This window comes from Capsicum annuum, chromosome 6 (assembly GCF_002878395.1).
Source record: "Capsicum annuum cultivar UCD-10X-F1 chromosome 6, UCD10Xv1.1, whole genome shotgun sequence".
Taxonomy (NCBI): Eukaryota; Viridiplantae; Streptophyta; class Magnoliopsida; order Solanales; family Solanaceae; genus Capsicum; species Capsicum annuum.
In genome coordinates this window covers 149,137,459-149,209,547 of record NC_061116.1, presented here as the reverse complement: position 1 = coordinate 149,209,547, position 72,089 = coordinate 149,137,459, and the positions used below count along the sequence as shown (strand labels likewise).

The window sequence follows — 72,089 nt, the reverse complement described above, 5'->3', positions numbered from 1 at the left end:
CTTGAATAAAACTGATTAAGCTGAGACACTGATAGACTGAGTTTACACACTAAACATGCATATCTAATGTATGACTACATGACTGAACTGATTCATAAATGCATGACTAAATATGCAACGGTAATGAATAACAAGTTTATAATTATATCTGAATAAGGAACTGAGTAAAGCTAAGGAAAATTGTTAACTTAAGCTGGATCTGAGTTTGCGGAGAAGAGGTGAGGATACTTGGTCTGCTATCTGCTTTTGCTTCCCAAGTAGCTCCCTCAACGGACTGATTCCGCCAAAGAACTTTGAATAAGAGAACTTCTTTGTTCCTCAGTCTGCGAATTTGATGATCGAGGATCTAGACTGGAACCTCTATGAAAGAAAGATCATTCTGAATATTTATATCCTCTAAAAGAAATATGACTGTTGGGTCACTAATCCATTTCCTTAACAAGGAGACATGGAATACTGGATGCATTGAGGCTAGATATGAAGAAAACTCAAGCTCATAAGCTACCTTCCCAAAACGGCTGAGAATTCTATAAGGATCGACATTTTGGGGACTGAGCTTTCTTCATACCAAACCTCTTTACCCCTTCATGGAAGACATTTTCAAGAACACAAAATCACTGATCTCAAACTTGAGATCATTTCTCCTCGTATTTGCATAGGATTTTTGTTGGTTCTAGGTAGCCCTAAGTCTTTCTCTGATTAACTGAACCTTCTCTAAGGGATCGAATACTAGATTAGACCCTACTACTCCGGCCTCACCTACCTCGAACCAACCAATTGGAGATCTGTATCTCCTACCATAGAGAGCCTCAAACGGAGCTATCTAAATACTAGAATGATAGTTGTTATTGTATGCAAATTCGATCAAAGGCAAATGGTCATCCCAACTTTCCTTAAAATCGACAATGTAGGCTCTTAGCATATCTTCTAGAGTCTGAAGGGTCCTTTCTGCTTGACCATCTATCTGAGGGTGGAAGGTTGTACTGATGTGAACTCGGGTACCAAGACCCTTTTGGAATGCTTTCTAGAAATGAGAGGTGAACTAGGTACCTCTATCTGAGATAAAAGATATTGGAACTCCATGTAACTTGACCAACTCTCTGATATAGAGTTTGGCGTATTCCTCGGCTGAATAAAAAGTATGGAATAGTAATAAATGAGCTGATTTGGTCATCCTAGCGATGATAACCCATATAGAATCATGTTGATAATGAGTACGAGGCAAACCTATCACAAAGTCCATGTTTACTTCTTCCCATTTCCACATGGGTATACTGAACTCCTATATGGACCCACTAGGATTCTGGTGCTCAATATTAACTTGCTCACATGTAGAGAACTTAGCTACAAACTCTGCAATATCTCTCTTTATCCCACTCCACTAATAGATCTCCCATAAATTATGGTACATCTTAGTGGCCCCTGGATGAATAGAGTAATGCGCATCATGCACTTCTGCAAGAATTAGTCGTCTTAAGTCGTGTACACCCAGCATACATAGCCGACCCTGGCAATGCAATACATCATCTCTCCCTTGGGAGAAAACCTCTATTTTTTTATCTCTGACTGACCCTTTCAACTTAACAAGGCTGGGATCTCTATCCTGTTTTTCCTTCACCTCAGAAACTAGAGAGAATTTAGAACTGTTATGAACCCACGCATTGCCTTGTGTTGAATTGACTAAGAGAAAATCTAGTCGAGCAAGATGATGAACTTTCTGAGCTAAATTCTTCTTACTGTCCTGCACAAGAGCAACACTACCCATAGACAGTCTATTGAGAGCATCAGCCACTACATTGGCCTTTCTCAGGTGATACAGAACGTTTATTTTATAATCTTTCAATAGTTCTAACCACCTTATTTGATACAAATTTAAATCTTTCTGAGAAAAGACATACTAAAGGCTTTTGTGATCTGTGAACACATCAACATGCACCCCATACAAGTAATGCCTCCAAATTTTTAAGGCAAACACTACAGCTGCTAACTCGAGATCATGGGTCGGGTAATTCTTCTCATGGGGCTTAAGTTGTCTGGAGGCATAGTCTATGACCTTACCTCTCTGTATGAGGACACAACCCAAACCAACTCTAGATGTATCACAATACATAACAAACCTATCTGAACCATTTAGTAGAGTCAAAACTGGGGCTGAGGTGAGTCGAGTCTTCAACTCCTGAAAACTCTTCTTGCAGGAATCTGACCACTAAAATTAGACTTTCTTCAGAGTCAATCTATACATAGAGGATGCAATAGATGAAAACCCTTTAACAAACTTTCTTCAGAGTCAATCTATACATAGAGGATGCAATAGATGAAAACCCTTTAACAAACTTATGGTAATAGCTATCTAAACTCAAGAAACTCCTGATATTTGATGAGAATATGGGTCTAGGCCAGTTTCTCACCACTTCGGTCTTTTGAGGATCAACTCTAATGCCATCACCGAAAATAATATGACAAAGTAATGCTACTTACCTAAGCTAAAATTCCCACTTACTGAATTTGGCGAACAACTGATGAGTTCTGAGAGTCTGAAGTACTATTCTGAGGTAATCTTTGTGACCATTCTCGCTACAGGAATATACAAGTATGTCATCAATAAATACTATAACGAACATGTCCAAGTACTGCTTGAACACTCCATTCATCAAGCCCATAAAGGCTACTAGGAATTGGTAAGACCAAAGGACATAACTAGAAACTCGAAGTAACCATACCGGGTTCTGAAAGCTATTTTTAAAATGTCAAATTCTCTGATCCTGAGCTGATGATGGTCTGATTTGAGGTCTATATTAGAAAATTAACTAGCACCCTGAAGTTGGTCGAACAAGTCATCGATTTTGGGAAGTGGGTACTTATTCTTGACTGTGACTTTGTTCAATTGACGGTAGTCTATACACATTCTGAGAGAACTGTCTTTCTTAAGCATGAATAAGACTGGTGCACCTCAAGGGAAAATGGTAGGTCTGATGAATCCCTTATCTAAGAGATCCTTTAACTGTTTTTTTATCTCTTTGAGTTCTACTGGTGCCATTCTGTATGGCGGAATAGATATAGGCTTAGTATCTGGGAGAAGGTCTATTCTGAAGCCTATTTCCCTAACAAGAGGAATCTAGGAAGATCTTTGGGAAACACATCTGAGAATTCATTTACTACTGGAACTGACTTAAGAGTTGGAGTTTCTAAGTTAGAGTCTTTGACTCACACAAGATGATAGATACTTCCCTTGGATATCATTTTTTCTTGCTCTAAGGTATGAAATCAACTGACCCTTAAACATTGTAGTACTACCCCTCCATTTAAGGATTGTTTCTTTTGGGAACTGAAAATGAAATATTCTATTTCTACAATCAATTAAGGTATAACATAAGTAAAGCCAATCTATGCTTATAATGACATCAAATTCTGCCATCTCTAACTCTACAAGGTCTGCTGAAATAACTTTTTGAGATATCATAACCGGATAGTTCCTGCATACCTGTCGGGCTATGATAGATTTACCTACAGGGATAGAAACTAAGAAGGCTCTGCTAAGATTTCTGGACTAACTCTAAAGTTAATGGCTATATAGGGAGTTATGAAAGATAAAGAAGCTCCTGAATCTAGCAAGACATAAATATGTAAATAGAAGATCTGTAACGTACCAGTGACCATATCAGGAGAATTTTTCTGATCTTGTCTGGACTGAAGTGCATAAAGCTTGTTTGGGTGTTGCCCACCAGTGGCACTGGAAGGATGATTATGCTGATCCTGAGAACCTGACTAACGATAATCTCTAATTCTGTGGCCTGGCTTGCCACACCCGAAACAAACATCACTGCCAGCTCTGCAGACACCCTTGTGGTTCTTGCCACATTGCTGACATAGAGGATTTGTTCAAACATTGGTGATACTACCCTGAGACTTAGAGCCTAGCGCCCTATTGTTATTACCATTTTTGAATTTAGGGACTAGAGCACTGGCTGAGGACGGAGCCCAAATTGAAGACTTCAGGTGAACTGGGAACGGTTACTACCCTCTAATTTAGGCTGATTAAAATTGAAGCTACCTATTCTAGCTCTTTTGTTCAGTCTCTCCCTTTTATCTTAGCCTCTTCTATCTACTAAACATGGACCATGAGTCTGTATATGTCAATCTCTTTAATCAACATTGTTATTCTACACTCCTTAACCGCATTATCTGACACTCCAAATATGAACTTGCTCATTCTGGACCTATTGTCTGATACTACAAGGGGAGTATACCTGGATAACTGAGTAAACTTGAGGGAATACTCGTTCACGCTCATACTGCCTTGACTGAGGTTGACAAACTCTAACACCTCGGCTTCTCTCAGCTCTAAGAGAAAGAATCTCTCTAGGAAAGTAGTAGCAAACTTTTCCCACTCTATGGGCTCTATATCTATGCTCTTGTCTACCTTTCCCTTCTTAATCCATATATGAGCTACATCTTATAGCTAATAGGAAGCTAACTTAGCACTCTCACTAGAAGTCACTCCCATAATGTCTGTAACTTTTTGAACCTGGTTGAGGAACTCCTGTGGATCCTCTTCTGACTTAGATCCTGAGAATAGGGAAGGATTTATTTGGGTGAAGTCCTAAATCCTGGTTACAGCAGTATTGGCTACTGGGTTAGCCTAAACAGCAGTTATCCATTCATTCTATGCTGCGATGGAATTGAATAGAGTAGTGAATACAGCTCTAAATTCTGCATGAGAGACATGCTCGTCCAAGGGATCTATCTGAACGGGCTGAGGTGCTGACTGATTTTCGGTTATCCTTTCATTAGTCTTTTTAGGAGACATGTTCTTTAAATGAAAAGGAGGAAATAAATTAAAATAAGAGTTTAACTTGAGCTCATACTCACTCGCACTACATGAATACTGAAAGAAGGGATACTGTTTCCTAAAACATCTTATAGCCTCTTGTCCATAAGTGTGATATGCTATACACCCATGTATAAGACTCTACTAGATGTGGCTTTCTAACTTCCTAGGACACTGTTGAACCTTAGGCTCTGATACTAAGTTTGTAACGCCCTGAGTCTATACCCCAAACGTTACATGGTGCTTACAACCCCGAAGGATCACAAGATAACCCATGACTAATATCTGTTGTGAGCACTGAATAATATAATGAAATAAATGCAGAATAATAGGCAGAAATGTCATAAGGTTCAAATATCTGAAATACTATTAAAATATCAAACTGTAATAAAAATCTGTAAAATTGAATACTGTCTGAAAACTAGTTTGAAAAGCCTCTAAACTGAACTGTCTGAATATGGAGTTGATGGGTAATCCCCCAACTAACTTCATCTACTGAAATATATAGTCTACTAAAATAATGAAACAAATGACTATTCTTGAATGATGAGGACTCGCTGTTAATCTACTGCTGCTGGCTGAATCTGAATCTATCTAGGTGCAGTCGGGAACCTGAGCGTCCAAACCTATGATATAAGACATCATAGCACAAAGAAAGAGTATGCATCAGTACGTGGAATGTACTAGTATGCTAGATGGGGTAAGGCTGAATGCAATGGTTCATATGCATGAACAATAACTGACTGTATGATATAAAGTAACTAAACATGAGAGTGCATGAATAATTGATACTACTGTAAATACTGAGTGTGGACTAATTTGCATATAAATAAATACTGTGACTAAGCTTGTCTGAAGCTAAGTACTAAATTTTGATACTGAGTAACTGATATCTGAAGTTACTGATAACTGATTTACTGATACTATAACTAACAGTCCTGATTCTGTAAAACTGAATAGAGTTCTATTCTAAAGACTTAAATTGATACTGTGGGAGGTAATCATCTAACCGACATACCCCAAATAAGATAAGATAATTAGTTGGGGTCCAACTGTGACCCCAGTTGAAAGGGTATCAGTACTGTGCCACGGGTAAAGACAAGCTGCAGAGTTACCCTCATCTGGTAGGTACTCTAATGATAATGGTGGAACCCTCATTTGTCAAGTTAAAATACCTAATCAACCCTCGACTGTTAGGTTAGATATCTCAACCTATGCTAGCTACGTAGTTCTGGAATGTAAGGATCGCTTTTAAGGATCACACCCTCTACTGGTAGGTAAGCCCTCATCCTTGGGTTCACTCGGTACTGAATCCTTCTCCCAACTAAAAGACACCAAACTGATTGTACTGAACTGATACTGAATTTACTAAATTTTTCTGAGTTCTGTAATTGACTGGGTTCTACTGAGTTCTGTAACTGACTGAGAGTGTTACTGATCGTGACATGACTGAGGTTCTGTAACTGACACTGGCTCTAGGAACACAGATAAATTATCGGGTATTAAATACCTCCAGGACTCGATAGCATGAAAAATAAAGCATAATATACTCTTGAAAATCGTAATCATTCATAGAGACATTTTCTTAAACACTTGTAGGGCATAAACTTATACATATATTAACATGCCATGATTTCATTAATTCATTCACATGGACATTCTATCAAACACCTAGAGAGTACAACTTAATGCATATAATCATGGTTAACACATAAGCATGGCAATTACAATGCCCTAACTTGTAAATTCATGGATTATGACATGGGAATTTCACAATTCAATGTACATGCTATTCAAACTTCATGGGATCTACAATTAATCATGAATTGGAACTCATTTAATATCAAGAACACTAATACAATCAAATTTCAAGCATGTAAATCATGAATCCTAGGTCTTAAATTTTTAAAAGTAGATTCGTGGACTCTATGGGTGAAAGGGACCCATAGATAAACACCTAACATACCTCAGAATATTTGTTCTTGAAGATTCTTTGAGAAATTCTTCAGATTGATATTGATTTCTTGGAGCTAGGGTTTGTTTTCTTGAGAGAGAATGCTTTTAATTTGGGAGAAAATTGATTAAGAATTACCTTTAAAATATTTTTAGGGATTAAATCCCATAGCTGGTCATGCAAAAATCATTGGAAAAGACCAATTTATCCCTGTACGTCACTTTTAATTTTTGAGAAATTTTTTCGACCCAGACCCCTGGCACAATGCGGCGCTATCGCGCTGTGTCTCTGGAAAACGACAAATTAGAACTGAGAGTTTAGCGCAATACGGTGGGATCGTGGCGCCCCTTTGGTTCTGAAATCTAGACTCATCGCAATGCAGTGAGATCGCATTGATACACTAGAAAGTGACAATCGAGAAAATGAGCCTTGGTGTGATGTGCTAATATTGCGAAGAAACACTGAAAACTGACAATTGTTATTTTGACATACTTCGCGACGCGCTACTGTCCTGAATGACGGTGTTTAATGGCTAAAACTTAAAATAGCCATAACTTCTTACCTGGTTATCGGATCTAGGCAAATTTTATATCGTTGGAAAGATAATTTAATTTCCTACGCAATGGCAGTATCTAAACTGAAAAATAATGAGTATTTTGAAAATTTTATATTATATAACTCATTTACTGAGGTCTAAGTTAAGCTTGAGAAATACGGGGTATTACACTCTTATTTCGAATTAATGATATTCATGTCATTCTAATACAATGATATATAAAGTAATAAAATAACGAGTTTGAGAAAGAGAACTTTTTAAGGCCCCAAATATCAGAATGTATAACCGCGAAAGGCTCGGAACATTTATTCAAACTTGATAAATATGAAACACGGTAATTTTTTCTAATTCACAAATGTCACAATAAAAAATTAATCGATCTAAACCTAAAAATAAATATGATTTGAGTTTCTGAAGATAACCAAATGGATATGTCTGATCCTCCTACATGCCATAACCATATACGGTCTCGTGCCTTCTCAACCCCATGTGTGTGGAATGCATAACTGAATTTCTTCTCTCCATCTTTATTCAATTTTAAAAAGTACAAATTTTCTCACTTAACCAAGAATCTCTCGAGTTAGAATGTCATGAAAGATACAGGTTACGATACAATTAAGAGAGGAGGTAACTTGTCTAACTGATAGAAGATTATGATCAAGAGCAGGTACAACTAAAATGATTTCAAGTTTTAAGGTACATGTTATGACAACTGGTCCTTTTCCTATAATAGGAGAAGTACCTCCATTAGCGGTATAAATAAAGGGTAGAGAATGTGGTTTTAATGATTGTAAATCTTCTCGGTCTTTGGTCATATGATCAGATACTTCACTATCAATAATCTAAGTACTAATTGTAGAAGGTACAATAATATTAATATTAACATTGTTATTACCGGTAATACCTGACTATGTCATATTAACAGTAGGTTCTATTTTACCATCATTATTTGTCTGACTAATTCCTGATGTAGTTGTGGTTGCATCTCTATTCGAAATGACTTTGCATGGTTTCTTTGATAAATCCCACCAATTCAAATAGCCAATTATAACGCCCCAATTCTGGTACCCGAAATGCTACACGATGTTCATGACCTCGAAGGACCATAAGCTAACCCATGACTAATATCTGTAACTGAGCACTGAATAGTACATTATAAATATACGGAATATAAGTTTTAAGGCCATAAGGTTCAAAACTAAACTAATATTAAAAATAATACAATGTCTGTAATAAGGTATAAAAATACCCAAAACTGAAATAAACTATTTAAACACATGTTGTAGTCTAAAAGCCTCTAAATTGTCTGACGAACTATGGAGTTGATAGGACATATCCCCAACTAACTCCGAACTAATAAAATAATCATGTTATCCTTGAAAGATGAGGATTCACTATTAATCTGGCTGCTGAACGTCTGATCTACTAAGGATGCTCGGGAGCTCATGCTTCTAAAACTATGGGATAAAATACCATAGCACAAATACGTCAGTACATTGAATATACTAGTATGCAAGTGAGGTAGGCTAAAATGAAAGGGTTAATATGCATGAACAATAATAACTGACTGTATAACATGAACATGAAAATACATGCATGAATACGTAACTGTAACTAAGATCGTGATAACATTGACTCATGAATTCTGATAACGCAGATTTACTAATATCTGAGTACTAATACAAGGATACTGAATGACTGAGTCTACTAAATACTGAGGAACTAATGTCATATTACTAATAAAGAAATGACTATATCTGACAGTTTTGATTACGAAAAACTGGTTTGATTGACTATATCTGATAGTTTTGAAATTGAATATTGGTAACATAGGTTTTGTATAATTAATATACTATTAACAGAGTTCGTGATAATATGATTAATGAGTCTGAATACTGATAACATGAGTGACTATATCTGACAGTCCTGATACTAATGGAACTAGTTGGGTTCCGCACTATACTGATTTGACTGTATCTAACAGTCCTAGATTTTTGTAGAACTGAACTGAGTTCTATTACTGAAACTGGATCTAAAACTTAGACTGTGGGAGGTAATCATCTAACTGACATGCCCTAAAACTGAACTGGTAGGGTCCAACCTGTAACCCCAGCTGGAAGGGTGTCAGTACTATTCCACAGGTAAAGACAAGTTGTGAGTATACCCTCTCTGACAAGGAGCTCTTCCGTCAACGCCACCTAGTAGTAAATTTAAATGATATGTATAAATCCCTAACTCGTAGGGGTACATCTCAACCTACGCTGGCTATGTAGTTCTGGAACAGGGATTGCTACTAAGGATCATACCCTCTACTGGCTGACAGTGTGTGTACTCATCCCTAGGTTCACTCGGCGCTGAATCCTACTCCCAACTGAATAGACACTGAATTAATTATACGGAACTGAACTGTTACTGATCATATTGTATAACTGATTTGAACTGAGTTCACTAAGTTTTGTTGATTGATGGAATACTATTGAGATTTGAGGACTGACGAAGAGTACTAAAGTTATAAAGATTTCTGGGAATACTGAGGTTACCGAGATTACTGAGTACTAATGTTACTGAGACCACTGAGGTCATTGAGATTACTGAGTAGGACTAGACTGATAGTGAATTTACTGAGTTTTCCTGAGTCATGAGACTAACTGAATTCTAAGGATCATGGCTTGACTGAGAGTATCGCGAAAACAAGACACTGGCTCTAGGCACACAGCTAAATAGTCGGGTATAAGTACCCCCAGGACTCAATAGCATAAAACTGACAGGACATGACACTTCTTGAACACATGACCAATATCAACAATACATAATACATTAATTTGGTGATTTCTTTATAAAGAACATGGTTATCATAGTCTTGTACATGAATGAAATTGCATATAAACATGTCATACTTTCATCAACCTAATCTCATAGAGATTCCCTCAACCATTCCTAATGCACACAATGTCATGGAAGTCATTCTTAGTCATAGGGTAAAGCATACACTTATCACTTAGGTCACAATTAAGCTATAATGCATAATTTCTATTCTCTTAGGCATTTTATCAAACACCTAGGATGCATGACCTAGGAAATAGGCATGACCATCAAATTAATACAACAAAACTCCATATTTAAACTCAATTTTACATATTTCAGACCACATACTAGCATAGGTTCATGAAAAACACATAAAGATTCCAACTTGGGAATCATACAACCATAATCACATGAACATAATCAACCCACAACAAAATATTCACAATATTAGATTTAAAACTTGATTCTTTGGCTTCATGGATGAAAGGAATCCATGAATGAACATTGTTCATACCTTAGTTCTTGATTCTATGAAGATTGACGGAGAGATTCTTGAATTTGAGTCTTGGATTCAAATCCTCAATTGAAAACCCTACCTTGTTCTTGAGAGAAACAATATATTTTGGGTGAATTATGGATGAATCACGTGTTATTGGGTATATATAGGGGTGAAAAATTAACCTTTTTAACTCTTGGATGCGTATTTTAATTCTGTGAAAATTTCCCGACCTGAACCCCTGGCGCGACGCGGCACTATGGTGCCGTGTCAATGGAATTTGACAACTCTGAATTTGATCCTTGGCACGATGTGCCATTATCATGGAGTCTCACTGAATTTTGATGATTGTCATTTTGGCTGGCTCCGCGACGCGTTGATGGCTCAGGTGGCACACTGTCTTACTAAAATGGCTCTAACTCTTCATCCGGGTGTTGGATTTGAGCAAATTTGGTATCGATGGAAATCTTTTTCAATTTTCCACATGATAAAAAGTTTAAATCTTGAAAATACCACATGTATAAGAGTGGATTCATCTTTGAAATAAGTCTTTAATATTTCTGGAATGATTTTAAGCTAGGTAAAAGTACGGGGTATTACTCCAATGATCTTGTATCATTGTCCACAATATCTACAAGTAAGATTATTAGGCTTACTGGATAGGTAATCAGTTTGATATTTAATAGGACTGATATGATGAACAACCATGGCAGAACTCTCATGAATCAACTGAGCATTTCCCATAGTCCGTCTTTGTTGAGCTTTTCTTCGAACATAAGTATATGTACTTTCAAGATCAATATTTGGGTACTTTCATAAAATCTCACTATGAACTTGATCAAATTTTGCATAAGTGCATTGATAAATGTGTGAACTCGCAATATTTCCATCATAGAGTGTATCTAAAGAATACCCTATATCGATTCATTGCGTATATTTGTTTGGTGATTAATTTTCTAAAAAATTTCAACCAATTCATTATAGTGTATAGACAGGGGCCTTCCATTCTGCATAATGGTGAAGTATTTTTTATTTAGTTCAAACATTCAAGTCATAGCTAAACCATCATAGAATGTTTTGGCAACAACTTCCCAAATTTCCTTAGCCATAGAAAGCCTGATAAATCGATGCATTAGAATAGGACTCATCGAGTCATCAACTATATCTTCACCTTATGATTCTCCGTTATCTATTTTACATAACTTGATTCAGTTTGTTTGAGTTTCTTTGCTTCACCAGTAAGGTAGTCAACCTTGTTTCGAGTGCTGATATGTATCTCCAATAATTAAGACCATAATGAGAAATTTATTTCATCAAGAATAGCTTTTATTGAGAAAGAGGAGTTGTCTTTTTGAACTATAATTGAGGAAGAGTTTTTTATGGTTGAGTACGTAGGGTTTAGAATCTCCCACCATGAAAAAACTAGGCAAAAAATGACAAACTACAAGGCTGGTTCTAATACCATGTAGAATTTTTTATTGTGTAAAGCTATTTTATTCATCTCATAAAATAGTTATATATAGATACACGTAGTACTTTGTCAACAAGTAAATTAGAGGAAAATTAGGACATATACTTGACCCCTACTCCAAGAATTACATATTTACATTGTAGTCTTAATGTCAAGAAGAACGATCAAGACTTATTAGGGAAGCCAAAGTTATAACCCTTGAGAATATAAATTGTAGGACTCTTATTCACATGAATTGGAGAGTATTACTACATTCCATGCAAATATGACAAAAACATTTGCATTTAGTAAATTTATTTTGGAAGAGTTTATGTCAATTAAAGTGTGGATCTATTTTTTCCTTTTAATTTGAATTGGTTGGATCTTTGAAGGCCAAAAGGGGTTGATGATTAAGTGGGCTAATGGGTATTAAATTGGATGATTTTCCATGGTGGATGTTGATGCAGACTGTCCATACGGTTTTTTTTAGCCATGGGATAGTCTAGTGGCATTATGTTAGAGAGGGATATTTGTGAGCCAAAAAATAAATGAAGGAATATTTTTGAGCAAAAAAAAATAAATGAAGGATATTTTTGCTCCATTTTAAATAGTATAGGAATAGTTTTGGCCTTTTTTCATTTAATAAATAGGCAAGTGACTTTAGTTATGTGTGATATATATATTGTATATACTGAGTATCATATAATGACAGGGTATCATAAAGACACACTTATTTCTTAAAAAAATAATTTTTTGTACATCAAGCTTTTAAATATACATAATTTTACAATGACCATTGTTCCAATCAATCATCAATGGTAGTAATCAATTATTCTTTAATACAATCCTCATATATCGTACAACCAATCTCTTCATGTTGAGCGTTTGCCCTTTTTTCCACAAAATTTAAAATTATGAATCTTCTTTTGCAAAATATAAATTTAAAGGTCAAGTTTCATATATATATTTTTTTGAAATTATAACTTGGAATTTGAAATCCTACTTTTGGGAGAATTTGAAGTCATGTTTGAAATTTAAGTTGAAATTTTGTGTTGATTTCATTAATAAAGTTGATTTCAAATCACAACTCCAAATTGGGGTCCCAATTCATATAGATAAAGGCCTACTAAGAGTCTGTTTGAAATTAGGTTGATTTGAAGTTAAAATTTTATTTGGGCATGCAATTTGAATTTCTTAAATTGTATTTATTTTTCATAAATATGAATTATTTGTAAAAACTATCAAACTGGTTTGCATACTTTAGTAAACCTACTGAACCGTGTTAAAAACCTAATTTTCCTTTTTTTTCTTGAATAAGGTCAGTTAAACATTACAAAAGTAGGACATATGACAGTCCTACACAACATAAAACTTAAACTACTACGATGAGAAAAAATTGGATATCGTAGAAAGACAAAGAAGATTTATATGTTGCCTTGTAAAGCCAGCATATGTAGGATCTGAGTAGATCCGGACAAAATCCTGAGGCATAAGCCGATGGTCAGGATGACCATGCTCCTATTGGGCTTCTGCCGACTCCTAATTTTTTGAACATCCAGTCCTTTCTCCTAAAAGATTTAAGGTAACATCATATTAATGAAGATGTGCAACATAAATATGTCCACAAATCAACGAAAATATTACAGGGTGAACCAAAGGTTGTGCAAGAAATAATTAATTAATCAACTATGCTTCAACCCAAATAGTTAATTCTGATTATGTGAATCTCTTCCAATTTTTTTAAATCAAATGACTCAAGTTAAGAGCGACATTAAAGTGCTAGACGGTTAATGTGAGGCTAATTAGATAGTTAACATGACTATGTATAATTAATCATTTCTAATGTTCTATCAACAAAGAAAATCAGTTCTAACGTATGATGTAGATATATTGAGTAAAGTCAAGCTTTGAAACAACTTATTTGAATATTTCATTTTTTCACATGTAATAATCTGATAAATCATGAAAATAACCCTCAATCCTGATCAGTAGCGGATCCAAGATTTTAAAATAATGGGTTCTCACTATATCATAGCACATGGCATACTGTAACATATTGATACCAAGCGGTATCTACAAGAGCACAAAATAGTCCACAATTTCACAAAAATAGTCCACACGTACAAGACATCAAAGAGAACAACAAACACACAAACTTGAAAGATAAGGAGATAGATAACTTAACACAAAGAGAACTTGTAATGTAGCAACTAAAGAGTGTATCAAAATCTAAAACCTCTACAAAACACGTTAACAAGCACCAAGTTCTTACGCAAACACAAAAGGAACTCGGTTCACTCAATCACTCACGTTTCTAGCTGATACATACAACATAAGAAGAAACCATTTCTTGTGATGTCAAAGTGGTGGTCTACTGTCTCTTGAGAGGATGGTGTTTCAATGTTACAATATTGATTTTCAAAATAAGCTAACTAAGCAAATAATACTAAGGGGTTCCTACTTATAGTCTAATACAAAAGAGATGAGAAATGACACATTTACCCTTAATGAAGAAGGTGGGTTTGGAATGTATAAATGGGACTACCTTGTAGTGCTTTTAAGACACTCAAGGTATATCTTCATACTTTAATACATACACTCCCTTGGACGAACTTAAGACATGCTCAAACACATCCATCTTCATGAATGTGCCTTGAAGATGTTGTAGTTCCCGAGCTTGGCTCCTAGGGAATGGTCTTGAGCTCTTGATATCCATTTGCCACTCTTTTGCAAAAGCCTTCATACTCTTCCCTCTTGTTGGATATGGTTCGAGTATGGCTTCTTTTGCTTGTACCCTCTTTTTACTTGTATCACTTGTAATCCTTGTGCTCTTTATACTTGAATCAATGTTGGCTTCACAAGGCAGCAGGTAATGCTCCATTGTCTTTGAAAGATTTCCAATTGCTTTTTCTTAGAAGTTGTTCGTGTATTTTGCTTTGTAAGATTGTCATTTGTCCTACCATTTGAATGAAGTACGCATGTTTGTTCGTCCAAATGTTAACTCTCTCATCTTTTGTGCAGCCATTTTAGTTGCCATTGGAGTAAATACTAGATGTACAACCTAGTAAAGTTTTGTGTATAAGTTATCCGCCCTGTGTCCATGTTGATCAAGGCATGCTACATAATGTTATGATTCTTTTTGGTGAGATTTATAACATAAAAACATTTTATGATAAGGAATTTTTCATTGGTTCTATTTAGAATCGTAGAGAAAGCCCTGTGTGCTAAAGAGAGCTTGCAAGGCAAGTTTTTCAATGATCCAAAACTCACAATTGAATATTCAAACTGTAGTCCTTACGTTGTGCATGCTCCTGACATCCCTACTAGGCCTTTGGGTAGTAATGTTCCTTCAGGTCCTGTCTCAGTCAGTCAAGCAGATGACAGTATTATTTCTGTAGAAGTAAGAATTTCTCCTAGAAGGAAGCACCGTTCTGGCCATGATGAATCGCCAAGGTTAGAACACCCATGTGTATTGCTCGCTGTTATACTATTGGGGAAATTATAGAATCTAGGATGTAACTATAGTTCATGCTTTCTTTGTTGCTTCTTGAAGGAGAAATCAATTTTTTGAATTGCCTCTATGATTTAACAAATTTCTCAACTTGTAGATGTGAGTAGTGGCAGGATTTTATGTTTGTGCCTGTTCATTTCTATAACATAGAATTATTTAAACACTATACTCGCTCAGTTTCATAGTAGTTGATCATCTAACTAATAATATAGATTGCAAATTACTTGTCCACTTACTAAATTAAGTTGAAGTTGATTAAAAAAAATTTCATTTTACCCCTACAATTAATATCCTTTAGAAGTGTAAAAGTAAGTTTATAAAGTTCCATAAAAGTATTTTAAAGGGTAAATAAGTAAACTATCTTTTTATTTATGATTTCTTAAGAATAGTTTAAGACACTGATGAGACAGTGATTCTAGACGATGAAAGCATTAATTCAAATATTACATGTCAAACACATTCTGTCCAGACGAAGGTAAAGAAAGAAAGAAAAAAAGATCTCACGCATGAAATCATTTTGGATCATTTGTTGATGAAGAAGGAAATAAGAAATCAAAGTGTAAGCATTGTGGTCAAGATTATTTTTCTCATTCAAGTAAAAATGGTACGACGGCAATGCTTACTCATTTGCTAACATGTTCAAAGATTCCTCGAAATCAAACTGTTGACAAAAATCAAACCGAACTAGGCTTTCAATCTATTGAAGGGGGTATTGTAGGCGATGTAGTTGTTATTTCGTGGAAATTTAAACAAGAACAATGTAGGAGAGCTTTATGTCGCATGGTGGTTGTGGATGAACTCCCCTTCAGGTTTATTGACAAGGAAGGTTTTAGAAACTTTATGAAAGTAGTGCAACCTCATTTTAAGATTCCTCTCATACCACTGTGACACGTGACTGTTTTAAACTATTTGATGAAGAAAAGTAAAGTTGAAAAGGTCTTTTAGAGAAGCCCAACAAAGATTCTGTCTTACCACTGATACTTAGACCTCCTTGCAGCAAATTAATTATATGTGCATCATTGCACATTGGATCGACAGTAAATCGATTATGCACAAGAGGAAAATTAAATTTTGTCCAATTACTAGCCACAGAGGTGAAGACATGGCTAATGATATTATTAAGTGTTTATGTGATTGGGGCATAGATAAAATTTTTACCATCACAGTCGATAATGCTAGTTCGAACAATGTGACTATGAAAGAGTTAACTAAGACATTCACTAAATGGGAAACCAATTTCATGAACGGAGAACACCTTTATATAAGATGTATGGCTCACATTATTAATCTTATTGTCCAAGATGGTTTAAAAGTGACTAGCGTGTCCATTGAAGGGGTTAGAAAAGTAGTGAAATACATAACCTAGTCCCTGCAAGGTGTAAGAGGTTTCAAGAATGTTGTGAAGATGTTGATATCAATAGTAAAAAATCATTATGTTTGGATGTTTCTACGAGGTGGAACTCTACATACTTGATGTTGAATAGGGCGATTGAGTGTAAAAATGGGCTTTTGAGTTATGTTGATCGTGATATTGGCTTATCACATTACCTTCAGTTTGTTGAGGATGAAAAGGGAACTGTTGCCGGTGTACTTTCGAGTGATGACTGGGACCATGTAAAGAAAATTACCAATTTTCTTTAAATTTTGTATGATCTAACCAAAGAAGTATCTGGATCACTCTATGTCACATCAAATTTACCCTTTCTTAAAATTTATAAGGTTTCTTGTTATTTCAAGCAGTTGATATCGAGTGACGATAATGGTGATGATCTTTTGGGTAAAATTGCATCGAATATGAAAGAAAAGTTTGATAAGTATTGGGGTAATCCAAAGAAAATGAATAAGATGATTTTTATTTCTTGTGTTTTGGACCCTCAGCACAAGTTTGTTTCGGTTTGTTTCGCTCTTTAGATGATTTTTGGGAAAGAAGAAGGACTAATTTTAGAGAGCGGGGTGAAATACTACATGAATTTGATGTAGGGTGAGTATGTAAAGTCTTTTTCAAAAGATAAAGATAGTCAACATTCTTCATTTTCATCTAGCTTTTTATTTAAAAAAGAAAATTCTAGTTCACTGCCTTCGAGTTTAGGTAGTATTGTTCAATCAATAGGGTCTTTAGGGTCATTCATAGATGATCTTATGAAACATAAAGCTGGAAATACAACAACAGTTAAAACAGAATTGCAAAAGTATCTTGATGAAGCAAATGAAGGTAAAACCAAGAACTTAAACGTCTTGTCTTGGTGGAAAATACATTCACCCAGATTTTCTATTCTTGCTGAGATGGCTCAGGATATTTTAGCTATTTACATTTCAAGTGTGGCATCCGAGTGTGCATTTAGTACCGGTGGACGTATCTTAGATTAATTTAGGAGTTCATTAACTCCTAAATTGGTGCAAACTCTAGTGTGCCTTCAAGATTGGATTCAGAGTGTATCACAACCTGTTAGTATTGAGAAAGATATAGATGTCCTCAAAAAGCTTGAACAAGGTAAGAATATTCTAATTTATTAGTTTTGTATTATTATTGTAATAGTCGTTAACAGTTTTGTGACTGATTAATATAAATTCTCTGTAGAATTGGCTAATACTAGCATTCTTGATGATTGACGTGGAATTGAGGTTCTTCTTTTTTGCACTTGAATCTAGGCATCTAGTAAGCCACTTATCCCAGCTATAATTTGTTTTAAGTCATATATTTACTTAAAATTAGTCACTAAATACAGTGAATAGTCTAACAACTATGTAAATTCAATATTGCTTGCTTAAATTTTCTCTAGGTAAGCTAAGTCCTTTCCAATGCAGTCATTATGTTATATGTATCATGCCAAAGGTGGTACTGAATTGTCCAACAAATGTTTAACATGATATTGTCACTCTTTCTTATGTTTTTATACATGTATTTCTAAAGGAAGAATAGGTCTTTGTTTGGCAATCAGGCTGTTCCTAGTTCTATGAACTGGGTCTTCAGATGGAATATGATTCTTGATGTTTAACAAGCTTGTGTATCGAGTTTTTATACAATTTGAATTTTAACTTTCTCGGATACATTTTCTTACCCGTCATTGATGGGCACACTTTCGCTTGGTTTGTATGCTAGACTACATCAGTTACTCTACCGGAATAAGATCTTTACGTAGGGGATGCTCTCTTTTTGTTTTTGTATTCAGGGATTCAGATTATGTCATTGAAAGCACTATCTCACTGTTTGTTCTGGTTTAATAACTATACTTGTCACTAGTGGTCGTTATAGGGATTTCCTGGTTATTTGAATTATTTATTCAGTTCTAAGTTTGACAGAGTATTCAGTGATCTGTTGTTTGATGGAAACTGGAAGATTTTGGTTTAGAAAATCCTTATTTACAAGATTGTGGTAGTGTTTTACTGTTTTCTTTGTTTTTTAATCATTTTAAAAACTTTCTTCTTGGAGAAATTAGCTTGTTGATTGATGTCTATATTGTTTCAAAATATTCTATAGGCATGCTTTTATAATTTATAGTTTTATATCCAATCCTCATCTCAAAGTGTGTTCTTAGGATTCGTGCTTCTTCAACAAGAATATCTCTTTGGACTGATTTGACTATTTCATTCAAACCTGTCTAAACTGCCTACTAATTGATGGTTACCTTAGGATATACTATTGGTTTTCAATTTAACCAGCCCTTGGCCAATAATTCCTGGCTGATTTATAGTACACCAAACCTACACACATGTTTTTTCTCCTAAATCAGTTCCATAATTCTCCTTTTGTTGTCATTTTTCTAGTTTGTAAATATAAAGTGAACCAGTCTAGTGTCTCAATGTATAAATTCTAGTAGGGTCCAATGATCAACATAAATTCTAAGAGTTTTATTATCTTGTGGCTAGTGATGTTAGTTTATTTTTTCATACTGTACGAGTTTATATGCATATATATATTTTGTGTTTGTTGTACTATTGTCGGTCCTAAATTCTAAGCTCCAAGCCACGTTGGCCAAGATATAAGTGTGTAATGATATTAATCTAGCTAAGCACAAGAACTTAACTTTGTTTTCAATCATATACAGCAAGATGTCCTTGTGCAAAAGAACAAGTTTGTTAGCTCTATCATTAAGAAAACTGGTGGGAAGTTGGGATAAGAGTATGTTTATACATTGTATGTTTGCATATGCATACAGTTGTTTGTTATATGTTGTTCACAAATATCAGCTAGCAATAACAGCTTGGTGGGAAGTTGGCCAGCATCGATGAGTTTAATTTACGTTTAGTTTTCTATTGCTTAGCTGATTTGCATACAGTTGCTTGTTGTATGTTGTTCACTAATACCAGCTCGCGATAAGCAGCTTGGTGGGAAGTTGGGAACAAGAGTATGTTTATGTGCCAACACCAATGAGTTCAATTTACGTTTAGATTTCTATCGCTTATATTGATTTATGTATACTTCTTGATTTTCTGTACTTAGGTCTCTTCAATGAATTTTCCTGGTTCGACCCAAGCTTCTTTATTTATTTCCTTGTTCTTTCCAATCTGTAGATTTATGTATTTGCCTCTGCTAGCATCAGCTTCACTTTCATCATCATGTTATGACTGGATTGTAAGGTGTTATATGATATGTTGTAGGTGTCTGAGTTTTGGCAAGATCTGAATATTTTCAAAAGCTTGAAGTGTTTGAAGATTTTTGGCAAGATCAGGATATTTTCAAAAGCTTGACGTGTTTGAAGACTTTTGGAGACTTTTGGCAAGATCTGGATATTTTGAAAATCTTGAAGAACTAGGATTCAGTTTTGTTTTTTCAACTAACATTCAATTCAAGTTTGGAGATTTTTGTAAACTAAAACTTATTATGTAGGATTTGGAGGCAACTAAGATTTTATTTTTTTATGTTGATTGTTACTATTTTTATTTTATAAGTATTTTTCTTATCGGTTAAACCAAAAATTGAACCGTTAAGAATCAAAAATCAGTAAATCGAAGACTGATAAAAAATATCTTATTGGTTGGTTATTGATTTTACAAATTTAAAAACTGAAAATCGATAAACCGAACCAATAACATAGAAAACCGAATTGAACCGACCGATGCACACCCTACATCTGATTCAAATAAAAATCAAACCGTATACCTCCCCTACTTAAGAATCATTAATTCCAGTAGGCCAATCATCGCCCCCATCAAATTTTTGGTTCAGTGGGTGTTGTGGGTTCCATCAAATTTTTGGTTCCGTAAATTGTATGCGAGTCCGCCCTGATTGATGTTAGTTAGATATCATCTTTCAAAAAAAAAATCTAACCTTTACAGACCCAAGGGATGGGGATTGGGTAGGAGATTCTTCACAAAAGTTATTTTGAAACTCATTCCTAAATTCTGTCAAGAAAAGTTGTTAGCACAGACATGCAGGTTTGATCTTTCTTTGGATTGGCTTTCTTCTTAATTACAAGATTTAAGGATTTTGGTTTAACTAGTTTGAAATTAATATACTCCCTCCATCTCAAATTACTCGTTCCAAATTTTCTAATTTAATTTTTCATTTTACTTATATTTTTTCATTAATCAAGAAGAGAAAAAAAAATTCATGTTTATCCTTTACATTAATTGTTTTTTCTTCAAAGTAAAATGTAAACATCATTTAATAGGGGTAATATGGTAAACTAGCCATGTTATTAATTATTTTTCTTGATCAATGTGTCATCTCAATTTGGAACGAGTAATTTGAGATGGAGGGAGTATAAAACTGTTATTATTTTTTTCTTCATTCAGTTGCATGAGCCGTATAACTCTTAGTATGCTTAAATCTGAGAGTCAAATGCTGCCACAGCTATAAATAAACTAGATATTGGAGTCTGGTGGGCTATAGCACATTGATTTTGGGCTTAATATGTTACTTTCGAATATTATATGCTATTTTTATGTCTTAATTTATGTGACACTGATAAAATATTTGAGAAAATCAATCAAATTTATTATATATAGTTTTAGATATTTTAAGTTATTAATTATACTAGTGTACTTATTCGCACTTCGCGTAAAATTTTATATTTTCAAGTAATTGATTACGTTAGTTGACAATTATTTCAATAAGCAATATATAAAAAGAAAAATACAAATTAAGTCACGGTCTTTTAAGTTTTATTGATTATAAATTACTTGATTTTTTTATGTATAAATGACTTAATCCGTAATATAAATAAATAAAAATATATTTAGACACATTAGAGTAAGAAAAATACTTGAATTAAGTTTCTAACTTAGTTATGCATGCAAATTGCAATGCAGAAGTTAGTAAAATCTTCTTCATTTTGTTTGGTTTTCTTTGATGTTGATTTTTCATATTAAGGTTTATCTAATGTGTATTTGCATTGTATACAGTTCATTAATATTAGAGATCTTATAGCTTGATCAACTTCAATTTTATACGATATTTATTGAGAAAGCATCTCGAGAAAAAAAAAATTGTGATAGTGAAAATTATATTTGAGATTATACTTCGCAATAGAATTGAAACCCATAATGCAAAATGAAATGTATATATTTAAAATAAGTCATGATATTATTTACTGACTTGATGTGATACGTATCTACACTATTCTATAGAGATTATTAAAGAGAAACAAAATATTAAATTTTCATGAGTACATAAAGGGTCAAGTTGTAGAAATGGTACCAAGAATTGAATCAATAATTATCCCTAACAGATATAGAGCAGTGAAAGAGTTTAACAACATTAATACGATTATTGTTACAAATTAATTATTATTATAGTCATTACTAAAAATAATATATAATAATAAATCTTTAAAATATAACTCATCCTTTGATAGAAAAATTAAGAGTAAATATTTTTTGCTTTAAATAATCATAAGTAAATTATATATTTATCGCATATACACATTTATTATAGTAGAACTATAACATGACTCTTTCTAATCCTTAATCACATCTCATTTACAATGTAAGCAAGAAAAATAGTTATATATTCGATCATACTACATATATGTTATTAAGAGAATTAAATGAGTAAATTTATTTATTTTTAATAAGAATTAAATGAAGTTAAAGAAATAGTTTATTTTTCTAGTTTTCACATAATGTATTTAATACGATTAACAGAGTTACAGTGAATTTTAAACTTTTCTAACGTGGCACATAAATTATTTTTTTCTTTCAAAGAGAGAATAAGAATAATTGTATTTTTTAAAAAAACAAAGAAAGGTGATGCATCCTTTTTTTTATTCAGATATATGAATATATTTATATAAAATTTTCTTTCTTTGATTTTTTGTATATCGTTTATAGAACCTTTTCATTCTGAAAATTAAATAACCATTAAGAAAAATAAAGGAGATAAATTATCTGAGTAAAACTAAATTTATAAGGAGATAATTAACAGATTATACATGCTTGATAATAAAAATATACCATTGGTAATATATCTTACAATTGTGACAAAACATTAGAAAATTACTATTTGCAAAAAATCGTGTGTTATAACATTAAGATAATTGTAAAAGAATATATATTTAATTAACATAGTTAAATTAATTAGAAACTGACAAAAAGTATACACAAAAACAGAAACATACACTAATAATAAGAAGAAGAAGATCAAAGTTAATTGAGTAAAATTTGCTAATTGAGCTTTCTAATATGTTGGTTAGGAGAGTTTTATAAATTAATATTTGCTAAATAAAACCGAAATATATATGTGATCAAGCATTTTTATTCAAAATGAAGAAATAAAATAAAAAAGAAGAAAATAACATTAATTGAAATCAAAATAATACACTAATAAATCTTCAAAATATTAGAAAATCATTCAAACTTCTACGTTACACCAAACTACTATGACCATTTTCTTAACGAATCTTCCAAGACAATTGAACTTCCTTCTTCATCTTGATGAACTCATACAAAACTATTGTGAACATCTCTTTGATGAACCTTTGAAGAATATTGAAAACATCATCTTTTTTATTTCATCTCTTTGATTATTAACACATGATTGATGAAAAAGATGAAGAAGAAAATCAAGAAAGGAGAAAAATAACTAAATAATCATACAAAAATTCAGATAATGAAAATTTGCATTCAACAACTCCATAGATGATTGTTATTTACAGATTGGATAATCCAAAAGAATTATGTAGAAAGGAGTTGGGGAGACACATTATTTAAGTAGAGAATACAAATGGATGGAGGTTTATTTGTAACTCATTGGATTTAATTAGAATAGTAAATATGATTGATCTTTTATGATTTAATAAACAAATTAATTAATGAAAAGAATGAAGAAAAAAGCCCCCAAGAAAGAGAAAAAAAAAAACTTGGATATGAATATTGAGACTTTTAAAGTGTACAATAAAGAATATGAATAAGTGGAATAGTATATTTTGATACATTTAAGTTTTAACAATAAAGAATGAAAATAAATGAAGTAATAGTTAACATATTTATTTTGATATAATATATATATATATATATATATTGATGATTGATTTTTTATGAAGTAAATAAAAACTTGGATTAGTAAATATTTAAACTTTTAAACTGTACTATAAAGAATATGAATAAATGAAATAGTAATTTTTGATACATTTAAGTTTTAACAACAAAGAATAAAAATAAATGAAGGAGTAATAATTAATATATTTTTTTTGTGATACATACATACATACACACACACACGCGCACACACACACACACACACATATATATATATGTGTGTGTGTGTGTGTATGTATATGTATATGTATATGTATATACATGCATGTATGTATGTATGTATGTATGTATGTATGCATGTATTATTGATTTTTGAACTTTTACAAATAATTTTTAATTTTTTCTTGTATATTTAACATGATTAAGAGAGTTTTAAGGAGTGATTTTAATTTATATATATATATATATATATATATATAACAAATATTTTTTAATTTTTTCTTGCATATTTAACATGATTAAGAGAGTTTTAAGGAGTGATTTTTTTCCCCATAATGAGAAAAGTTTAACAACATTAATGATGAAAGTTATTTAATATGACTCTCTTTAATGTTGCGTATAATGTTAAGGTGAATTTATAATCTTTTAAAATTAAAAAATGGCCAAAAGACCCACAAAAAAAAAAAGATAAATAAAAATTAAGGCTTCTAAGGCATGCCACATTGGACTAAAATCCTCCTTTATATATATATATATATATATATATACTAGTAAATTAATCCGCGGTTCGTGCGATTATAAAAATTAATAATAAATCACAATATGAAATTATGTAGAAATCTTTAAATTTAAAAACAAATAATATGGAAATATATAATATATATTAAATCTACTATATATGTATATATAAAAGTTAGTTCTATAAATTTGATCAAATTTAAAATTTAGTTTTGATAATATCAATAAGTCTAATTTCACTACCTCAAGTACCATAGTCTTCTAAATGAAAAAATCTTATTATGTAAACTTGGTAAGCATCTCTTAATCAATTATTTTATTTTTTAAAAATAAAAATAATTAATTTCTTATCCTTACGAACAATGATGTCTGTAACTATTGCTATATTTAATATATTCTTTTTAAATTATTTTTTGAAAACAATTCGATCTTTTCAAGAAAAGCAAAAAAAAATCACTTTTAAAAAAAAAAAAAACAAAAACAAAGAAGATATGTGAAACAAAAAAAAAAAAAAAAAAAAAAAAAAATCTACACCTTTTGGCCATTCCTATTTTCTTTACCTTTTTTTTAAAAAAAAAATAATTATTTCCGCTCTTTATTAGTAATATTTAGTAGCAGAATGATACTTTTTTTCTCCTTTTCCCTAATTTCTCTAATATTCTGTAGTTTCTTTTTATTATCACTCTTTAACTACATGAAAAATTATTGTAATTTACATATTTTTATTTTGGGAATCAAATCATATCATATAAGTGTAAAATTTATATGAGCAGATGAAACAAAAATAAATAACATAAAATTCGTTGCATCTTATTTTAGGCATTAACATTTCAAAATTATTGATTATTAAAAGTGAATCATTGTTTTATTTAAAAGAACAAAATTTGATAAGGGAGAAAGAATTTTGTCTGCCCATATATGCTATTCATTTCACTTCTCATATTTATTTCTCTACTTTCGCTTTGTGTCAAGTTTGATTTTTTTTTTATTTTTTATTTTATCTTATCCATTCTCCCCCACTTTGTGGGAATACACTGGGTTTGTTGGTGTTGTTATTGTTGTACTATCTTATCCATTTTGTCTTGAGTATATTTTTCTTTAATAATAAAGACGTAACTTCACATAACCTTAATTCTTTATATTTTTATGTAGTTCTCTGAGACCTCCATCACTATATTGCTCTAACTTCATTTCATGTACTTCATCTTATTGAATTTTGTAAAACTTTACAGTATTTTTTACTCCGTCATCAATTTTTTAGAAAAAAATAAGTACAAATCTTAAATTTCTTCTAGTTATGATTTGTTCATTGTTGAAAGATAATATGAAAATTATTATATAATTTAAAAGATCACAAAAGTAAGCTTAATTCCTCCCAAAAATTTAGTGACCGAAAATTCACATAAATGATCATTATAATATAACAAAAATACTACATTCATTATATAATGAATTCTTAAGAAATGGAGACTGTTCGGATGCCCAAAATTACGCACACAATAATAAAGATATAGTTCAACGTTTTATTTTATAAATAGAAAAAAAAAAGAGAATATTTAAATCCATTTTATATAATTTCTAAAGGTATTGTGAATATTTAAATCCATCTTTGCATAAACATATAAATATTTTTTGTTATATTTTTGTTGTTCATCTTCCAACATCAAATCTTTATTTTGAATCTCTCTTTACGCGATATCTTTTTCATTCTTGTAAACACAATTTACTTACATGTAATCCGAATAATATTCTTAAAAATATGTTTATCATTTCAATTAAAATCAGCATAACTTCACTACAAATAAATAAAATACAATAACTAAAAATGATGTATACGAAATAAATACTCAAAAAAAAATACTTAAAATCTCAACTTGAGAAGTTTTGATCACTTGTTACAATATGGAGACTGCAATATGGTTCATTTGACTCTATATAATATATTATCACTAAATGCTTAAAAAAAAATTAGAAATCAAAAATTAAAAACATCCATAAGAAGGGGAAAAACAAAAACATGATATACTCATATATTAACTATCTAATATTAATTTTTTTCACGTAAAATTAAATTAATAGATGAAACTTTTTTTAGTCAAAAAGAAAATAACTTGTAGATTCATACACTATTTTGATCAATTAAACCTTTATGAGAAAAGTAATGACATATATATTTATCATTTTTTCATGATTCCAAGAAATATCAATTAAAGATAACTTAATAATATCTTCATAATTCACATGATGTAACTACGCACATCAATCAATTCAATTAACCCGCAAAAGAAGTACAAAGTTAAAATCAGTGAGACACACAAAAAAAAAAACATAGTTTAATACACTATACATAATTGATATTCTTGTTTCTTACATCTTAAGTCAAAAATAAAAAAGAACTTCAAACACAATTCAATAGCACAATATTTTCAACTACGATCAACAAAATCAAAAGAATAAAAAAATAATAAAATAAATAGTAGAAAAAGCAAAATGATAAGAAAAAATATAAATAAATAATAGCACCTAGTAGAAAGAAAATTAATAAAAATTTAAAATTGGTGGTAGCAAAACGAGTACATGTGCTAGCCATAAAATTGACGACAACAATCTTTAATTAGTAGAGTTTATATATTCATCACATGGAGTGAGAATTAATTATGAAAATTAATTCTATGTTATTTAATTATATATCTTTTTATTGTTAGAAGATAAAAAGACAGATATATTGTGATGGAAAGTTTTAAAAGCGGAGATTAATAGCATTGATGTAAAGGAATTAAATATGACTATTTTTTAATATTTTAAAAAATTTGAAAGTGTATTTTTCATCTTTTAAAGGAGAAAAAAGTCAAAAAAAACACAAAAAAGATAAATAACTTTTCAAGCCTTAGAGAGCGCCACATCACCGATTTTATATTTCTCATTTATTATTATATATTGATTCTGGTTTATGCGTTTTTCTACGTAATTTTTAAATAATAGCCTTTTATTTTAATTAATTAATATGACATCAATAGAAGTTGAAAAGTCAAACATATTTTTTATACATCTTTTAAATATTTAAGATTGATAATTACTACAATTTATATTATTTTTCATAAAAAATTTAAATAATGTATCTGAATTAATGTTGCATTATTGTTATTTATATTACTTTTTACAAAAATTTTACATAATATATCTCAATTTATGTTGTAATAATAAAATTTTGAGTCAACCAAAATTTTTTATGTGTCTCCAAATAATTTAAATAGATAATTATTATAATTTATAATATTTTTTACACAATTTTCAAATATATAACAAGTTAAAACTAAAAATAAAATAATCAAATTAAAATTTAGGCAATCAATTATATTTTCAATATATTTTTAGATTTTTTAAATTGTTAGTTATTATACTTTATAATATTTTTTGAGCATTGTAATTTAATATTTTTAAGCTTTTAGCTATTATAATGTGTAATACTCTACTTGTTCAAACTTTTGTGGCATTGATCAATTATATTTTAAAAATAGTTTAAGTTTTTAATTGTTGTGATTTATATTTTTTTTTCTTCTATTTCAATTTAAATGACAAGGATATAATTTCGAGAGTCAATCAAATATCACTATTGAAGTAGCGAAACATATATGTATTAAATGACTCATAATAACTAATTAGAAGTGATATAGCAAAATTGTTATAAAAATACTTGTAAAAAAATTTAAGAACATGTGAAATTATTAATTATTGTGATGTATAATATTTTTATGTAATTTTGAGGTAATATATGTTACTCTCTTCAACCCAATGTATGTGGAATGAATGAAATTTCGAGAGCTAAATATTTTAAAAGAAAAATAAATATTGAATTGCCATAATTATAAAATTATAGTAAGCATTTTACTATAAATATTATTTACAATATTTTGAAATACGTTTTCACTTTATTCTAAAATACTTATTTGGCTATAAATATTTTAAAATATATTTTCACAATACTGAAATTTTTAAATGACACCTCAAAAGATATTTTCACTACTTTTAAATTTACTTTTACACTTGTTAAATTTATTTTCCTTAGAAAAATCTAAACTAAACACCAAAAAGGAAAAAGCCAGCTGAAATAAATGTGGGATCCACGTGTATATTGAAGCAAATTGGAAGAAGTAAATAGAAAATCACTAATGAAAAGACAATTAAAAAAAAGGGTGGAACCAACCTTATGGAAAAGCTAAAGGGCAGCTTTTTCTGTAATAAGTCAAACATATCCAAGGCTTTATTGTCCAAAAGTGAAAAAACCACATGCATGTAGAATGCAGCTACAACAGCTTTAAGCAACAAAACTAATGAATACCTAAAATATCCTTAAATAAATTGTCAATTTCAAGAAGGGACCATGACATGTGTGCTGACTCACACTTAGTACGAATAAGCTACACTCAAGAGTTGACATCTTTTTTCTGCAGCCTGGCGTAATCAATTGCGCCTACAGAAAGAGATTACACAAGTTAACTGATCATTATCCAGATGCTGCTGTTGGGTTCAACATTTTTTCCTTCTTGCCTGATACTGAAAACGATTATGCCTCATATACGGAGTCTCTGAGGTACCTTAGTTCAAATGATCGTGCTTGGGTTGCAGAATTTACTGAAGGAACCACCTTGCTCTTGGTTCCAACTTCTAACTTCCTTAAGAAGGTTCTGAAAGTTGATGGGCAGACACGTATTTATGGTGTGGTTTTAAAGTATGTGCATCATATACCTCGGTGGCACATACTTGCCACCAGAGTCTAATCAGCCTCAGTACGTCGATGTACCATGATAACATCCTCTCATGCTGCATATGATGCGATCCCATTCGGGGAAAGGAACTGCAGGAGCTTCTGCTGGTATGTCTGTATCGGACGTTGCTGTTGCGCCACAGTCTTAGAGATATGATGATCTGCCGCTTCGGCTTGGAAGACATCAGTATGCTGGGATAGCTCATGGCACAGATATCTTGGGACATTATGGTTCATCTGCTCCGATATATCCTGCAACACTGCCCAGCCAAACTCATGTTTCCCAGTCACAAGTTGGATTAATTTATCATTTTCCCCTTATTTGATGATTGATAGCACCCCCACTCCATTTTCTTTTTCTTGTATTTCTTCTTACACCCCACCCCACCCCAATTTCCTTTCTCCTTTTTCTTACTCTCCATCTCCACTTCTATTATCTTCATTAATTTCTTCAAGAAAGAAAAAAATGTGTGAAAAGTTATGAATTTTAATAGGTTGGAAAATAATTTTGAAAAAGAAAGTCTTTCAGTACATGATTGTTGAACTAAATTACTTATATGATTTTTCAAGAAATTTGTTGTTGGATTTATGAGATTGTCTTTTGTATTCACCATTATTGAACCTTGAAAAAGCTTGAAGACAAAAATAAAAAAAAATGGGTTTATCGAATTCATGGTTGATGTTCAAATTGATTATTAGGGTTTACTGATGATAAGGTGAAGTTGTACTTAAATTTTGAGTTTGATTGGTATGAGTTTTGCTAGTTTAATTAATTTTGTATCCGCCGTTGTTGAAGCTTGAAAAAGCTTGAAGACAAAAAAAAATGAGTTCAGCGAATTCATGATTGATGTCCAAATTGATTATTGGAGTTTTCTGATGATGTTGTAAAGTTGTACCTGAAATTTGAATTTGATTGGTATGAATTTTGCTAGTTTAATTTTGTATCCACCATTATTAAAACTTGGAAAAGCTTGAACACACACAAAAAATGAGTTTGTTGAATTCATGGTTGATGTCCAAATTGATTATTGAAATTTTCTGATGATGTTGTGAAATTGTAGTTGAAATTTGAGTTTGATTGGTATGAATTTAGCTAGTTTATGTTGAAATTTGAGACCCAAAAATAAATGTTCGATCTTTCAATAAGTAGTCAGCTGCGGATGTAGTCAGACTTAACATTGATTGAAGCAGCTGTTGGAGAGTTCATAATTGTATAAAAGGAGTCAAAGTAGTAGCTGCAGTGCGTTGAGGCACGCACGGCCTGCCGGCCCGCTCCGAAGAATTCATGATTTATATATATTTCAGAAATCATATATGGACAATGTTGAAGATGACAGATAAGGGGAAGGGGTTCGGCCGGGGATATGTGTGAAGAAAACATTTTTTAATATATATATATATATATATATATATATATATATGAAATTCTTTAAAAAAAATATTTTTCTTGTGTGCCTCCGATGTGACAGTGATATGACACTGATTTGTCAGCGTTTGTATGCACTCTTTATTGCGAGAGTGATATTCAGTTTTGAGGGATGAAATTAATATACTTTTAAAATGTCAAGAGGATAAATAAATGAAAATTAAGTTTAAATTATAAAGTAAGTTGAGCGAATAAGTTCAGGAAAAACATTTCTTCGCTCTAAAATTTTTTATTATTGATAAGCATTAAGCTTTCAAAACCATTAAAATTGCTTCCAAACTTGACAAGATCATCCACCACTTTATTCCTTTCCCTGCAGATATGCTTCAAACTTGGATTCTTTGTTTCATCAATGATAGGAAGATAAAAATTATTATCTTGCAAACATTGAAATAACTCTCCGCAATCTGTTTCCAATTGAATAGGCAGAATATCGTTTGCTATAATTGCATGCCAGTTGTAATCCTGTTTTTAATGGCAATATTTGTGTATATTGGTTGAGTGCTGAATTCCTTTTATAACTCACCCTGTTCGTTGTTTCTTTGTTAATCTATGCTAAATTACTAGCAGCTAACTGAGCTTTTTGATATCCGCTAATTCTATTTAGCTACGGATTTTGTTATTTAGCTACAAGATTTGTCCCTCTCTAATTCATGTTCTTTTTAGTAGTAGTTGAGAAGATGCAGATCTGGAGGTTCCCATTTGATCCAAGTAATTTCACATTGAAATTGTTTTGAGCTTTTGGTCTATCATGGGTACTTACATTTCAATGCTCTATCATAAATATCTTTAGAGGAATTTTCCTGTTGCTTTCACCAAAAGTTTTTTTTTAAGTTCAACAGGTTCCATTGAGTCGAAGGAAAGAAGAATGTCTAGTTAAGGTTTAGATATAGTAGTTCATAAGCACAACTATTTTCCATTTTGGACCACAAATATATTGAAGTTAGCAACAACATAATAGTGGTTGTCCCTCAATAGATTGATTCAAATCTAATACACTCCATTTCATATTACTTGACATATTTATTAAAAAAATATCTTTTAAAATAGTTGGCATGTTTAAAGAATCAAGAGATAATTAAACACCTTTTTTTCAACTTTATCTTTAGTAATTTAATGAAAAAGTAATTAACTTCAATAGATAATGACAATATTTAATGTGAGTTAAATAGGATCATATTAGTCAATTTACATTCTTTATTAATTTCTCAAGAATTAATGCAAAAGACAAAACTTGTCAAGTAATATGAGATGGAGAGAGCAGTACTTATGAGTACATAATAAGAGTATTTATTCGATTCTTTTTACTGAATGGGTTCAATCGCGGATGTGGGAGAGAGGCAAGAAGCACGTCACATACACAGATATTTATAGCATGTTTGGCCAACTTATAAAATTAGTTAATTTAAAAAGTGTTTTTCTTTAAAATTACTTTAGTGAGAATCAGTTTGTGTTTTGGCCAATAAATTTTAAAAAAGAGCAGCAATTGGTGTTTGATCAAGCTTTTAAAACTGTTTTAAGTATATTTTTTTTCAAAATTACTTTTGTAAAAAGTGCTTTCGGAATAGCTTATGACAAACTGTTTATTTTACTCTCAAGAAGCACATATTTTCTTTCATAAGCTTTGGTCAAGTATCTCAATTTTTTAAAATAGCACTTTGAGAAAAAATAAACATTTTTGGGGAAAAATTAAGCTTGGCCATACTTCCCAGACTGATGACGAAATTTCAATCACCAATGTTCCATTGAATTCCTTTTCTACAAAGATTCCAGCATTTAATGACCCCAAATACAGAAAAGGGTCAAATTATCCCTGTTATATTGAAATAAAATACTGTTAACGTCTTCCATCAAAGTATGAAACAAAAGTTTCATGGCAATGGTGGTGGGATACATTTGAAGATGATTTGTTGGAGTTGACTCTTCTTCCTCTTTTTCTGTCGTCTGATGACTTGTTTTTGATAAAGGTTTGTATAATCATATGTTTTGACTTGTTTATCGGACCAGTTAATGAAAGAAATTTGGAGAGAGAATGATAAGATTTGAGAGGAAATTTCAAAAAAATATTGAAAACCTTTCTTAAGAAAATAGGTCAAATCATCTAATACAGGCTATTTAGCTAGCCTCTCTCCTATACTTGCATAATGGGCGAACTACAAATCAAATGTGAGAGTCTGATAGATATATGACATCCATATTACAGCCCTTCATATCAGAAATTCAAGTTTCAACTTGCAATAAATAGTTATTCAGAATTGATGGCAAACAAACATGACAGCAGGAAAAAAACCGACAACAGGAACGATCTGAGGTCTGAAGTGAACGCGCTGTATTTCATCGGCTCTCCAGGTCTGATGTTACTGTTAAAAGGAGAATCTATCTTCTTCTCTTCCTCCTTGGATCTGGAAATGTAAGTGGAACAGGAAGTGTAGCCAACAGTACATTTTTCTCACGAACAAGCTTGCACCCTAAGTACTCATAGTGAGGCCGCAATGCTACAGCATTCATTCTCAAATCTTTGGCTATATCTGATAAATCAGTACGAAAATCATCAGCAAAGAGAGTAAGCACCAACACATAGTTGATAAGAAGATTTTTTCTCTCTTCCGGAAGCCTTTTTGAATCTGGAATGGCAAACATTGAAGAGAACTTCTGGAACAAGATGCCAGGAATCTTGTGATGCTTTGCCGATGATACACCATCCATAGAATGTTTATCCTTGAACTTAACAAGATGAGTAATGAACGAGAATATGCCTGCCAGCCTTTTCTTCTCATCTTCGTCCTACAAACAAGTAGGTGAGTTTGGCACGCTAAATAAGGAAAATATGAAACTGTTTGATCTTAATATGACTGAAGTGTTCACTGCTAATACAAGGAAAAGATAATAATAATAATCAATCTATGCACATCAAACCCCACTAGTGTAAATAAGACCACGACATTAGAAGTGCTTACTGCTCTTAAGTCAATTTTTAAGGATTAGTGTGGTCGTAGGCCCTAAATTGGTACTAACATTGAATATTAGAAGGTGGGAAAAAAGAAGCATTGGAATAACTATTGTGCAAGAAAGCAAGTGAGGAATCAATGTCGCTCGAGTCTTGATCAATGTGCCTTCAAACCAGTAGAAAATCACTTCATTTGAAAGAAATTGCATACATCACTTAACTCATCAAGAAATTTTAAACATTGAGTACCTGTATATGTTCCAATTTGTAGGATCTGTTGCAAACAAAGCTTGGATAAACACCAGGTGTCATTTCTGCTCCAGCTTTCATGAGTTTAAAAACATCCAAAAGATAATCCCATTCTCCATTGGAAATAATCCTTTCCAGCGGATATGCCAATTGGGGTGTCGTGGCAGCTAGATCATATGGTGGTGTATTCCGAGCATTATCTGTGGTAACGGCAATTTCAAGAGCGTCTTTGTTTATTGCCCCGGCTATATTCCTGTCAAATTCCTCTTGATTTCCAGTATCTTCTTGTCGACGTAAGGAATCAAGCTTCTCAGCCTGGATAGCAAAGACCAAAACTATATAAAGAAGAAAAACTACTACTACGAAAGATTGATGACAAATTTATCTGCAAAGCAATTTATCTTTTCTTTCTTTACATGGCCAGCTCTTCCGAGATTTATATTCTCTTTTTAAGTGGTTTCTCAGCACATGTATGCCGAGTCATATAATATGTACGCGGTTTTGTAAAATAATACCAATATTACTAAAATTAACCTTTTGAGTAAATAATTATACATGAAATAATAAAACATAAGTCTCTGTGAATGATCAATTTGAACATCAATACAAAATTACCCAATCGCTGATATGGTAATTAAACTAATGTTGATTGTTGTAGCAATTGTTTTCTAACGAAGATGATATAAATTTACATTGGATTCAATATTCAATCTGTCAGGAAAAAGAGAATAATTTTCAATCAAGATTACGGCCTAAACAAACATCAAACCATAAAAAAGCGTTCCAAACTGACATCGAGCTCCAACCAAAAGATTAACCTAAGCCAAAAAAATAACTATTGTTATTGTGTTATACATGATGTTGACTAATGAGCCAAGTTTCTTTTGAAGGCAACAATTTTTATTTTTTATTTTTTTGAGGGAAAAGGGCTGAATTGATAAAGTTGTCAAAGATGAGGGAAAAGAACATATATGCCAATCACAACTTTAAAAATAGAAGGAATATTAAGTGATTTCAAAGAACATAAACAGCAATTGAATAAGACAAAGATGCATGGTTACGGAATCATATAACCTTTTAATTTTGGAGTTCACACCTTTATAATAATAAGGAAGGTGCCTTTTCTAAGTTGACCTCATTGATTGACTATAAAATCACAAATTATACAATGCATTCTTTACGATAAACTTTGCTAATCATTTAGTTTGACGATTTACAGTCTTACGGACCAATACACCTTTAGTTTGGCAAAGTATTTGTCTATGGTACAGACTTCAAAAGTTGAACTTGTTTAGAAGTAAATTTCCTGGGTGAATAGGGATATTCAGCAGTAAACACCGTTTAATTGGAACCTGTCTATAGTTGAACTTTTTGCTTTTAGCTCAAGAAGCTCTGATCTTTCTCAACAGAATCAAACTAGTGTTTTGAGAGCACTGTTCTGAAGTGCTTTGCTTTATGGAGAGCCCTAATGTCATTAACAAGGAATGGAGCAACATCATGCTACCCTTTGGATCACCCACAAGATCTGTAGTAATAGAAGTCCAACCAGCACCAGCATCTCAATTGATAGGTTACAGTAACACATTAGAAGTTGACAACAAAATCCAAATACATCTCCTCATATTAAATTTGTTTTTGTTTTATATTAATGAGTCTGCTATAAGTTTTATTAGTACCATTAATTTATTTATCTTTAGGGACAGGGACTACCAGCCTCTCTACTTCTTCGGAGGTAGCGGTATGGACTGCGTACATCTTACGCTCCCCAGACCCCACGCTGTGGGAATACACTGGGTTTGTTGTTGTTGTTGTTGTTGTTGACAGGGACTAACACGATTGATTTAATTGAAGGTTTATATATGGTCAGTTGAATAATATGGGGACCAAAAATAAAAATAACATTAACTCAATGACTAAAATGTTATTTCCCTTTACTTTCTTACTAGTAAAATTTCTTTCATATTTTGGATGGATAGAAAAAAGGATCTTTTGTTTTCTTTTTTTTCTTTTTGATAATCGTGGTGTCCGGGCCAGCTTTCGCGCACCTCGATTAAAATCCACGGGATACCTGTCAATTTCTTATTAGTAAATTTCTTTCATATTTTGGATAGATAGAACAAAGGATCCTTTTCCTGTTACAGTTATTGCAATGAAAACAGTAAAATATAATATACTCTCTGTACCATCAGTTTTAGCCAAAGGTACTTTCTCCTAAGATCCTAATGAAGGAGCCTCCAGGGGTCATACCAACTTAAAGACTCTCTCAGGTCATACATCAGCCAACAATATAAAATACCAGTAGAGATTTCCTATTCCAATTTCTCCTAATGAAATATCTCTATGAAAATGTAGCAGTTGCAACATAAAAATAACATAGAATACTTGTAAGCTCATTGTAGGGGGGTAGATCGGCATATAAAAGCTTTTACAGATGCCTACACAAACTTGCTTCCACTGTGAGACAATATATCTAATCTATCAGACTCACATTCTAGCAATCTCACTCAAGTTGAAGGAGCAGAAGTATCAATGAGTCAACAAATTAACACAAGCAAAGGACTTATACAACTAATACAAACAACAACAACAACAAACCCAGTGTATTCCCACTTAGTGGGGTCTGGGGGGGGGTAAGATGTACGCAGTCCATACCTCTACCTCTGATGAAGTAGAAAGGCTGTTTCCGAAAGACCCCCGGCTCAAGTCACGAGATATCACACACACACATAGTACAGCACAGCAGCAGATGACATAACATAGATACGGCACCCATAGGGAATATAAAACAGAGTAAAGCAGGAATGCAGGAATAATAAAGCAGAGGAAAGCACACAGATTCGTAATAAACATGGAACACGGAACACGAAACACTGAATACAGAATCATAACAGGAATACACCCCCACCAATTAATTCCCTACACTAGCGACCCGAACTGGCCCTAATCCTCTGCCGTAATTCGCATCTTCCAGCCCTTCCTATCTAGGGTCATGTCCTCGGTGAGCTGTAACTGTTCCATGTCCCGCCTAATCACCTCACCCCAGTACTTCTTCGGTCTACCTCTACCCCGTCTAAAACCATCCAACGCTAGCCTCTCACACCTACGGACCGGGGCATCCATGCCCCTCCTCTTCACGTGTCCGAACCATCTCAATCGTGCTTCCCGCATCTTACACTCCACTGAAGTCACACCAACCTTCTCCCGGATAGTCTCATTCCGAACTCTATCCCCTCGGGTCAGTCCACACATCCAGCGCAACATCCGCATTTCTGCCACCTTCATTTTTTGGATGTGGGAGTTCTTAACTGGCCAACACTCCGCTCCATACAGCAAGGCCGGACGGACTACCACCCTATAGAATTTGCCTTTAAGCTTGGGCGGCACCTTCTTATCACACAGCACCCCCGATGCGAGTTTCCACTTCATCCATCCCGCCCCAATACGGTGCGAGACATCCTCGTCAATCTCACCGTTACTCTGGATCACGGACCCGAGATACTTGAACTTATCCCTCTTCCCTACCTCCTGTGCTTCTAGCCTCACTACTACCTCATTCTCCCGCCTCACGTCATTAAACTTACATTCCACATACTCTGTCTTGGTTCTGCTCACCCTGAACCCTTTAGACTCCAGAGTTTGCCTCCACAACTCTAATTTGTCATTCACACCCCGTCGAGTCTCATCTATCAGGACTACATCGTCTGCAAAAAGCATACACCACGGCACCTCCCCTTGGATACGCCGCGTCAACACATCCATTACTAACGCAAACAAAAAGGGACTAAGAGTAGATCCCTGATGCAATCCTGTCAGGACAGTGAAATGCTCTGAGCCTCCTCCCGCCGTCCTCACCTGGGTTTTCGCTCCCTCATACATATCCTTAATTACTCGTATATATGCCTGCGGTACTCCACTCACCTCCAAGCATCTCCAAAGCACTTCCTTGGGGACTTTGTCGTACGCCTTTTCCAGGTCGATGAACACCATGTGCAGATCCTTCTTCCTCTCCCTATACAACTAATAGAGTAAATCAAATCAAATCAAATCTTTGAAATAGGCCCTATTAGAGAAGTAAGAGATTCTCAGGACATCTTGTAGATCAAATAACCACGTGTTGCCTAAATTTGCAAGTTTCCCCAGTACAGTCTCCTCTGTTCCATCACTTCCAAGCTTATGAAAAGTGCAGTTAATTACATATCGATCTTAGATGAACTGCTGGTCTATTTCCTTCATGTAACTTATGTAATTGAAAGTGTATTATTCTGTTTTTCCTGGAAAAAATATTAAAGGTTGGTAACTACCAAAATGATGATGAGTTTGACTATATAAATTCAGAAAAAGTAAGGTTCAATTGATGCAAAGTTTTTCTATTATCATGCTATAACGTTCAATCAGGAAAATCTCTGTTTCTCACCAATTGGAGACTATTAGGACACAAAGGCACCTAGTGATGAACCATTTATTATTTTATCAATTATATAGCATGAGCATCTGTGACACTATATAGAACGAATTGTTGATTCTTCAGGAAGAATTTTCAATTTTGATTGAAGGTTAATAATCTGCTACAAACGACAGAGTATCTTTAAGAGAAATGTGCAGGATATATACAACTCATGAAGAAGATTTATGTGAAGAAGTGACTATGCTAGGTGATTGCAGTACTTGTACTTGAAGTGTGAGACTGCTCACTGATGAGCGTAAATTGCATAAAACTAATGTCTGTATTTGCACTTGGAGAATGCAACTGTTCACTGATGTGCGTTAAATTGGGTAAAACCTAAGAATACCCCCAACCAAAAAAGAACATCACAATTGATAATATACATACAAGTAATTCACGGATGTTTCAAGTTTCAACAGATGAAGACGCTTTTTCTGCTAAGTAAACAATAAAGGAACTTACAAGTCGATCTTTTGGACATAGTTATTGTTAGAATATTATTAGAAATAGGAATAGTATATACCAAACCCTACTTGGAAAAGGATTGCATTATAGTGTCTATAAATAGGGTCTTGATGTAATTATGTAAACACACCATTCAATAATATTTTTCTCCATTATTTCTCACATGGTATCAGAGCATTGGTGAGAAACTTCAGAAAAGAAAAAAAAAAACTTCAGTCACCGTCGTCAATTCCGGAGACTGATTTGTGTCATTCTTTATTTTGTGGGTTGTGTGAAAAATACAACACCACCAAGAGGCTCGGAAAGCACAGGCGACGCAAACCCGACCTAAAACCACCAGAAAATCAGCCCCACGCGCCTGCCGGAAATCAGCAAATTCAATCACGCGCCGGCGCGTGTGCCTTCTTCGGTTGAATTTTTTGAGTGGTTCCTTTTTTGTTGGGGTCGCCGTCCTTTTCCGATTCAGCCAGTTACCTTATATTCAAATTCCGGCAACTTTTTTGAAGATTCCGGCCGCCGGAGTTAGGGTTTCGACGGCTTCAGTTTTTTTTTTCCCGACAGTTTTTTTTTATACAGAGATTCAGTTACTGTTCTTGGTACTTTCAAGTTAAAATTCCCAACATGTCTTTTGGGTATGATGTTTTTAGCCCCAAAACTACCGGTATCGAAAATTCAAGCCCTATGATCACTTCCGAACCATTAATGGGAAGTTCAAATTATTTAGCCTAGGCTTCCTCAGTTGAGTTGTGGTGCAAAGGTCAAGGTGTCCAAGATCATTTAACAAACAAGGCTAGTGTGGTAGATGAAAAGGGAAAGTCTAGCGCAGAAGATGCGAAAGCTAAAGAGCAATGGGAGAAAGTTGATGCTCAACTATGTAGTCTCTTATGGCGATCTACTGATTCCAAGTTGATGCCCTTGTTTCGTCCATTCCAAACGTGTTATTTAGTTTGGGAAAAGGCTCGTGCTTTATACACTAATGATATATCTCGTTTTTATGATGTGATAGCTCGAATGACCAATTTGAAGAAACAGGAATCCGATATGTCTACTTACTTGGGACAAGTACAAGCAGTCATGGAAGAATTTGATACATTAATGCCCGTCACTGCGGATGTAGAAAAACAATAAGAGCACAGACAGAAGTTGTTTTTAGTTCTTACACTTGCTGGATTTTCTACTGACCATGATGCTATACGTGATCAAATTTTAGCTAGTCCTACGGTTCCTACAATTGATGAGTTATTCTATCGTCTGCTTCGTCTTGCCGCGCCTCCCAGTCACAAAGTAGTTTCATCACCCACTGTTGACTCTTCTATTCTTGCATCTCAAACCATAGAAAAACGAACATATCAGCCTAAGGAAAATCAGCGAGGAGGAGGTCGTTTTGGAAAATCTCGATCAAAGTGTAGTTATTGTCATAAAGTTAGACACACTCAGGATATATGTCATAGTTTACATGGTCCACCACCCAGTTATGAGCCTATTGCTGTAAAGGAATATAATGAGTTCCTTCGAAATCGAGCAAGTAAGCAGACATCTCCACAGCCTAATCGGCGGCCATCCAATAATGCTCAATAGCCCAAACAGAATATGATGAGTTCCTCCGGTATAAAGCAAGTAAGCAGACATCTCCACAAGTACCCTCAGTTATGCTTTTGTTGCTAGTAATCCTTTTGCTTGTGTTTCACAGTCTAGTACTCTTGGATTATGGGTTGTAAACTCAGGTGCTTCTGATCATATTTCTGGTAATGAATCACTTTTGTCTAATATTGTTTATTCACAATCTCTTCCTGCTATTACTTTAGCCAATGGGATCCAAACAAAACCAAAAGGAATTGGAAAAGCCAAACCCCTATCTTCTGTCACTCTAGACTCTGTTCTTTATGTCCCTGGTTGTCCTTTTAATCTTGCATCTGTTAGTCGTTTGACATATGCCCTTAATTGTAGCATAACCTTGCTTAATGACTCTTTTCTAATGCAGGACCGCAGTACGGGACAAACGATTGGCGCAGGACATGAATCACAAGGCCTTTACCATCTTACCTCTTCAAATTCCTTCACAGCATGCTCCGTTACAGACCCTCCAAACCTAATTCACAAACATTTGGGACATCCGAGTCTATCCAAGCTACAAAAGATGGTGCCTAGTTTGTCTAGTTTATCCACATTAGATTGTGAGTCATGTCAACTTGGGAAACACACCCGTGCTATTTTCCCACGTAGTATTGAGAGTCGTTCCGAGTCTATTTTCTCATTAGTACATTCTGATGTTTGGGTCCTAGTAGAGTCAGTTCACCTTTAGGTTTTCGTTATTTTGTTAGTTTCATTAATGATTTTTCAAGACGTACTTGGTCTTTCTTAATGAAAGATTGTTCTGAGATATTTTCTATATTCAAAAATTTTTGTGCTGAAATACAGACTCAATTTGGTGTTTCTATTCGTACTTTTCGTAGTGACAATGCCTTAGAATACTTATCCTCTCAGTTTCAGGAGTTTATGACTCATCAAGAAATTGTTCACTAGACATTTTGTCCATACACCCCTCAGCAAAATGGCATAGCAGAAAGAAAAAATAGGCATCTTCTTGAGACTGCTCGCACTCTTCTCATTGAATCCCATGTTCCGCTGCAATTTTGGGGTGATGCAGTTTTCACATCTTGTTATCTAATTAATAGAATGCCATCATCTTCCCTTCAGAATAAGTTCCCCATTCTATATTGTTTCCACAGTCATATCTCTACTCTATCCCTCCTCGTGTCTTTGGGAGCACATGTTTTGTCCATAACTTAGCCCCTGGAAAAGATAAATTAGCCCCTCGTTCTCTCAAGTGTATCTTCCTTGGTTACTCTCGAGTTCAAAAAGGGTATCGTTGTTATTCACCAGATCTTCATCGCTACTTTATGTCCGCCGATGTCATTTTTTTGAATCTCTTCTTCACTATATATCTTCTGATCATCCTGATATCTCTGAGATTTTACCCGTATCTCCAGTCTTACCTGCACCATCTTTGGTCTTACCCATATCTCCAGACTTACCCGACGCAACCTTTAAGGAATCAACAGTTACTTCTACGTCTCCTGCTACAGTGCCACCACTTCTGACTTATCATCGTCGTCCGCGTCCACCATTAGTCCCAGATGATTCATGTCATGCATCGGACGTTGCTCCTACTGCAGACTTGCCTTCTTCTAGCCAATCAGTTGCACTTCAAAAAGGTATGTGTTCCACTCGTAATGCTAACCCACACTATACTTTCTTGAGTTATCATCGTTTATCATCACCCCATTCCCTTCCTGCAGATAAATCTACTGTTGGTTGCCGTTGGGTTTATGCGGTTAAAGTTGGTCCAGACGATCAAGTTGATCGGCTTAAGGCTCGCCTTGTTGCCAAAGGATACACGCAAATATTTGGGCTTAATTATAGTGACACTTTTTCTCCAATGGCTAAAATAGCATCTGTCCGTCTTTTCCTATCCATTGTTGCCGTTCGTCATTGGCCTCTTTATCAGTTGGATATTAAGAATGCTTTTCTGCATGGTGATCTTGAGGAAGAAGTCTATATGGAGCAACCACCTGGTTTTGTTGCTCAGGGGGAGTCTAGTAGCCTTATATGTCGATTGTGCAGGTCACTCTATGGTCTGAAACAGTCTCCTCGAGCTTGGTGTGGAAGCAGTTTGGTATGATTCGTAGTGAAGCTGATCACTCAGTGTTTTATCGACATTCTCAACCAAATTTGTGTATTTATCTAGTGGTTTATGTTGATATTGTTATCATCGGCAATGATGAAGATGGTATCTCCAAATTGAAGCAGCATCTCTTTCAGCACTTTCAGACCAAAGACCTTGGCAGACTGAAATATTTTCTAGGTATTGAGGTTGCTCAATCCAGATCAGGCATTGTTATTTCTCAACACAAGTATGCCTTAGACATTCTTGAGGAGACAGGAATGATGGGATGTAGACCCATTGACACTCCTATGGATCCAAATGCCAAACTTCTACTCGGTGATCCTGAAAAGCATAGGCGGTTGGTTGGAAAGTTGAATTATCTCACCATGACTAGACCTGACATATCCTTTCCTGTGAGTGTTGTAAGTCAGTTTATGACTTCCCCCTGTGATAGTCATTGGGATGCAGTTGTTCGTATTCTGCGATATATAAAGTCAGCTCCAGATAAAGGACTACTCTTTGAGGATCGAGGTCACGAGCATATCATTGGATACACAGATGCTGATTGGGCAGGATAACCCTCTAATAGACGTTCTACCTCCGGATATTGCGTTTTAGTAGTAGGTAATTTGGTGTCTTGGAAGAGTAAGAAACAGAGTGTGGTTGCTCGATCTAGTGCAGAAGCAAAATATCGAGCAATGGCTGTAGCAACTTGTGAGCTAGTTTGGATCAAACAATTGCAGAGAGAATTAAAATTTGGAGAAATCGGTAAGATGGAACTTGTGTGTGATAATCAAGCAGCCCTTCATATCGCATCAAATCCAGTGTTTCATGAGAGGACTAAACACATAGAGATTGATTGTCACTTTGTCAGAGAAAAGATACTCTCAGGAGATATTGTTACAAAATTTGTGAAGTAAAGTGATCAACTTGCAGATATCTTTACCAAAGTCCCTCACCAGTACTCGTATTCATTACATTTGTAACAAGCTAGGTACATATGATTTGTATGCACAGCTTGTGGGGGAGTGTTAGAATATTATTAGAAATAGGAATAGTATATACCAAATCCTACTTGGAAAAGGATTGTACTATAGTGTCTATAAATAGGGTCTTGATGTAATTATGTAAACACACCATTCAATAATATTTTTCTTCATTATTTCTCACAGTTATCTTTGAGGATTTAACCAGGAAAAATAGACAGAACAAATAGAGCAGCAACGAAATTCTGATGATCAAATACATAAAATGAGTAAGAAAAGTGAAAAGGGAGGGCACTTGTTTGGTGAAACAGCAGTAAGAAGCCGAACCTGAAGTTGATAATGGAGAAGATGAAATTTTGTTACTTACCTCCAAAAAAAAAAAAAATTGTGGAGAAGCTAAAATTGAGAAGATAAAGAGCCATGAAGAAATTGATTTCTAAAGAAAGAAACTAAACGGCACAGCTCTTTGCTGAGAGCAGCATACTTAAGATGCCTAAAGACGTGACGTTGCAAACCAAATAGAAATTAGGAAGGGTTAGTTACTTATGACAGAAGGGTTTAGCTTAATTAGGTTTATTATAAGGGTATTCAGGTAATTCAATTTGTTTATTTGGGGTTCTTGCTTCTATAAGTAATATAGATAGATAAAATTTGCTCTTCCATTGTTTATCTTTGTCATTAAAGATGAAATCTATGAATTTCAAGCAACTAAAAAGTAGAGAATCTTTCCATAATGTTCTCATCTGTCAAAGCTTGTACGGCAAATGGCAGGAGCATACCTGTCGTATAGACTTCTTTGATGAGTACATATGAGTTAAACCTCTCAATTTTTCATCCCTCTCTACTGCAGTGAGTTCTTGCTTGCCTGTATCTGCATCTTCAGTCTCCGGTCCGTCTGACCCTCTAACTCTAGGTTCCAACCTAAGTATCTGTAATCATAAGCCAAAAAATATTAAAGAGAACAAGACATTGATATTGAAACAGCTATTGCACTCATCACCTGTTTAAAGTTACTTAAAATCAGGATATACGAGATCACGAAACCTATGTATGACAGCAAGTATTGGTTAGACAACAAGCTGAATTTATTTGTAAAGTAGAAAAATTCTCCAGTTTCTAAGCATTTCAAAATGGTACACACCAAAACTGCCTTTGCAAGAACCCTTGAGTAAACAAAGTAGCAACACATAACGCTATGCATATCAAAGCCAAAACATCCGTTTTACCATCACATTCAACCGAAACTAAAAGAATAATATGGATCAATTACAATAAATGCTCCACCCAATCATAGTTCGAGTGGCCATCCAATTTTGACAATTATAAGAGTAGAAAAAATCATACCATAACTTAGTCACATGAATATAATAATCTCTCAGCTGCAGTGGCTGATTTGATATATTTCTCATTCAAGTGGATTTGAGAAAAGATAAGCACACAATAACTCAAAAAAGATTCTATTCTTTGATTAAACACCTACATAAGATCGACAGAAGGAGCCAATTGGCAAAACTCATTCTGCACAGTCACAGCCGAAGTAGAAAATACCTTTTTTTTACTCACCAAACAAACAAAATACCCTTCAGAACCATTTACCTTGTTTACTATACCGGAAAATATTTCTATAAAAAAGTTCCTACTTTTTTTTTTTTATAACCATGGCGTCAGGGCCACCTTTCACGCACCTCAACTAATTCCACATGACAGCTGCCACCTCTTCCCACCAGATATCAAATAACTCTATCCTAGGACAGATGTGAAGAAATCACCTAGTGTTTTTTGACGTTTTTGTCTCCACTGGGGTTTGAACTTAGACCTCATGGTTCTCAACCTGCTTTATGGACCACTAGACCACACCCTTGGGTGCAAAAATTCAGATACTTTTTCACTCACCAATCAAATATAAATAACTGAGATAAATCAAATTCAGCTTGTTTGCTCCAATGGAGATACATCCTCAAATAAAACACTTCTTTTTACTCAATCGAACATAGTAACACATAGAAAGCAAATCAATCAAAAACAACATTAGAGAACAAAAACCACTACCTTATTTGCAGCAATAGGAACAATATTGAGAGTTCGAGTTCCCTTATCAAATACCCCAAGCGAGTAAGCACACAACTGAGCAGATGCTGCTTCACCAGAATAATTAGTCCCAACAAAATCCACTTGTGACCCATTAGGGCTAACCACAAGCTGTAATCGATTATTTCTTTTGACATTCCTATATAACTTTGTACTCAATTCATCAACACCGTTACTGTTATTGTTCTTTAATGGGTCATAACCAGAAGGAAAATAACCAACAATGGGAGAAATGTTATTAGGATTTTCAGCTATGGTTTCCATTGTCACTGTATGCTTCTGTTTCTTCTTCTTCTTCATCTTCTTAATGGATTTTGCTTCGTCAATTTCTTGGTGTTGGGAGTTTCGAGTATCATCATCATTGTTTTTGCCTACATCAGATTTGCTAGGGCTTTGGTCTTCTGCCTTCTTCTTCTTTTCTTTTGGTTTAGCCATAGTTGCTGTTCAGGCAGGAAGGAATGTGGAAGGCGAGAAAGCATAAACCCTACTCTATAGCGTACTGCCGGGATAATTACGTGGAGGGGCTGGATGGGCAAATTATTTAATTGTAAAGTGATAATTTTAAGATTAATGTTAATGATATTAATATTAAAATTATTAAATTTTATTATTTACATATAGATATCTCATATTTACACAAAGATCCTTGCAATAACTTCGACAGTTGCTGTAACACAACAACTAATAATAGTTGTTGCAGCAACTACCATAGTTGCTGAAGCAACCCTCGTTGTTGCTGAAGCAACTTTCATAATTGCTGAATTTGCTAAATTATTTTTTCATTGATTTTTAAAAGAAATCAAAAAATTTCTTCTCAAACTTTTAATTTTTTTTTTTTTATAAAAATAGTCCATAAAAATTAAAAAGGAAGAACGAAATGAAAAAAGAAAGAAAAAGAAGAAAAGAAGATGGAAGAAGAGAAAAAAATCTATAGAAAGAGAAAAAAAATAAGAAAATATGGGAAGAGAGAAAAAAAGATTGAAAGATAAGAAAAAAGGAAAAAAAATCTGAAATTTGGAGTTGGGGGACTTTTTAAAAAATTAAAAAAAATTAAAAATTACACTTTACACCTCAATTAATTTAATCACAATTTAACCGAAACTTTAACCACAGCTGATCAAAATTGTCACCATTTTTAATTTAAACACTTTTTTGTCATCTCCCACTTAATTTTTCGGGCTAGATGATATTCTTTTTCCACATAGAATATATCACGGTATTCGCCAAAGGGAGGGTAAAAGCAAGTCAATAGTTGGATGAAACGAGTAATTTTGAGACCAAAAAATAAATTGAGGATATATTTATTTCATTTTGAATTGTTTGAGGATAATTTTGACCTTTTTTATTAAAATAATTGTCCTTTTAAAATCATCTATCTAATTTCTAAAAAAATTTATTTCAAATTATTTATTTATTTAAATAAAATTGGTTATTCATTTTATTTTTGTAATTATTACAACAACATACTAGTATATTCTCGCATAATCGAGTTTTGGGAATAGAATATATGTAGTCTATACCACTACCTCAGAGGTGAGGTAGAAAGGTTGTTTTTAATATACGCATGGCTCGAGACCAAACATCATAAGTGATGTCGCCCAGATTACACCTTTCAAAAAGTATAAAATAGTCGTTGAATCAAATATAGAATCCAATAAAATTGGGGTCGATCCTACGAAGAATAGGTGAAATTCTATCAAAGAGTTTGTCTACATAACTAGCAATTTAGTAAATAAAAGTGGGGATTTTATAAAGGTAAATTGCAACACTAACAGTTGTTAGCTGAATGGATTATGACCAATATGAGATAAGCATTAGAATTGTGTTCCTCGTGACTTCATAACTTCACGGGTTGTTCGTGCTAGCAGATTATCCTTATGCCTTGCATGCAAAATCTAACAAGACAGTAATTACCTAACCCTCTCCGACCTTAGTTAAATGAATTTACTCATCTCTTATCAGACTCAGTATCACATTACTAAGCCTTGTTCTGTGATCTCAGATTAACTATATCGGTTAAGACTCAAGTTAATTAAATGAAGGTTGATTGCTTTAAATGTATGTTGTTATTTTCTTTTTTCAATATCTACCTCTCTCTCTAGCAAGTCTAGAATACATGTGAGTTCCTAACATTTGCGACCGTCAAGAAAGCAATCAAATTAAAAAAAAAAACAATACATGTAAGCACATTCGTCTAGAATAACTTCGCACTTAACCCGTTTCGTTTATTCATTATGGTTTTCACAATCGTAGTTATGGGTTTTAGCTACTCATGATCGTAAGCACGGAAGAAAAATTCATAGATGAAAGCAGAATTGTGCACTTACAAGAATAGGATGAGAACTTTGAAATCTCAAATTGAATAAAAACACAAAAAAAAACAATATCAATAATTCCAAGATCAAAATAATGTCTAAGAATCTCAAAATAATATAAAGTGTGTAAACTAATCATAAAACACAATACAAGTATTTATAAATACAAAACGAAACTGTGTAGGAGAATCAGGTCGGCAGCTTTCTATGACTCGTGGACTGAAGTCGTGGATCAGACCCATAAGTCGTAGGTCTCTCTCGTGGAAATCAAACGCTGGATCAATCTTTAGTACTTTATTCACGATCGTTATTAATAAGTCGTGGGTTGAAGTCATAGGTCATAGCTTGAATCCGTGAGAATCAGACTTTTGCCTTCAGTTTCAGAACCTACTCATGAGTCCCATCGACGGGTTGTAGGTCCTATCTATGGGTCGTGGACCACACCCGTGGATCTCAGAAATAGTATTCCTTGATTAATTTTTTTATCCTTTTTCTCTAAGTAGCCTTTGAAATCTGTTTTCATGCACAACATCAAAAAACACATATCATATATCTTGACGCTCAATTTTGACCTCCCGATACTCATCTGAAGCTACTATTTTACCAAATTATTAATTTTAATTATTGATATTTTTTATGTATTATTTTGGGTATCAAACAAATACCGACGTATCGCATTCATGATTTTAACGTAAACAATCTAATTCTTATCATATTTTATCCATTTAAATATAATATTTATTTAATTATTTATGTAAATATTCATGCTCAGAATTTTTAGAAACACCTAATTTTTATTTTTATTATTATTATTATTATATTATTATTATTATTTGTATCTGATTTATTTATTATCATCGATTTTATATAATATTGTACGCAACATTAATTTCATATTTTATCATTATTAAATTTTTTATTACATTTATTAAATAGCAGTCCGATTCGATTCAATCTTCTTAATTTTATTTAATCTTTAGATCTTGTACCCAATTTATGTCAATTTCAGCCTAAATTGTCCTCAAATTAACCGCAATTTTAAATCCTAATCAATTTTATCTGCCCTCTCAATTTTTAATCATAGTTGTTGATTATATGCGATCAACGACTGAGATTAAATTCTCCTTTTAATATAAATAGCTCTCAAAATCAGAAACCCTATCTAATTTGTCCAAGATATCTGCACCTTCCTCCCTCTTTCTAAACCCAACAAAACCACCATCTCTTGCTGTCACCGCCATCAATACTAGCGAAATCAGCCAAGTCGCCGACTTGTTGCCTCTTTTCTCTCTTAAATCTCCCTTTCCACCTTCTCTCTCCTTTCCCCACTACTCTCTCTCTCTCAAATCTAAAGCCACTGCCAGCCTCAAGCTCCACTCGTCGTGTCGCTAGAGAAATCAGCCGCCGCCGATGGGGATACCAAGCCGCCGTCGACGGGGATACCAAGCTGTCGCCACCACCTCCCATCAGTCAAGTCCTAGCCGACAGCAACACCAATAGCCGTCGTTACTCTATTTCTCCTCTCTCTTCTGTTGTCTGCTGATCTTTTTTCCGCCATAACATCGCCGAAGTTGATGACCGGTAAGGTTTCAATGAAATATCACTCATATTATTGCTTAGTTTTGACGTAAATTTTAATTTGGTAGCCTTGCTTGCCATTATCCTTAAAAAGGTTCTTAAATTTAAAATATGTGATGTTTGGTATTTGATTTTGACTCGATTGCTTTGATTTCATGTTTATCTACACCTGTTTGTTAACACATACAGAAAGCCCCAAATTTGCATGACTTTTAGTTAAACCCTAATTTTGATTTGAAATGACGATCTAGCAAATATTAAAATTGTGATTCTTTTCGTGTCGTTGTCATGAATTTATCACTAAGGTATTACCAAGTTAAGTTGTAATTGTGATTTTTCTACTATCTTGATTTTAACGTTTGACTCGTGTGAATTTGAAATTAACAGCTTTGTGATAGATTATTTTTGACAAGCTTGAATTTTGATCTTAATGTATTATGTGATTATATTGGATAACTTTTGATCTGATTTCATGCATGATTGCAATCACTTAAATTAAGGAATATTTTTATATGAGGAATTTCTTTTATTTTTTCTATTTTGGTAAGTATTAATGTTGCCCATATTCATATGTTATTAATTTGTCTTTTTATTTTTCAAGAAATATTTTACTTGTTTATTTATGAAAAATTTCAATATTATGATTGGACGGATTCTTACTTATCTACTTATGATAACCATGGCATGACTTGTGCATTTAATTGATTCACCTTATTTGTTTAAGAAAAAGAATTTCATTAATTGATTGGGAGATTATTATTCTTTCTTTTATTTAGATGTTTATTCACAACTCTTTGCCTATATATAAACAATCTATTTTTTATTCATGACATTCTCAAGCACCACTTCCTGCTACACTTGAAATATACACTTCTGTTTGACTGATCACGTACAAAATATTTAAAATTATCATCTTGTGGGCGTGTGCTTGATGTTTGCTACTCTCGTCTTATTTGCCGTCAAAGTTTGATCCTTCTCGTTTATATTGTTAACTGGTATGTTCTCTTTGTTGTTGTGTTGCTTTAACATACTTGATTTTTAAATACTTGATATTATGGCTTTTATACTCGTTTGTCTCACCTGTTCAATACTTTGATATAATTTCTTGCAACTTGTTTAGATGTCCATGCTCCATGCTTGTTTTAGTTTGACATAAGAATTTGATATTTGCTCCCTTATTTGCAATTAAGTACTTTCCTATCGGAGTTTGTGCAAATTTGAAACAATCTTTGTGCATCGCATAATTTCTTTAGAGTGAACCTATCTGGGATTCTTGAGATCCTTAGGATTTTGATAGTGCCGAAGTTCAATTACGTGTTGTCAAAGATATATTTTGGATTCGGAATATGTTTTGATTTTTGTATGTTCACAGTTTATAACGAGCATTTTAGAGAAGAAAAGGAGTTGTTAGGGATTTGGAGTAGTTAAGGGCTATCCAACCTAGCCCTTTTTCTTTTTCTTTTGCTTCTTTATTCATTAGGTCTGTAGTAATTATTGTATAAAGTCCGTGACTAGTAATAAATATAGAGGAATGCTTGGGGGCGGGGTTTATGTGTTCGTAAATGCATACATGAATCACTTAGGCAAACTTTAAACTAGGATTAATAACAAACTTATTTTGTCACCTAAAAGATTTGCTTTAAGATGTTTTAATTAAGCTTTCGACATAAATTAAGTTCTAGCGTATTAATTCAGCCGATAGCATAAAAATTAATGTTCAATAATTGTATTTATTCTTACTGCATGCCTTAACATTAATTTTCAGCTTTAAAAAAATCAATTTCCATCAATTAAAAACAGTTTTCACCATTAAAATTGATCTACACCATATAATATCATATTTAGCATATTATAACAATTTTTAGCAATTAAATTTTGTCTTTAAGTCTTTTAAAATAATTTCAGCAATTAAATTTTTATATTTCACCCTTTTAAAACAAAACTATATTTCATTTTCCACCCCTTAAAATAATTTTCTATAAATAACAATTATTTTTCTCCACTTTTTAATAATTTTTAGCAAATACGAAATCAGTGTTAGCTTTTTCAGATAAGTTTTTAAGTTTTCCGCAATAACTAGAGGTCAATTGCAATGCTAAGCAATAATTTTTCTGTTTGCTTCTGTTAATTTGTAGCACCTTGAAAGATATTCACATGTCATAAATTGTGTTAGCATCTTGTTAAATGATTTTAGCCACCGTTTATTAAGACACAACAGATTTTAACAAATCTCAACATGGTAATTCACATTTAATTTTCTTCTATTCTTGTCCGTCGACATATTAATTAATTGATATTTTAGAGAATATGCCTATTGGTTTAATTACGTAATAAATGACTAATTGTTTGTCTTAGTATGCTAATCACCTTAATATCCTAACTAACCAAGAGGTTTAATTGAGACTATTACGTGCTACTTGTTGTCCAATGTGTTTATGCGTTTTGAGTTTTACTAGGAAGTCTAAGTTTATTTGTCTAGACCCAAATCCAAAGTAGAATAGTCTAATGCCTCTTGGACTATAGGTTGGGCCGATAGGCATTTTAGAAGCGTTAGTTTTATCCTTTCTTTTAGATTGCCTTTAGGTTTAACAACCAACCGAGGTGGAGGTGGGTAGACATTGGGAGATGATAGTAATCCAACATGTTTTGACAATGCAATATACGACAACTATCACTAGGTAATAACCCAACTGCTGGCTAATGATAAATACTTTGAGTGCTGATCCGAATTAAAACAAATATCTCTTTTGTGATCCTCCGCACTTATTTCCTCTTTTATTTACTTTGAATGTTTTATTTGCTTAGGGTAGTTTATGTTCTCCAACTATATATATATATATATATATATATATATATATATATATATATATATATATTGTTATAAATTATGTCATTTCTGTCTTCTAGCTTATCTGTTTTACATTATTTCTTATCTTATTTTTATCGTTACTTAGATAATCAATAATTCAAAATAATTAAATAACATAATTAATTTTATTCAGTACTTTATCACTTAGTTAATATTAAGTTTATAAAATAAACGATCTTTGTTTATCATATAGAATCCCCACGTGAAATATGAGTTCGGTCGAAAACCACATTTGTAGACCTCAAAAGGTGCCTAATACCTTTCTTTCTTAAGTACCCCAAACTTTGGCCTTTGCAAATTTCTTGAGTCTTGAACTTTCTGTTCATCATACAACTCACACCATAAGTCGTATGATATGGTGAAGAGTCTAGGTACCCTAGTCGTATGTTGATTAATGTGTTGCTAGCCAAGTCCTATCCAAGTTATAAGAGACTCGATACGGGTCGTATGGTCTTCTGACGAGAGGTTTAGGGTCCAATCGTATATTGTCCAGTGTCTAGCCCTTGATATTCTGCCTAGGACACGACTTGATGGTACTAGTCATATAGTATTAAAAATGAGTAGAGCTAGGAAGTCATAAGTTGGATAGAGTGTGATGTCCAACCTTCTGACCTAGTAATAACTTGAATGTATAACTCGTATGTTGTTGTGACGATTTGGAGGGTCAAATCGTACCCGTCTATGGGATTTTACAGCTTTTAATCTTAGGGTATTTTGGATATTTCCCACCCTAATCCCTTAAGACCCCACATCTTATAATATTTATTGGGCATTCATTCTACACTTTAGAAGATCAAACACTCTTTAAATGCTCTCAAAAACTTCTGAAGAAAGATTGGGCTAGGGTTTCTTCAAGGTGGTCATCTAGAGGCTTAAGGATTAAAATCTCTCTGTGAATCTTTATAACTCAGGCATGTGACTCTTCTTTCATTGTTAGTTCACTAAAAACATGTATTTAAAGCTTTGTTCATGATTTATTAATGGTGTTTTTGAAAATCAAGATTGAGGGTTTGGTTGTATATTATTGAACATTGACTTCTCATGATTTAAATTGTATTTATGCATGTTTTAATAATGGTTTTGCACATGTGGATGCTTGGAAATTGTGATTTAGACTAAGGGGTCATGGTTAACCCTAACTTGAAAGTTTTTGGCTTAAATAATGGTTTGATAATGGTATGCTTCAACCTGTTTGTGAAAATGCCAATGAGAATGATCTTGTCACATGTTGAGTTATGTTTGAACTAAGGCATTTGACCTAATAATGTAAATGGTTGGCAAATGGTTTCATGAAGGCCTTGTTGGCCATAAATTGATTTGAATTGTAACCTTGGTGGTTTAATTGGCTAAATGGGTTCGAGTCCCTAAATGTTGAATTGAATTGATGTCTAGTTTAGACAATGGGTTCAAGTTCCAAAGTTGATTAATAATGATTATGACTTGTTGTACGCTTGCAAGTGGGGTTGGTATGATGATACAAATGAGATGCCTTTGGTGTTTAATTAGTTTGATGAAATGGGAATGTGCGTTAAATGTTTTAATTGGGTTTTAAAGTGGGATATGTAGTCGGGCTGTGAAAGTGGAGTCTAAAGGACTAACACTGGAAATTACGCTAGCCAATGCAGGTATCTATATGACTGGGAGGTTCGAGTCCCCCGAATAAATATATGAATAGGAGGTTCGAGTCCCCCATACCGTATACATTTGGTGCTTAAGTCACTTGACTATGCTGGGAGGTTTGAGTCCCTTATAAAGGCATATACAAATATGGATATTCTCCATTTCATGTGGCTACACGAACTGGGGCCCTTCTAACTAGGGGAGAGCTGAGCCCATATAGCCCATGGGTGCCTTGATATATGATGGTTATGCTACACAGCGCAGGTTAAGATTTTCAAAGTTCATGCTAAGCCTTGTTCCCTATCCCGACATGATATATATATATATGTATGTGTGTATGTGTGTGTATGTGTGTGTGTGTGTGTGTGAATTGCATATGGTTATTTGATTTGGTTTTGAATGATAGTATTATTTTATTCTTCTATCCCTGAGTTACATGCTAGCGCTACAACCGCTAACCATCTCTGAACTTTGTATCACCATGCAATTTAGGCACCAAAACTTCTTCTACTTTACCTACATACGCAGTGATCAGGTATTTGAGTTGGTTCGTGAGTTGACATTGAAGTGGTGATCTTTCATACTTTGAAAGGCTTCATTTCATGGTTTTTATATTTTTTGTCTTAGACCTTGTTTAGATTTGGTTTTGGCTATTATCGGGGGCATGTCCCAATATTTTATTGATATTCGATTTTGTAGAGGCTTTGTTGGATTAGTGTGGACTTAGGTGTATTATTTGGTGGATTGGTTCAATGAAGACGGTTGTCCAATTACTGATGAATAGTTTAGACATTTCATGAATTAATAATAGTCATGGCTTATACTATCTTATTTTATAGTCGAAATTCATCCGACACTTAAGGTTGTTGTGCTAATTAGGTTAGGTGAAGGGGGTGATCTCTGGTCCACGTGGTGCTTGAGATACCCATCACGCCCAGGCCCTAATTCGAGTTGTAACAAAGTTGGTATCAGAGCGTAGGTTTATGGTCAATTGGGTGTGCATAAATCCATGTCAAGTAGAGTCTTCTTTATGGGTATGTAGCACGCCACACTTATAAGAAAGAGGCTATGAGATATTTAGGAATGTTTTTCTTTCTTGCTATCTTAATTTCGAGCTATAGAGTCTTAAGGCTTGAATCCTTTTGATTTTTGTTTGCTCGTCTTTCAGATCATACCTCCAAGAAGATCTTATGTTTGTATGAACTCTTCTATCCCGTCTGAGGAAAATATGGATGGAGCTCATCCAACTCTTAGGCTTCAGACCCGGTCAAGGGTAGCTACATCTGACTGTCCTCGTGGGGTCCCACCTGTCCCCACTGATCCTACTTCTGAGGGTGACATTCATACTCAGTCACATCAAGGGGAGGTTACTAATGCTAAGTTTCATCTCTTCATTAGCATATTGACCCAAGTGGTGACATCTCAGTTACAATAGTCGAGTTTTGCTAGTATTGCTATGGGTTCATCTAAGGCAACTAGAGCTTGCCAATTTATGAGGTTGCATCCTCCAATATTTACTGGTACAAGGGTTAAGGAGGATCCTTAAAGTTTTATTAATGAGATGAAGAAGATCTTTTGGGTTATGCATGCTTCATAGGTTGAGGGTGTAGAGTTTGTTGCCTATCAATTGAAGGATGTGCCGTACCAATCGTACGAAGAGTAGAAATAGTTGAGAGGTGAGGATGTTGGTTCTACCTTATGGGATGATTTCTCTAGTGTATTTTGGATTGCTTCTTTCCTCAGGAGTTGGGAAGGGAAAAATAGAAGAGTTTGTTAACTTAAAGCAAGGGAGAATGATAGTCAAAGAGTATACTTTGAAATTCCATAGGTGTCTCGGTATGCTCTTGAATTGGTGTCTAATATGAGGGCTCGAATGAGAAAGTTTGCTTCGGGACTATCCCATGAGTTGATTCTTGAGAGTAAGGCTGCCTTGTTGAACAAGATCATGGACATCTCTAGATTAGTTGTATATATACAATAGGTTGAAGAGTAGAAAAAGAAGCAGGCCGAGATTGGTGAAAGACAGAGTAAGAAATTCTGGTAATCAAAACATGGTGGAGGCCAATAATAGAGTGGTAGGTGGTCTAGGAAGAAGAGTTAGGGGAGTCCTAACTCCTATTCGACGGCTAGTGCTCCCTATTCAAAGCCGTCAGGTGACCGATGTTTTCAGGGTAGTGATGCTTCTAGGGCACAAGGTGCCCAATCTCAGGCTAGTGGGCCCCAGTCAACACTATCCTAACCTTCCTGCAGATTCTATGGTCAATATCATCGTGGTCAGTATAAGAAGGAGAGGAACTGATATTCTATGTGTAGTCTGATGGGCATATGCAGCGGGATTATCCCTCTAGAGTTGCTTCTAGGGCAACTAAGGTTCTTGTTGTCTCTTCATAAGCTCCTGCACCAAAAGGTGCCACTTCTGGCTCCGACACTGTTCAAAATCATCTTTATTCTCTCACTACTCATCAGGAGTTCAAGACATCTCCAAATATTGTTATTGGTATATTAACACTCTTTTCTTATGATGTGTACTGTTTACTTAATTCGAGGTCCGCCCTCTTTTATGTGACCTTATTTGTGGCTGTTCATTTTGGTTTTGATCTTGAGTGTCTGTCAAACCCTTTTTCTGTTTCTACCCCGGTGGGAGAATCTGTGGTTGTCAAAAGAATATATAGGGGCTGTGTGGTATTTGTTGGTAGTAGAGAAACTCTGGTAGACCTGATAGAGTTATACATGGTTAATTTTGATGTTATTCAGGGAATAGATTGGTTGCACTTGTGCTATACTTCTTTAGACTATCGAACCCATAAGGTTGTGTTAATTTCCCTAATGAGTCGGTTATTGAGTGAGAGGTTGGTTCCTTAGATCTTAAGGGAAAGTTCATATCATATCTTAGAGCTCGGAGATTAATCTCTAAGAGGTGTCTCTATCATCTGATTTGGGTTAAAAATTTTAACTCGGAAGGTCCTTCCTTGCATTCTGTTCCTTTGGTGAATGAATTTCTTGAAGTCTTTCCTGATGATCTTACCGGTGTCCCTCCTGATAGGGAGATTGATTTTGGTATTGATCTTGTTTTGGACACTCGTCCTATTACTATTCCCCAATATAGAATGGCTCAAATTGAGTTTAAGGAACTCAAGGAACAGTTGAAAGACCTCTTAGACAAGGGTTTCATCTATCCTAGTGTGTCCCCGTGGGGTGCGCCGTTGTTATTCATGCGTAAGAAGGATGGTTTCCTTCACATGTGTATTGATTAAAGATAGTTGAACAAGGTGACGGTAAAGAATAAGTATCCCTTTCTGAGAATTAATGATCTTTTTAATCAACTTCAAGGTGCCAAATTCTTCTCTAAGATTGATATTTGATTCGGGGATAATTAGTTAAAGATTATGGAGATGGATATCCCTAGGACAACTTTTCATACCCGATATGGGCATTTCAAGTTCTTGGTGATATCGTTTGGCTTGACCAATGCCCTGGTGGCATTCATGGATTTGATGAATAGGGTCTTTTGTCAGTTTCTGGATTTGTTCGTCATTGTGTTTATTGATAATATTTTGGTGTACTCTTAGAGTAAGGAGGATTATGCCGATAACCTCAGCCTTGTATTGCAGACCTTGAAAAATCAGTAGTCATATGCTAAATTCTCTAAATGTGAGTTCTGGTTGAATGTCGTAACTTGTCTGGGTCACGTCGTGTCTAGTGAAGAGATTATGGTAGATTCTCAGAAAGTTATTATGGTAAAGAGGTGGCCTAGATCTATGACTCCCTCCCATATTCGGAGCTTCTTAGGTTTGACTGGTTATTACAAGAGGTTCGTGCAGAGTTATTCTTCTATTGTTGCTCCATTGACCAAGTTGACTCAGAAGAATGTGAAGTTCTTGTGGTCTGATATTTGCGAGGGTAGCTTTACGAAGCTAAAATATAAGTTGACTTCAGCTTTGATATTGACTCTTTCTAAGAATATCGAGGGTTTTGTCATTTATTGTGATGCATCCCGAGTTAGTTTAGGTTGTGTGTTGATGCATCATAGTAAGGTGGTTGCTTATGCCTCTAGACAGTTAAAAGTTCATGAGAAGAACTATTCGACTTATGACTTGGAATTGTTACCTGTGGTATTCGCGTTGAAAATTTGGCGTCACTATCTGTATGGGGTCCATGTTGATATCTTTTCTGATCATAAGATCCTACAGTATGTATTCACTCAGAAAGAGCTTATCTCAAGCAAAGAAGATGGCTTGAGTTGCTGAAGGACTATGATATGAGTCTTCACTACGATCCAGGTAAAGCTAATGTGGTTGTTGATACTCTTAGCTGGTTGTCCATGGGTATCTTATCACATGTGGATAAGGATAAGCAGGAATTGGTGAAGTGCATTCACCATCCGGATAACCTTGGAATTTGCCTCTTGGACTCTGAGGATGGTGGTGTAGTTGTGCAACAGGTGTCAAAATCATCTCTTGTTTGAAAATAAAAGAGAAGCAGGTATTAGACCCATCTCTTGATAAAAAACAAGAATGGTATGGGTAAGCAGAAGTTGATGTCCTTCGAGATTGGTAGAGATGGTAACTGAAAGTACCAAGGGAGGTTACGTGTTCCCGATGTTGATGGAATGTGAGGCATGATTTTGGCTTAGGACCATGAATCATGATATACAGTTCATCCTAGGTCAACAACGATGTATCATGATCTCAAGAATATGTATTGGTGGAATAATATGAAACGGGATGTAGCCAACTTTGTAGCTAAATGTATGGTGTGTCAGCAAGTGAAAGTGGATCAAGCCCTGTGGGTTACTTCAAGAAATTGAGCTACCGGTGTGGAAATAAGAGGTAATTAATATGGATTTCATTACCGGCCTTCCGCGGTCGCGGAATCAGTGTCTCTATTTGAATTATCGTGGATAGGATGACTAAGTCTGCTCACTTTTTTCTAGTGAGGACTGCTTATTCCGCTGAGGATTATGCAAAGTTGTTCCTTCAAGAAGTTGTAAAGTTGTATGGTGTGCCTATCTGGATTACTTTGGATTGTGGTACTCAATTATCATCGTATTAGTAACGCTCTTTTCAGCATGGCTTGGGGACTAAAGTGAGTCTTATTATGACTTTTCACCCGCAGTCGGATGGGCAAGCTGAAAGGACTATTCAAATCCTAGAAGATATGTTGCGAGCCTGTGTGATTGACTTTGATGGTAATTGATTCGACCACTTGCCTCTCATTGAATTTACTTATAATAATAGTTACCATTTTATCATTGGTATGGCCTTGTTTGAGGCATTGTATGGTAGAAGGTGTAGATCTTCTTTGGGTGGTTTGAGGTTGGTGAAACGGAGATGTTTGGCTTGGATTTAGTTTACCAAGGTATGGAGAAGGTGAAAGTAATTCGGGATAGACTTAAGACCGCCCAAAGTCACCAAAAGTCCTATGAGGACATAAGGCAAAGGGACTTGGAGTTTAAGGTTAGAGATTGGATGTTTTTTAAGGTATATCCCATGAAAGGAGTGATGTAGTTTAGAAAGGAATAGAAGCTCAGTCCCCGGTATGTTGGCCCTTATATGATTTTGAGAAGGGTTGGTAATGTAGCGTATGAGTTGGATTTGCCTTCTAGCATGAGTTTCATTCATCCGGTATTCTATGTGTCCATGTTGAGAAAATATGTGGGTAATCCATCATTGTTTGTTCCCTTGAAGAACATTTGTATTTCAAATTCTTTATCCTATGAGGAGGTCCTAGTGAGGATCTTGGATCGACAAGTTTATCAGTTACGAATAAGAGATATGTATTCGGTAAAGATTCTATGGCGGAACCAAAAGTTTGAGGAAGCTACTTCGGAATCCAAGGAGGACATAAAGTCCAAGTATCCATTCCTATTCTTGATTTCAAAAATTTGGCTTGAGGTATGTGTTGATCTTAACATCTTTGTTTTCTGTCTTTGATAGAGGTAGATTGTTAATTCCTTGGTATTTTGTTTTCGTCTTAAAGGTAAGAGTAGAGACGTTAGGGGTTTAATCATGCTAGTCAGTGTCTTATCTTATCATTTGAGGATGAATGATCCTAAAGGGGGAAGATTGAAACACCCTGAGCTCGGGCCCTTACAAATTTCTTGAGTCTTGAACTTTTTGTTCATTATACAACTCACAACATAAGTCGTATGATATGGTGAAGAGTCTAGGTACCTTAGTCGTATGTTGATCAATGTGTTGTTGGCCAAGTCCTATCCAAGTTATAAGAGACTCGATACGGGTCGTATGGTCTTCTGACGAGAGGTTTAGGGTCCAATCGTATGTTGTCCAGTGTCTAGCCTTTGATGTTCTACCTAGGACATGACTTGATGGTACTAGTCATATGGTATTAAAAATGAGTAGAGCTAGGAAGTCGTAAGTTGGATAAAGTGTGATGTCCAACCTTTTGACCTAGTGACAACTTGAATGTATAACTCGTATGTTGTTGTGACGAGTTGGAGGGTCAAATTGTACCCGTCTACAGGATTTTATAGCTTTTAAACTTAGGGTATTTTGGATATTTCCCACCCTAATCCCTTAAGACCTCATGTCTTATAACATTTATTGGGCATTTATTCTATACTTTACAAGATCAAACACTCTTTAAACGCTCTCAAGAACTTCTCAACAAAGATTGGGTTAGGGTTTCTTCAAGGTGGTCATCTAGAGGCTTAAGGATTAAAATCTCTCTGTGAACCTTCATAACTCAGGCATGTGACTCTCCTTTCATTGTTAGTTCACTAAAACATATGTTTAAAGCTTTGTTCATGATTCATTAATGGTGTTTTTGAAAATCAAGGTTGAGGGTTTGGTTGTATATTGTTGAACATTAACTTCTTATGATTTGAATTGTGTTTATGCATGTTTTAATAATGGTTTTGCACATGTGGGTGCTTAGAAATTGTGATTTAGACTAAGGGGTCATGGTTAACCCTAACTTGATAGTTTTTGGCTTAAATAATGGTTTGATAATGGTATGCCTCAACCTGTTTGTGAAAATGCCAATGAGAATGATCTTGTCACATGTTGAGTTATGTTTGAACTAAGGCATTGACCTAATAATGTAAATGGTTGGTAAATGGTTTCATAAAGTCCTTGTTGGCGATAAATTGATTTAAATTATAACCTTGGTGGTTTAATTGGCTAAATAGGTTCGAGTCCCTAAATGTTGAATTGAATTGATGTCTAGTTTAGACAATGGGTTCGAGTCCCAACGTTTATTAATAATGATTATGTCATGTTGTATGCTTGCAAGTAGGGTTGGTATGATGATACAAACGGGATGCCTTTGGTGTGTAATTGGTTTTATAAAATGGGAATGTGTGTGAAATATTTTAATTAGGTTTTAAAGCGGGATGTGTAGCTGGGCCATAAAAGTGGAGTTCGAAAGACTAACACTTGAAACCGTATTAGCCGGTGCCGGTGTCTATATGACTAGGTGGTTTGAGTACCCCGAATGAACATATGAATAGGAGGTTCGAGTCCCCCATACTATATACATTTGGTACTTAAGTCACCAAAACTATGCCGGAAGGTTTGGGTCCCCCATAAAGGCATATATGGATATGGATATTCTCTGGTTCATGCGGCTACACACATCGGGGCCGTTCCAGCTAGGGAAGAGTTTGGCCCATATAGCCTGTGGGTGCCTTGATCTATGACGGTTATGCTACATAGAGCAGTTTAAGATTTTCAAAGTTCATGCGAAGACTTGTTCCCTATCCTGGCATGATATATGTATATATATGGATATATATGTGAATTGCATATGGTTATTTGATTTAATTTTGAATGATGACATTATTTTATTCCTCTATCCCCGAGTTACATGCTAGCGCTCCAACCGCTAACCGTATCCCCATGCAATGGAGATGCCAGAACTTCTTCTACTTTTTCTATGCAGTGATCAGGTTTTCGAGTTGGTTTGTGAGTTAACATTAAAGTAGTGAGCTTCCATATTTCAGAAGGCTTTATTCCATGGTCCGTATATTCTATGTCTTAGACCTTGTTTATCTTTGGTTTTAGCTATTGTCGGGGGATTGTCCCGTTATTTTATTGATATTCGATTTTGTAGAGGCTTTGTTGGATTACTGTGGACTTAGGTGTGTTGTTTGGTGGATTGGTTCGGTGATGGGCGGTTGTCCAGTTACCGGTTATTGGCTTAGACATTTCATGAATTAATTATAGTCTTAATTTACTCCATCTTGTTATGTATTCGAAATTCATCCGACACTTGAAGATGTTGTGATCACTAGGTTTAGGTAAAGAGAGTGATCTCTAGTCCACGTAGGACTTGAGATACCCGTCACGTCCAGGACCTGGTTCAGGTTGTGACACTTTTAAGGTAATTTAAACTCTTACCCTAATTTCTAGTGAACTAGGTTAAATAACAAAAATTAGTTCACAATTAGCCTAGAATGACACACCTTAATTTATTAGGTGGCGACTCTTTACTCCATAAATGATCCCAAAAAGAGTTGTCACATCGAATCTCTCTTTTCGTGAGATAAATGGGGCGTAACAGTATGGTAACTCTGCTGGGGAAACTTAAGTTCTAACCATTACGAATTTGCGCTTTATGTGAGATTCTCTCTATTCGGTTAAATTTGTTTTGATGTTTGTGTAATGTTTTTTGTTTTTAGCATCATGATTTTTTTTTTCATGTTAACCCTTTCACCTATCTCTTTATGTGTTTTTATATATATCTCTCTTCATATTTATTCCCTTTCCCCTTTTCCTTGATATTTGAATATATGTTGTTTAATTTTGTTGAATATGTTATTATATTTTTGTTATGTGCTATGTGTTACCCCTTTTCATATACTGTCATTCCGCTCATATTTTCTTTCACTTGAAACCTCCTTTATTTTATTTTTTATGAATAGTTGCATGGGTACACGAATGTTCTTTCCTAAAACACCCTTTGGAAAATACCTTGTGGATCGGTCGATCAGTGGTGCGTCAATAGTCACAAGCTTTCCCACGCTCAAGTTGTCTGCTTGAGGTGACCTTGTCAAAAACCAATCTTATTCGCTAGAACTTAATTGTATATTTCTTTACTAAGGAATATGCATCCTGATAACTTTAGAGTGTCTTCATGATATTTTTTGCATTTATTGAATGTGTTATGTTTGACGATCCACCTTAATCATTTTGTCTATAATTTATCTTCACTCGCTGGTTGAATTTCTATAAGTCTCAATTTCGAACTACATCTTACCTGATTCTTGTTCTAGCGTGATACATATGCAATCCTTAGTACGGGTGCAGTCCTACTTTCTCCTTTCTTTTACAAAACATCCTAGTATTTAAAAATGTTTCAAATAGCTTTTTTGCCAAATCATATTCCCCCTTTCTTTCACCTTTTCAAAATGTTGTTAGGGTGAAAACTAGAATCTTTCTTCGGATTACTTGAAGGATTCTTTTCACAATCTTTCAAATTTTCAAATGTTTCAAACTAAATGCCTCTGTTGAGTTAATTCTTCAAAATTTTTCAAACTTGTCAAATCTTCAATCCTCCAATTTCTCCAAGACAAAACTTCTTTGAACATTCTATGCACATCTTTTCAATATCTTATCATTATTTACTTGCTCACTCAATCAACTTCAAGTACGAACTTTGTACCTAGGTCTTTCTTAGAACCTCTCTTCTATCTTTTGATATCAATTCACTTCTTAAGCTTAAGTTCTAGCCCACCCGTTTGTCCTAAAGTCCTCCTTGACAAAATGTTTGATATTTAGAGGGGCATGGTATGGTATATACCGAATACCATACCAAAACTGAAATTTTTTATACCGCAGTATGTATGTTATGGTATTTGATAGGAGTTTTAAATGAATTTTGTATTTGATACGGTATTTGATATTTATGTAATAAATACCGAAATACCATATACCGCACCAAATTTTTTTTAATAATTTATAAAACCCGTATATATTATATTTAAGATTATTAAGTATATTTATATATCATCCATTGGACAATTGAACATAAAAGTAACTTTTATTTAGAAATAAAATTTTTGGAAAGCTTATTATTTAGGAGTAATATGCTTAAGTTCAGGTAATGTTGTTCAAAATTTGCATCTTGGGCTACTAAATAGTGATTGAAATATTTTTTGTGTAATTGATTAAACAAAGATAGTTGTTCATCTGATATGATTGAGACATTTTTAAAGTTTGAAGTTATAGTTTTTTATATGAACATATGTAAGTCGAAATCAAATAAAGCATGGTTACTGAATTACCATACCATAAAATACCAAAATTAAATTTAAAAATATCGAACCATATCAAACTAATTTGGTATGGTAATGGAAATGTTCTTTTAGATACCAAAATCGAAGTTACCGTACCGTATCCTGCCCACTCCTACTGATATTATCATACTATCTCTTTTCTTATTGGGTACATTAGCTCATGTTTTGTTTAATTTACTACTTTTACTTAAAAGTTGTCTATTATTTTCACCTTGACTCAATTCAACATCCGTGATATGATAAATATGCTCAATATTTAGAAAAATTTCATCATTTTTCTTCTCGGCCAAGGTGAAATACTATTTGGATTGCATCTCCTTATTCTCGCCTTACCCCTACCAACTACAAATATTCATGCTTTGCTTCTTGTAATCGTGATAAAGTAATCCAAACCAAAAAATTCAGCAAATAAGGTTAGGAAATTCTAATTCCAAGCTTCTATTGCATTAGTCTTGGATTATAATATCATAAGTCACATATATTTGTCATCCTAGGCCTACCTTAGACTTAATAAGGCTCTATATAATATAGAACATTTTATTCTTGCAAATTAATATGTTTGTTCTTTCACAATATGACACCTTCACCTTACTCACTTGATTTTTTTTTCACTTTTTTGTTAATTTTATTTTTTTTCCCCACACCCAAAGATTGATTCATGCATTCTCTTTCCTATCACATCAATTGAAAAAAGCTCGGACTCCTTCTGTAAAGTTTAGTCACTAGGAAAATGGCTGATAACAATGATACTAGTAATGAGCATAATGAGGTGATCTTAAGAATGGAACAAAGAATCCTCCAATTATAAGGGGAATTTCCACAAGTCCATAACTTGTCTAATCTACCAATCAGTCAGCTTTCCAACGATACAATTTTTGCCTTAATCCGATACCCGAGGGAAAAGTTATGATCATTTTTGTCAGAACTAGTAAGCCACCATGATTAGACCGTATAGCGATGAACCTTAAAAATGCAATTCGGGTATGAATTTAAATGTCTAAGAGGCAGGTAAGTCTTTTTCCCTCAACCCAAGTCATAAAAACACGAGTTAAGATGTCAGTTTCAGCATTATTTGCCTATTAAATCCCATGCCATATTCACAAGCCACCCCTTACCATTACTTTCTATTTCACAACCACCAAACAATTCAAGCCAAATATATACATTTTCTAAAAACAATCTATATCCACGTTCTTGTCCACTACAATGCCATACATATCCAGCTCCACTAAATTCTCAAACAATATTATATGTCCACAATATGCCACTAACATTTACCACAAATATGTCTCATTCCAATGATCCAAGCAATCATACTTTAGATCTAAGTTATGTCAAAATGACCCCATTCACCCACCACCAATATGAATCCAAACCTTCAGAAAAGACGCCCTTATGTAATTCGTGGTTGAAAGGTTGGAACAACTTAAATGCAGTAAAGGTTTGAAGGGGCTATGCTACGAGGACCTGTGCATGCACCCTGCAGTTGAACTATCGGAGGGGTACAAACCTCCTAAATTTGAATTGTATAATTAGACTGTTGATTCGAAACTCCATTTGAAACTATACTGTGACAAATTAGTAGGAGTTGGTAAAAACGAGCAGATTCTTACGACGTTATTCATAAAGAGTCTCACTGGAGATGTTTTATTATGGTATGTCAAACAAGATGCAAGAAAATGGTCAAAATGGACTAATATGGCCTCTGATTTTATGGAAAGATTTGGGTTTAATGTTGAGAATGCACCTAATTGGTTCTATATTCAGAAGTTAAAAAAGAAACCTGTAGAATTATTTTGAGAATATGGAATGAGATGGATACGTGAATCTTTTAACATGCGCCCTCCTTTAGAAGAAAATCAGATGAAGGAATTTTTTATGCATACCCAAGAGTTACAATATTATGAAAAGATGATGCTTATTAAAGATCGAAAAATTATGGACATTATCATGTTTGGTGAGAGAATTAAAGAAGGCCTTACAAATGGCATGATAATAAATTTAGGGATGCTGCAGGCGATTAAGACTTCACTAGCTAGCGAGAACAATGAAATAAAGGAGGTAAATACTATCTTGGCTACACAAGATCTTAACCCCCTCTAATTTATCAAACACCACTTCTTCCACTTTAATACCAAACACCCACATATCTAGTACCTTCATATCCTTTCCCAACAACGACATATAATTACCCCATACTATCTTATAATCCTACAAACTGTCCTGCACAACCCTCATACTTTCAAATTTCTCCAACTACATTCCAAAAACCACTAGCTTATAAAAATTCACCAATAAATCAATGATCCAATCAATTTATCAAACCTCAATCTAAGTTTTAGAAAAATCCATCAACTCCTTTGGCAGAGCCTATAAACCAACTTTATAATATATTAAGGATTGATGGCTAAATTACTCCATTTCTCGTAATTGTAATGAATACATGTGCATAAAGGCTTGATCATTTTAAAGCTTGTTCTTACCATTCAGGGATGTCATGCCACACAACAGAGAAATTTTGTACTTTAAAGAACAAAATTCAAGCACTTATTCATACCAAGGTGATAAATGTGATAAGAGGTGTTGATTAATTTTTAAGTATTAGTGGCATCTATTTGACATTAATGAAGGAATATCACGTCGTTTATTCATTCCAGACTCTCAACCACTTGAGTTACTTTAATCTTTACATATGCTTGGAACAATATGAATTTCTTTTATATAGTTTAAACTATGTATGACCTGATTACCATTTAAGGGGGATACGTAGGCGCTCCTGGGGAGTTCGGTCTTATCATAATGAAATTTGTATATTTTCCTTGAAGCATATAACTTTGGCAGAATTTTTGAGACAAGTTTAAGACTGACAAAATATGTAACTGGACATAATTTTTGAAAGGATCTAAAAAATTCTATTGAAAATTATTTCTATAAGTTCAAGGCTAGAAAGATTAAGACTATGAAACTGGGGTAGAAATTTTTGAGAAATACTCAAAAATTTCATCAAGGACTGTATCTCAAGAAAGTGATTTAAAGACAATTAATTCAGGACTTAAAGCAAAGGAGCTGGCAGAGACACAAATCAATCTTCCCCTTTTTTTTAAACTAACAATATTTCTTTGGGCGTAGGAGTAGAGTGACAAGTACAAAATCCTGAGTATGCTATAAACCATAAGAAGATTATAAGGTTAAGTATTGTCGTTCTGTATTTTGATTAGGTTAAGCACTACCTTCCCTCGAGAAACTCTCTAAGACTAAGCATTGTCCTTGGACAGTTAATTGGGTTAAGCACTACCCTCTCTCAAGAAGCTGTCTGAAGTCAAGCATTATTTCAAAAATTTGATGAAGTTAAGCACAACTTTATCAAGAACTCTCTGAGGCTATGCATTTTCCTTAGAAAGTTAATTGGGTTAAGAACCACCCCCCTTGAGAAATTACCCAAAGCTAAGCATTGTTTCGAAAGTTTTATGGAGTTAAGCACAACTTTATCAAGAACTCTCTGAGGCTAAGCATTGTCCTAGAAAATTTAATTAAGTTAAGCACTACTCTCTCTTGAGAAACTATCCAAAGCCAAGAATTTCTTTAGGAAATTCGATGGAGTTAAACACGATTCTATCAAGAAACTGCGTGTGGCTAAACATTGTCCTCTAAAAGTTAGATTGGGTTAAGCATTACTCAAATACAACTATTGTCTTCCGATACTAAACATCTAAGTACAACTGCCTCAGCATTATTCAATGTTATTGCTTTACTGGATATGGTGTGGAATAAGCATGACCTCCTCAAATTTATTTGGGCAAAGCATTGCTACCTCATAACTGATACATTTCCTTTTCTTCTTTCATCTTATTGTTACATTATGTTTGTTTTTCACCACATTGTTTAATCTTCTATTTTTACTAACCATTTTTATCTAGTTACAGGTAAAATGAAAGACATTTGAGAAAAATTCTCCTCCCGATTCTGAAATATAATTTTCTTTATCATAATATTTTAACCTATTCATATTTTACCTTTCAAAATTTTATTCACTCCTTTCTTATTGACCCATGACATCGTCGTTTATGCTCGTCCTTTATCATTAATAATTTTTAGGTATATCATTCATTCCTAAATCTAGAACTACACACGATCTGCTTCTAGTAAGACCAGAGATATGTATGTGACTTAAAATAATTATCTCGATTGCACTATTTCTTAAACCAACTCTTGTTGCTTCAATTTCAATAAATCTTTCTCTCGGTCAGACAAAATTGACTACTATGTTAACTTTCGTTGCTTGATAATTCTATTATCATTCCCAAGCAACAAAGGGATAGCTGCTGACACCCAATTTTGATCTCCCGATACTCATCCGAGGCTACTATTTTACCAAATTATTTATTTTAATTATTAATTATTTTATGTATTATTTTGGGTATCAAATAAATACCGGCGTATCGCATTCATGATTTAAAAGTAAGCAATTTAATTCTTATCATGTTTTGTCCATTTAAATATTATATTTATTTAACTATTTTTGTAAATATTCATGCTCATAATTTATAAACACCTAATTTCTATTTTTATTATTATTCTTATTCTTATTTATTATTTGTACCTGATTTATTTATCGTCATCAATTTTATATAATATTGTACAAAATATAAATTTCATATTTTATCATTATTAAATTTTTATTACATTTATTAAATAGCAGCTTGATTTGTTTCAATCTTCTTAATTTTATTTAATCTTTAGCCAATCTTGTACACAATTTATGTCAATTTTAGCCAAAATTGTCCTCAAATTAACCTCAATTTTAAATCCCAATCAATTTCACCTCCTATCTCAATTTTTAGTCACAACCGTTGATTATATATGATTAACGACTGAGATTAAATTCTCCTTTTAATATAAATAACTCCCAAAATCAGAAACCGTATCTCATTTGTCCAAAGAAGCCGCACCTTCCTCCTTCTCTCTCTTCCTCTCTCTAAACCCAACAAAATCACCATCTCCTGCTGCCACCACCATTAACACCGGTGAAACTAGGCAAGTGGTCGTCTTGTCGCCTCTCTTCTCTTTTAAATCTCCCATTGCACCTTCTCTTTCTTTTCCCAACTGTGCTTTCTCTCAAATCTAAAGCCTCCATCATTCTTAAGCTCCATTCGCCACTCCACACCATCACCACTATCACTGGCTGGTAGGAGTCAACACCAGTGAATCCCACACTACGGATAAGCAAGTTGCATCACCGAAGAAGCCAGCCGCCGCCAACGGGGACACCAAACCACGTGTGAATTTGACGTTTGACTCGTGTGAATTTAAAATTAACAACTTTGTGATAGAATATTTTTGACAAGCTTGAATTTTGATCTTAAAGTATTATTTGATTATATTTGGTAACTTTTGATCTGATTTCATGCATGATTGGAATCACTTAAATTAAAAAATATTTTTGTATGATTAATTCATTTTATTTTTTCTATTTTGGTAAGTATTAATGCTGTCCATATTAATATGTTATTTATATGACTTTTTTTTTCAAGAAATATTTTACTAGCTTATTTAGGAAAATTTCAATATTATGATTGGACAGATTCTTACTTGTTTACTTATGGTAACCATGGCATGACTTGTGCATTTAATTGATTCACCTTATTTATTTAAGAAAAAGAATCACGTTAATTGATTGGATATTATTCTTCTTTCTTTTATTTAGATGTTTGTTCACAACTCTTTGCCTATATATAAACAATTTATTTTTTATTCATGACATTCTCACGCACCACATTCTGCTACACTCTAAATATACACTTATGCTTGGCTGATCACGTACAAAATATTTAAAATTATCATCTTGGAGGCGTGCGCTTGATATTTGCTACTCTAGTCTTATTTGCCGTCAAAGTTCGATCCTTCTCATTTATATTATTAACTGGTATGTTCTCATTGTTGTTGTGTTGCTTTAACATACTTGATTTTTAAATACTTGATATTATGGCTTTTATACTCGTTTGTCTGATCTGTTCAATGCTTTGATATAATTTCTTGCAACTTGTTTAGATATCCATGCTCCATGCTTGTTTTAGTTTGACATAAGAATTTGATATTTACTCCCTTATTTGCAATTAAGTACTTCCCCATTGGGGTTTGTGCAAATCTGAAACAATCTGTATGCATTGCATAATTTCTTTAGAGTTAACCTACTTGGGATTCTTGAGATCTTTAGGATTTTGACAGTTCCGAAGTTCAATTACGTGTTGTCAAATATATATTTTGGATTCGGAATATGTTTCGATTTTTTTTATGTTCACAGTTTATAACGAACATTTTAGAGAAGAAAAGGAGTTGTTAGGGATTCGGAGTAGTTAAGGGCTATCCAACCTATCCCTTTTTCATTTTCTTCTGCTTCTTTATTCATTAGGTCTATAATAATTATTGTATAAAATCTATGACTAGTAATAAATGTAGGGGAATGCTTGAGGGTATGGTGTATGTGTTCTTAAATGCTTACATGAATCACTTAGGCAAACCTTAAACTAGGATTAATAACAAACTTATTTTGTCACCTAGAAGTGTTGCTTTAGGATGTCTTAATTAAGCTTTCAACATAAATCAAGTTTTTGCGTGTTAATTCATCTGATAGCATAAAAGATAATGTTCAATAATTATATTTATTCTTACTGCATGCCTTAACATTATTTTCTAGCTTTAAAAAAATCAATTTCCTTCAATTGAAAATAGTTTTCAGCATTAAAATTAATCTACAACATATAAAATCATTTTTCAGCATATTATAACAATTTTTGGCAATTAAATTTTATCTTTAAGTCTTTTAAAATAATTTTCAGCAATTAAATTTTTATATTTCACCCTTTTAAAACAAAACTATACTTTATTTTCCACCCCACAAAACAACTTTTCGCAAATAACAATCAATTTTTAACCACTTTTGAATAATTTCCAGCAACTACGAAATTAGTGTTAACTTTATTAGATAAGTTTTTAAGTTTTCCGCAATAACTAGAGGTCAGTTGCAATGCTAAGTAATAAATTTTTTGCTTGCTTCTGTTAATTTGTAGCACCTTGAAAGATTTCTGCATGTCATAAATTGTGTTAGCATCTTGTTAAATAAATTTATTCATCATTTACTAAGACACAACAAATTTTAGCAAATCTCGACATGACAATTCACATTTAATTTCCTTCTATTCTTGTCCTTCGACATATTAATTAACTGATATTTTAGATAATATGCCTATTGTTTTAATTTTTTAATAAATGAATAATTGCTTGTCTTAGCATGCTAATCACTTTAATCTTCTAACTAACCAAGAGGTTTAATTAAGGCTTTTACGTGTTACTTGTTGTCCAATGTGTTTTACGCGCTTTGAGTCTAACTAGGAAGCCTAAGTTTATTTCTCTAGACCCAAATCCAAAGTAGAATAGTCCAATGTCTCTTGGACGATAGATTGGGACGATTGACATTTTAGAGGTATTAGTTTTATCCTTTCTTTTAGAACGCCTTTAGGTTTAACAACTAGCCTAGGTGGGGGTGGGTAAACATTCAGAGCCGATGGTAACCCAAATTGTTCTTACAATGCAATATATGGCAATTGTCACTCGGTAATAACCCGGCTACTGGCTAATGGGATGGGTAATAATAAATAC

At 33.8% G+C, this 72,089-nt stretch overlaps 1 protein-coding gene across 1 annotated transcript; it reads right to left on the bottom strand.

Annotated features, from left to right (window-relative positions):
• Positions 1-33,000: 33,000 nt before the first annotated feature.
• On the bottom strand, positions 33,001-46,331 carry LOC107873112 (DNA-directed RNA polymerase I subunit rpa49). The gene is made up of 4 exons (XM_016719843.2): positions 45,755-46,331; positions 44,485-44,634; positions 34,144-34,458; positions 33,001-33,731 (listed from the first exon to the last, which is right to left on the bottom strand). Exons 1-4 carry the CDS (start codon positions 46,226-46,228, stop codon positions 33,324-33,326), a joined length of 1,347 nt encoding a protein of 448 aa, XP_016575329.1. The 5' UTR covers positions 46,229-46,331; the 3' UTR covers positions 33,001-33,323.
• Positions 46,332-72,089: the final 25,758 nt, after the last annotated feature.

Excerpts from the sequence above, each read along its gene's own strand:
- LOC107873112 (XM_016719843.2), bottom strand. The coding sequence starts at position 46,228 with ATGGCTAAACCAAAAGAAAAGAAGAAGAAGGCAGAAGACCAAAGCCCT. Across the intron at positions 34,459-44,484 it reads CAAAGAAGTCTATACGACAG|GCTGAGAAGCTTGATTCCTT; the intron begins GTATGCTCCTGC and ends TTTGCTATCCAG. Across the intron at positions 33,732-34,143 it reads ACAAATTGGAACATATACAG|GACGAAGATGAGAAGAAAAG; the intron begins GTACTCAATGTT and ends ACTTGTTTGTAG.